At 39.6% G+C, this 72,089-nt stretch overlaps 1 protein-coding gene across 1 annotated transcript; it reads left to right on the plus strand.

Annotated features, from left to right (window-relative positions):
- The first annotated feature begins 19,635 nt into the window (after positions 1–19,635).
- On the plus strand, positions 19,636–58,133 carry LOC126481207 (cystatin-SA-like). Its single transcript, XM_050104808.1, has 5 exons — positions 19,636–19,767; positions 35,497–35,643; positions 45,522–45,626; positions 48,069–48,179; positions 57,928–58,133. The coding sequence occupies exons 1-4, from the start codon at positions 19,690–19,692 to the stop codon at positions 48,177–48,179; spliced, it is 441 nt and encodes a 146-aa protein (XP_049960765.1). The 5' UTR covers positions 19,636–19,689; the 3' UTR covers positions 57,928–58,133.
- Positions 58,134–72,089: the final 13,956 nt, after the last annotated feature.

Below are 72,089 nucleotides of genomic sequence, written 5' to 3' on the forward strand. Positions count from 1 at the left end.
ACAATGAACCATCCAGATTAATAACGGACATTACTGTGTAGAAAAGTGTCAATAGCAGACATTGAATGCAAAGTCGTCTTTGTATTTTTCACCTTTGATTGAAAGTGTTCTTCTAACGTTCATTACCTTTTTAATATCAGATCTACGTGCATTGTGCATTCAAGATTCACGAAAACTGGCGATACCGCACTCGTAAAACAAGCTCTGAGCACTTGAGTATCAGTCATATCTGGTTGCGATATGTTTCTCAATACACATTGTACATCTCTATGGGAAATTTTTTTGAAACAAATAGGCTGACTATAAATTCTCTAGCTCTTACGTCGTTAGTATTGTCTACTCTAAGGCAACATCGTGTGCGCAATGTGGTTTCTCTGGCAATATAATTTGTTTGAATTCAAAGAAATATTAAAAAATCACGTATTTATTGTCTCCGTTATTTCTGATATACTTCTACATTGTTTTGCCTGCTTTGGTTTTTTGCCTTGATATTTGACATTCAGACCAAATCAAAGAGTCGATGGAGGGGCTTTCTCTATAGCTTACTCCTATTCTCTTGAGAATTTCGAACATCTTGCACCATTTTACATTGTGGAACGCTTTTTCTAGGTCGACAAATCCTATGAAAGTGTCTCGATTTTTCTTCAGTCTTGTATCCATTATCAATCGCAGTGTCGTGACTGCCTCTCTGGTGCCTTTACCTTCCTTAAAGCCAAACTGATCGTCATCTAACAGCTCCTCAATTTTCTTTTCCATTCTTATATATACTATTCTCGTCAGTATCTTCGATGCATGAGATGTTAATCTGATTGTCCGGTAGTTCTCACATCTATCTGCCTTTGCTATCTTTGGAATTGTGAGCATAATATTTTTCCGAAAGTCTGATGGCACGTCGCCAGTCTCATAGATTCTACTCACCTAGTTGAACAGTCGTTTGGTTGCTACTTCTCCCAGTGACTTCAGAAATTCCGATGGAATATTACCTATCTCCTCAGCATTATTTGATTTCAAGTCCTCTAAAGCCCTCTTAAATTCTGCCTCTTATACTGGATCCCCTATGTCTTCCATGTCAACACTCGTCTCTTCTTCTAGCACGCCATCTGACACGTCTTCCCCCTGATACAGTCCTTCAATGTATTCTTCCCATCTATCCGCCCTCTCCTTTGCGCTCAGCAGTGGAATTCCCACTGCACTCTTTAATGTTACCACCGTTGCTTTTAACCCGGCAGTGCACGCGCCTGGAAACAGGACACGCAAACGTCAAACACGTAGCTGTTCTTTCATAGCCTTACAGATTACATCGATTTTTAATTACGATCAGACGACTCTTATTGTTATCTTTTATATGTGCAGACAAGATGGCTTCTTTTAACCAATTTTCGGACATTGTATTAATGTGAAGAATTCTCCTTGGTCTGACAGACCAGCTGAGTTTACTGTCGGGTTAATTTCCTCGAATGTTGTTTTCAATTTTCTATATGCTGAATGTCCGCGGCACGTGGTCTTGCGGTAGAGTTCTCGCTTCCCGCGCACGGGGTCCCGGGTTCGATTCCCCGGCGGGGTCAGGGATTTTCTCTGCCTCGAGATGACTGGGTGTTGTGTGTCTTTCACCATCATTTCATCCCCATCGACGCGCAGGTCGCCGAAGTGGCGTCAACTCGAAAGACCTGCACCAGGCGAACGGCCTACCCGGCGGGAGGCCCTATCCACACGACATTTCATTTCATTTCATATTTGCTTGTTCCTATGTTTATCATCCCAACATCTGTGATTGCTGTTTTTAGAGATGTCCACTCTTCTTCACTTGAACTTCCTACTCTGGTATTCACGACCGCAATGTCCACAGCCTTCGCGATCTTCAAATGCATCTCATCATTCCTCAGAGCTTTGGTATCCCATTTAATTCCCGACTGGTTCTTTCGGACGGTTCTCTTAAACTTACGCCTGCTCTTCATCATTACTAAATTGTGATCTGAGTCTATATCGGCTCCTGGATACGCTCTACAATCTAATATCTGATTTGCGGCGATCTTTTGGATGCACACACATTTGCGCAGATATCTGTGCAGACAAATCGTAACGTCTAGACCGGCCTTTCCTTGTAAGCGCCAACACACTAAATAAATGCTTTCGTGATTTCTTTTAGGTAACTTCCACTGTGTCTCAGCAGCTGAAATTTGGCATGTGGGTTTAAGTGACGCCAACTACAAGTAGCGGAAATCGAGGCAAGTGTCGACATGACAAGTCTGATTATCTCGTCTAGATTCGGCCTGACCTGGGGAGAGTATTTGAGCCAATTGGCGGTACTTGAGCCCAGAGGGTTCTTTTGTGTGTGGCCCATTATAAATAAGTCATATGTTATTGTTGTGTGTATAGGTTCATTTTATATTCATTTATATTACATTCCAGGTTAAAACATTTCCTTTCATACAACAAAGAGATGGTATCTAAAAAACTATCTGGAAGTGCATTTAAAAAACTAAGAAAAGAAAAGGAAAGAACTGCAGTTCTCCTTTCAGGAGACTTGAAAAATTGGCTAAAACCCAACAAGGAGGTGGACACACGTAACACTGCAACAGACCAAGATGAGGGTAATGCCGATTTTGAATCTGATGATTCTGAAACATATCCATATACAAATGATGACAACCAACCACAACCATCAACTTCCCATCATAGCCCCACCAGTTTCAGAAAACAACTATTAAGAGAACGAATCTTCCACACATAGCTCTTTAGATGGGGAAGGCTCAGCAGTTGGTTGTCATGATTTACCTCCACTAGAAGGAGGCTGTTCACCGGAAATAGGTGAAATAGTTTTTTATGATCCAGAAAATTATATGAAGTTGGTTTTGTAGGAGTTATCATGTTCTCTTTACAAAATGTGACACCAAAAACTCTGTTATGCTGAGCGGGCTTCATTCGGTTGTAAGTCGGTCTGCCTTCCATAACAATGAACACGCTGTTTTACCTTGGATACAAAAAAGACGGAAAATGGCCGCTTGTGTGTGGCGTGCCAACTTTCTTTGCATGTGTAATACCGAAAAAACTTGCCTTCTTATAACGATATCTTTTGCTGTTTATCCAAATAATGAAACATATGCCCTTTTATTACCTGAAAAGATGTATGTATTACATATCACATAATTTTTATGTAATTTACGTAATTATAAAGTACATTTTAATTACTGGTCGTGGACGCTGTATAGAATACAAAAAGAACCAGAAGTCCAGAGTTCAAAAAAAGTTTGAAACAGAACTGGATACTGAACTAATTAAGAGCAGTCAGCAGTGGAACTGCGACGAGCGACCACGCGAAGAAGGACGAGTCCAGCTGAGAGAGACCGAGACCGAGACAGACGGGAACGGGACCGAGGCTGGAACGAGACTGGCCAATATGTCGTTTTGGGAACGAGACCGACCCTTTCCCGTTCCCGTGAACTATAAGTAGAAAGCCGCGACGTAAGTGAACTATGAAAGACCGTTCCTTAGAATTAGTTACTCGCTCATTCCGTTCGTCTTGGTGAACCATTCCTTTGGACCCGTTAGTCCGCGAACGACCCATCTCTAACTTGTAACTTACGGCTAGTCGCACAGAGAGAGAATGAATCGTATTGGCAGCTAATATGGCTAACTGACAAAAATTGGCGGATAACATATTTATTGGAAGGGGGTGCGCAGAAAGGCTGAAAATTAGTCCGCCTTCCAACATGACATGAACTATAAACTCATGCTACACTCATCATCAACAAAGGAACAGTTCTGTTTTTGCTGCCTACTATTATTGAGCCATAATAATAATAAATATAACCCTCGAGCGGCCACGTCTGTATATAAAGTTCATCAGTCACAAAATAAATGTTTTGTACCATACCATTGTTGATTTACGACTGCTAGCCCCTCTGTCAAAAATAGGAGCCCCACTTTCAGATTCACATTTGAGAAAGTTAGAAATGCGGTAAATAAACCTATTCGCTTGCTTGTGAAGCAGCCGCCATATGGCATATTTATTTGGACATCGCATTTAAACATTTACAGATGTACATTAAAGGTATACTGCTAACTTCAACATCTAAATGAATTATTCGGTCGCTCCTTCAATACTGGTTCAGCTAACACAGTCATAAATTGTATTGCATATCTCGAAGTGGGAAGCAGTAATATAAATAAAGAGTGAGCTAGATGTTAAAAAAAAAGACCATGTGCGCAAGAAAATGGCCCTGATTTCAAGATAGCAGCACAATCCCACAGTGAGGCAGTTATCTAAGAGACAATTAATGATCAAATAAGTGGCTGGCAGTGGGTCATTAGTGTGGCCAATACTAGCACAGGGCATCACAGTGATATAATGAAAATTCATTTTATTATTGTTTTATTAAAGTGATTTAGTTAGTAGAAGGTAATTTTATTTTGTTGTGTAATGAAACTGAGGTTTAACTGTGATGATATAAATGAATCTTTAATGTAATCTTGGTAACACAAAGACAGCTGTTCGTTACGTGTGTACAGAGAACGCCACGCGCCCGGTCGAGGGATAATTTTATATCATAAGATATTAAAGCATGAATCATTGTCTGAACATCTATCAAATTTAGACAAATGGTCTGAAACTTAATAAAACAATTGACAAAGACAATCAAAAGATTTTTAATCTTTAACTAATTTAGTGGCAACCATGGGACACTAACACCGTGATGCGTTCAATCTGTCCTCTTAATTATAGGTGGGTGTAATGTTAACAATTTGAATCCCTTTGAAATTCTCTGTTTTGCGTATGGCAGAGTCTTTAATACACTGTAAATAAACATGAAGATACAAAACATTAACATTAAATAATTATTGATAAACTGGCATTTACATATGTTTACTGCACATCTTGTAAACTACTACATTTATATGTTTTACATGAGCTAATAAGGAATGTAATGCTTCGATAGTTTTTGTATTTCTTCTTAAAGAACTAATGGAACAAGACATGTAACGTTTTTAACCCGAAAAAATACCTCATGAAAAATCAGAGCCCCCCAAATCACAATTTTTCACGACCGTGCTTGCACACCTGGGAATAGCATTGCATGCATATTGGTCTCTTGCAGATGTAGCAAACATGCGAGGTCTTTCTTTTCTTGCTGGCTGGTCAGATTTTGCACGTTTTTCTATTCCTAGTACTTAATTCAGTTTCCACTGCTTCTTCTGTTGGGGCATCTGGGCCTAAAACCCGGCGGGTCATTTGATGTAACTCTTGCAGAAGTCGTGGGTTCTGACATCGCTTTTGCATATGTTTCAGCACAAAACTCTGGGCCAGCTCTTTCAGGAAGCTACCTCTGTCAACAGGAGCTTCATCTGATCCACTCTTCTGAAGAACATATGCATTCACTGTGCTGATGTCCAATAAACGGTAGAATAAACACATCGGCGAACGTCGAGTTCTTCAACTGCGGGAGTATATGGAGCACTTTTTGTCCGGTTCCTCGACACCTCCTTTAGTGGCGTTGTAGTATGATATTATTTCTGGTTTCTGAGAAGTCAGATCCTCATCGGGTCAATGATGTATGGAAGAGACAAGAAAAACCGCTTTGTTTCTCATTGGCACATGCGACAACAGAGTGGTGCCTTGCATAAAACCGTACAAAGACGAACCAACTGGCCTGTGCTTGTTTGGTTGGAAGACTTGCGGAATCTCTCTCTCATTCTTTTTTAGAGTTCCAAGAAAAGTTAATCCTCTTTCCCTTTACTCTTCTACAGCATGTATTGAGCTGAACCAATTGTCAGCAGTAGCATTACGATTACTACCATAGATTGGTTTACACAATCGCAACAGAGACTGCGTTGGTATCATCAGTTTCTTATCATTATCCGGAAAAGTATCGCCATCTGAGCCTTTTACATTGTACATATACCCATTATAAAAGTAACTGGTCCTTGCATCACACAAGGACATTATTTTTAAACCGCATTTACCAGGCTTCTTTGGCATGTAGACCTCGAATGAGCATTTATCACGGAACGAAATTAGTTGGTCATCTACAGTAGCAAATGTGCCTAAATTTAAATATTTTGGGAATTTTCCACAGTTTTTCTAAAGAGAAAAGAGGTTGCTGCCATTTTGTCAACTTTGTGACTCTCTTTTGTAGTTCTAAAGTAATAAAACCGGAAGTTCAACAACATTAGGAAACGGTTCCTCGACATGACACATTTGAAAATTTTCCGACCTGAACCATCAGTTGGAACTGTATAATTTACATTTTCGTGGTTGGATTTAAAGACGGAAGAATATATCAGAAGTCCTAAAAAAGCCAAAAGTTCATCCAAATCCAGGTTCTGAAGTTCAGCTTTGCTTTTGTCAGAGTACTTCTGCCTGACGCAACCTATTTTAGCATTTGTCCACAGTAGGATGTGGTCGAGAACTTCGTCATAAAAATAGAGATTCCATAATGAAAATGGGTGTTTTGGATATCCTCTAGTCAACGTGGAGGAATGAAATTTCATGATGATGTTATGGCGACGAGTTGTAGCAGCTCGGATCGGAGGTGTTTTGTCCCATTTGTACTGATTCTTGCCATAGAAGTAATTGCTCCTCCGTTGCTCATCACATGGATCACTACTTTCATCAGAGTAATCTTCTGTTGCAGTTTGTTCTGACAAAGTGTCTTGCTCACTCACAATGGGACAATGGGTTCAGTTTCTTCAGGATTATCGTCACAGTCACTATCGTCTGATTCCTCTAACCATCTGCTCACACTCAAAGTTTCGGTCTGAAGTGTTCACACGTTGTCTGCTACTTGCATCAGATCCTTTACCTGTAGAATTACTAGGTTCCGCCATATTTCAAAAGCTGTGAAATGGGAAATAGCGAGAATACGTAAGGAAAATAATTGCAGGAAAAATTAGACAAACAACGTAGTGATGTCAAAATGACAGCGAGCGATTTTCAAAAGGACGTCACTCATATTATAGAATCTCTGGAATAAAACCACATGAGTTGCCAGTCCACCCACAACTAAACTCGAAGCTAACGAACCGACGGCCGCAATAATGGGTAGGGAACTGGCTAAATCGCAAATAGACCGCACCACGTTAGTTAAAGGTTAATGATGAGACCAAGAAGCGGAGAAACATTTTAATCATATTTTAGACATTACACTACTTTTAGCCCAGCAAACCTTCGTTTCCGCAGTCCTCGTGGAGACGTTTCATGAGAAAACAGAGGAAATCTCTTAGAATTGGTGCAGTTAATGGGGAACTATGACCCAGCGTTGAAAGAACATTGTTTAAAACTTGTGGAGTTCGCTGGTGGATCAAAGAGAATGCCTTCTTATTTGTCAAAAGAAATACAAAGCATTTTACGTGGACATGTTAAGGAAAAAATTATTGGCCATTTTAAAGAAAACGTTACTGCAGATATAAAAAAAAAGACCAAATATTACGGAGTAATATTAGACAGCACCCCCGATCAAGGCAGACTTACTCAATCAGTCTGATAATTAGGTACATCTGTATAGAATATGACAGTGTAGAAGTTCCAAAATCCTTCTTAAGTTTTTTTATGTCAGGGAGTACTGGAGAGGATATCTCAAAATATATTCAACAGCAGCTGAAAAAAGATGTGCAGGGCAAAATTTCGAGTTATGCCGCGATTATCGTGACTTCAACTAAAGAACAAGTTTTTTCAATGCTGTGCATTATCTCTGCATGATGCAAAAAGGAAAGCGTGGCATTTAAATGCCAGATTGCACAGAGCTTCAGGAAAACCATCGTATCTCACGAAAAAATTGTAGTATTTATATAAAACAAAAACTGTTTCACCCAGGGAAGACCAGGCATATCAAATATTCTAAAATCTAAAAATCGAATTTTTGTAGCCCACTTGCCTTCCATCTCCCCTTAAATAGCGAAGAACGAGACTAGCTGAAGGCCTTAATTGAATTCTACATGGAAGACATGGAATGTGGAGTTGAAGCTGTCCTTGCTGAATTACATTTATGGAGAGAAAAATCTGTGAAAGAAGATTCGAGACCTTCATCTACCATGAAAGAACTGGAGTTACGCAACGAAGACATATATCCGAATGCCCATAAGCTTCTGAAGATATTGGCCATACTTTTTGTAACTGAAACCTCAGCATAGAGGGCACTCTCCACTTAAAAGGGACTCAAGACATACCAGCTAAATTCAACAGGACAGGCAAGTTTTGAAGTTTATTGTCTCACATTCAGTCATATAGGATCTAAGAGTTATTATATTATCAATTATTAATATTTTCAAGCTCTAAAAATAAATAATATGTGCTGCCGTATTAGTGCAATCAAGCTGATAACTGTGTTTTATCCTTTCAGAGAAGACTAAATGGATTAGCCTTCTTGTTCACTCTAAGAGAAAGAAGGAACTGGATATATCATTATAGGGAAAATGCTTATTATTTTCCTTTTATCTTTGTTGTAGTTTTAATTATTTTAAGCCATGATCGTTTATTTATTTATTCGGCTGTAGGAACATATACTTGGTACGGATGTCATCAGTACTTCATTTAATGCTTCTTATATTTAGTTCTAAGTCACTTCTAGGATAAACATTTTCCAGAAACACTAACTCTCAGGCTAACTAATAATTTGTCCCTTTATTCAGATGCGTGACATGTTTTGTAAAATTCTTTCTTTTCACATCAACTATGCAGAGAAAGAAAGAATTTTAAGTGGACTGTCGCTTAAAATACAGTTTATAGACGCTAAATACTTACTTACGTCAACATACGCGTCGCAATTTTTCTACTACAGTGCTTTCATTACCACTCATTTGTATCAGAATTTTCAGCAGATACAACCTGAGTTCCATTTCTAAGTGCTAAAACAATAAAAAATTTTATCTGCTTACATTTTGAGAATCTGATCCTGAAGAAAATAAATATCTACGCCCCTGAAAGAAAACAACTTCTGTACAATTCCAAAACAGCCGACGCTAAAGATGACACATGAGATTGCACCAACTCCACAAACATTTACCACAGAATCTAAACATAGCTTTTGGATTGACTTCCCGAACTTTTCATTGACAATGACGCAGCATTGTCATAGTAGCGAGCCCTGCACATCCTTTTTCAGCTGCTGCTGTCGCATGTGCGAATGTCTAACAAAGCAGTTCTTCTTCTCTCCTCCATGCATCATGGCCCCGCTGAGTATTTGATTTCTCAGAAACCAGAAGTAATATCATACTACAACGCCACTAAAGGAAGTGTTGAGGAACTGGACAAAAAGTGCTCCATATACTCCTGCAGTTGAAGAACTCGACGTTCGCCGATGTGTTTATTCTACCGTTTATTGGACATCAGCACAGTAAATGCATATGTTCTTCAGAAGAGTGGATCAGATGAAGCTCCTGTCGATTGAGGTATCTTCCTGAAAAAGCTGGCCCAGAGTTTTGTGCTGAAACATATGCAAAAGCGAGGTCAGAACCCACGATTTCCGCAAGAATTACGTCTAATGACCCGCCGGGTTTTTATCCCCGATGCCCCAACAGAAGAAGCAGTGGAAGCTGAATTAAGTCCTAGGAATAGAAAAACTTGCAAAATCTGACCAGCCAGCAAGAAAAGAAAGACCTCGCATGTTTGCTACATCTGCAAGAGACCAATATGCATGCATGCTTTTCCCAGGTGTGCAAGCACGGTCGTGAAAAATTGTGATTTGGAAGGTTCTGATTTTTCATGAGGTATTTTTTCGGGTTAAAAACGTTACATGTTTTGTTCCGTTAGTTCTTCGAGAAGAAATACAAAATCTATCCAAGCATTACTTTTGTTATTAGCTCATGTAAAACATATAAATATATTAATTTACGAGATGTGCAGTAAACATATCTAAATGCCAGTTTATCAATAATTATTTAATGTTAATGTTTTGTATCTTCATGTTTATTTACAGTGTATTAAAGACTCTGCCATACGCAAAACAGAGAATTTCAAAGGGATTCAAATTGTTAACATTACACCCATCTATAATTAAGAGGTCAGATTGAACGCATCACGGTGTTAGTGTCCCATGGTTGCCACTAAATTAGTTAAAGGTTAAAAATCTTTTGATTGTCTTTGTCAACAGTTTTATTAAGTTTCATGCCATTTGTCTAAATTTGATAGATGTTCAGAGAATGATTCATGCTTTAATATCTTCCGATTTATTTTCCACCACGGCCAGAAGCTAGAAATAACATTATCCCTCGACCAGGCGCGTGGCGTTCTCTGTACACATGTAATGAACAACTGACTTTTATGTTACCAAGATTACATTGAAGATTTATTAATAGCATCACAGTTAACCTTAGTTTAATTACACAACAAAATAAAATTACATTGTACTAACCAAATCAGTTTAATAAAACAATAATAAAATGAATTTTCATTATATCACTGTGATGCCGTGTGCAAGTATTGGCCACACTAATGACCCACTCGAAGTATTGAACAGCACAGTCGCATGAGATCCCTGCCAGCCACTTATTTGATCAGTAATTGTCTCGTAGATAACTGCCTCACTGTGGAATTGTGCTGCTATCTTGAAATCGAGGCCTTTTTCTTGAGCAGATGGTCCTTTTTGTAACAGTTACCCCACTCTTTATTTATATTACTGCTGCCCACTTCGAGATATGTAATACAATTTATGACTGTGTTAGCTGAACCAGTAATGAAGGAGCGACTGAATTATTCATTTAGATATTGAAGTTAGCAGTATACCTTCAATGTACATCTGTAAATGTTTAAATGCGATGTCCAAATAAATATGCCATATGGTGGCTGCTTCACAAGTAAGCGAATAGGTTTATTTACTGCATTTCTAACTTTCCCAAATGTGAATTTGGAAGTGGGGCTCCTATATTTGACAGAGGGGCTAGCAGTCATAAAACAACAATGGTCTGGTACAAAACATTTATTTTGTGACTGACGAACTTTATATACAGGCGTGGCCTCTCGAGGGCTATATTAATTGATGTTATCACTCTCAGAGGCAAATAATAGTAGGCAGCAAAAACAGAACTGTTCATTTGTTGGTGGTGAGCGTAGCATGAGTTTATAGTTCACATCATGTTGGAAGGCGGACTAATTTTCAGCCTTTCTACGCCGCCCCCTCCATTAAATATTGACAGTTAGCCATATTAGCTGCCAATAGGATTCATTCTCTCTCTATGCGACTAGCTGCGAGTTACAGGTTAGAGATGGGTCGTTCGCGAACTTACGGGTACAAAGGAATGGCTCACCAAGACGAACGGAATGAGCGAGTAACCAATTCTATGGAACGGTCATTCATAGTTCACTTATGTCGCGGCTTTCTACTTATAGTTCCCGGGAACGGGAAACGGTCGGTCTCGTTCCCAAAACGACATATTGACCAGTCTCATTCCAGCCTCGGTCCCGTTCCCGTCTGTCTCGGTCTCGGTCTCTCTCAGCTGGACTCGTCCTTCTTCGCGTGGTCACTTGTCACAGTTCCACTGCAGACTGCTCTTAATTAGTTCATTATCCAGCTGTTCTGTTTCAAACCTTTTTTGAACTCTGGACTTCAGGATCTTTTCATATTCTATATAGCGTCCACGACCGGTAATTAAAATTTACTTTATAATTACGTAAATTACATAAAAATTATGTGATATGTAATACATACATCTTTTCAGGTAATAAAAGGGCATATGTTTCATTATTTGGATAAACAGCAAAAGACACCGTTATAAAAAGGCAATTTTTTTCGTTATTACACATGCAAAGAAAGTTGGCACGCCACACACGCGGCCAATTTCCGTCTTTTTTTTGTCCAAGGTAAAGCAGCTTGTTCATTGTTATGGTAGGCAGACTGACTTACAACCGAATGAATCCCCCGCTCTCCATAACAGAGTTTCTGGTGTCACATTTTGTTTGTAAAGAGAATATGATTACTCCTACAAAACCATCTTCATATATATATATGAAGTTGCTCAAATAGCCGGTGAGCCTTTTATATATATATATATATATATATATATATATATATATATATATATATATATATATATAAAAGGCTCACCGGCTATTTGAGCAACTTCTTTTGTGCGAATGCACAAATGGTGCCCGAACTCATGGCACTCGATGGCAAACCGCGAGTAAGGAGTATAATGGGCAGGGGCACTACGAATATAGTGCGGGAGAAGTTGCGAATGTGAGTCTCACGGGAGACGTGCCAGAGATAAGTCCCTGCAGTCGCACTATCCTCTGTGTCGTCGGTGGCTCGAATGGATCGTCTGTAATAAAAAAAAAAAAAAAACTGAGTTAATCGATCAACAACGAACTTAAATGGCTGTCTTACGACGTCCGCCCCTAGCCGAACGAACGAAAGAGATCAAAATGACATTTTTTTTAAACAAAAAAGATGGATAGAGCGTCAGCCATGTAAGCAGGAGATCCTGGATTCGAGTCCCGGTCGGGGCACACATTTTCAACTGTCCCCATTATATCAACGCTTGTATGCAGCTAGGGGTATTCATTTCATTGTAATTCCTACAATATTATTTCAGTGGTACAGGGCGGCGCACGAAAAATCGGAGCCGAGTAGAGATGGGTCGTTCACAAACTAACGGGTGCAAAGGAACAGTTCACCAAGATGAACGGAACGAGCGAGGAACTAATTCTAAGGAACGGTCTTTCATAGTTCACTTCGGTCGCGGCTTTCTACTTATAGTTCCCGGGAACGGGATACGGTCGGTCTCGTTCCCGAACGGCACGTCGACCGGTCTCGTTCCAGCCTCGGTCCCGTTCCTGTCCGTGCCGGTCTCGGCCTCGCTCGGCCGGACTCGTCCTTTGCCACTCGTCGCAGTTCCACTGCCGACTGCTCGTAGTCAGTTCAGTATCGAGTTGTTCGTTACGTTCGGTTCGCAAGCCCATTCTAGATCTGTTTCAAACCTTTCTTGAAATCTGGACTTCTGGTTCTTTTCGTATTCTATTCAGCGTCCATGACCGGTAACTAAAATGTATTTTATAATTACATAAATTACATAAAAATTACGTGGTATGTAATACACACATCTTTTCGGGCCAGCTTACTCACTATTTCGATAAACAGCAGAAGAAATATTTGTAAAAGGCAAGATTATCTTACATTCAAAGGACATCGGCACGGCACACACGAGTGGCCATTTTCCGTCTCTTTTTGATCCAAGGTGAAACAGCATATTCATTGTTATGGAAGGCAGACCGACTTACAACCGAATGAAGCTCGCGCTTCGTAATCGAGTGTATGGTGCCACATTTTGCAGAGCACGAAAAATCGGCCCCCAGTACTAGACTGCTCACTGTCGCTTACCAGTCGTCATCTATTGTTTCGAAGTAGTTTGCAATAGCTTATTTTTTATTTCTTCAGTGCCTAATTTATACATGTTTATCTATTCATCTCGTAGCGGTCAACAAATCGTGCGTAATTGGCTAGCGGTCTGTACTCGGGACCGGTTTTTCGTGCGCCACCTTATATTATTTCACTGCGATCAGCTACATAAAGCTACAGAGATGTTTTGCAGAATCACGAAAATTACAAGTGTGTGAGAATTCTGTTATGAATAAAAACTCTGTACTTCAGGGGGGAGGCAAGTGCCCCCTGTTGGTGCCTTCCATCTTCCGTCACCTATGCTACTAATTTTCAGTTTTTCAAAAGAACCATATAGGCCTCTCAAGCACAATGAACGGTGAACGAGTAAAAAGAACGATTCCCAAAAAAGAGAGATCAACAGTGAACTAGTTCCCAAGGATGAACGACTTTGCCGATCTCTACTGCAAAACCGCTCGTTTAGCCAACTGTAGCATTATGTGGCTGATCTCAGTGAAATTATATAAGGTGGTGCACTAAAAACCGGCCCCAAGTACAGACTGCTTGCCAATTACGCACGATTTGTTGACCGCTACGAGCAGAATGGATAAACATGTAATAGGCATTAAAGAAATGACAAATAAGTTAATGCAATCAACAACTTCGAAACAATGGATGACGATTGGTGGGCGACAATGAGCAGTCCGGTACTCGGGGTGAGTATCTCTCTCCCACAAGCCGGCCGCGGTGGCCGAGCGGTTCTAGGCGCTTCAGTCCGGAACCACGCGATTGCTACGGTCGCAGGTTCGAATCCTGCCTCGGGCATGGATGTGTGTGCTGTCCTTAGGTTGGTTAGGTTTAAGTAGTTCTAAGTCTAGGGGAATGATGAAATGGCTCTGAGCACTATGGGACTTAACATCTATGGTCATCAGTCCCCTAGAACTTAGAACTACTTAAACCTAACTAACCTAAGGACATCACACAACACCCAGCCATCACGAGGCAGAGAAAATCCCTGACCCCGCCGGGAATCGAACCCGGGAATGATGACCTCAGATGTTAAGTCCCATAGTGCTTAGAGCCATTTGAACCATTTTTTCTCTCCCACATGCTGCGCCGTTGCGATATTTTGCGACAATGCAGTTTCTTTCATTGAGCGACCGAATTATTCATTTAGCTGTCGGTGTTAGCAGCATAGCCGTGAACGTGTATCCGTAAATGTTTGAGTGCGTTTTCCAAATAAATATGTCATGTGACGACAACAAGCGTGAAATGCTTCATACGGAGGTGAGTAGGCTTATTTACCGCGTTTCTAACTTTCTCAGACGCTAATCTCAAAGCGGGACTCCTATTTTTGACAGTTTGAACACACAAGAATGAACTACAGAAGAATCTGACGGCAAGGTAACTACACTACTGGCCATTAAAATGGCTACACCACGAAGATTACGTGCTACAGTCGCAAAATTTAACCGACAGGAAGAAGATACTGTGACGTGCAAATGATCAGCTTTTCAGAGCATTCACACAAGGTTGGCGCCGGTAGCGACACCCAACAACATGCTGACATGAGGAAAGTTTCCAACCGATTTCTCATACACAAACAGCAGTTGACCGGCGTTGCCTGGTGAAACGTTGTTGTGATGCCTCCTGTAAGGAGGAGAAATGCGTATCATCACGTTTCCGACTTTGATAAAGGTCGGATTGTAGCCTATCGCGATTGCGGTTTATCGTATCGCGACATTGCTGCTCGCGTTGGTCGAGATGCAATGACTGTTGGCAGAGTATGGAATCGGTGGGTTCAGGAGAGTAATACGGAACGCCGTGCTGGATCCCAACGGCCTCGTATCACTAGCACTCGAGATGACAGGCATCTTATCCGCATGGATGCAACGGATCGTGCAGCCACGCCTTGATCCCTGGGTCAACAGATGGGGACGTTTTCAAGACAACAACCATCTGTAAGAACATGGCTGCGGTTACCCTTGACGCTGCATCACAGACAGGAGCGCCTGTGATGGTGTACGCAATGATGAATCTGGGTGCACGAATGGCAAAACGTCATTTGTTCGGATGAATCCAGGTTCTGTTTACAGCATCATGATGGTCGCATCCGTGTTTGGCGACATCACGGTGAACGCACATTGGAAGCGTGTATTCGTCATTGCCGTACTGGCGTATCACCCGGAGTGATGGTATGGGGTGCCATTGGTTACACGTCTCGGTCACCTCTTGTTCGCATTGACGGCACTTTGAACATTGGACGTTACATTTCAGATGTGTTTCGACCCGTGTCTCTACCCTTCATTTGATCCCTGCGAAACTCTACATTTCAGCAGGATAATGCACGACCGCATGTTGCAGGTCCTGTACGGGCCTTTCTGGATACAGAAAATGTTCGACTGCTGCCCTGGCGAGCACATTCTCCAGGTCTCTCACCAATTGAAAACGTCTGGTCAATGGTGGCCGAGCAACTGGTTCGTCACAATACGCAAGTCACTACTCTTGAAAACTGTGGTATCGTGTTGAAGGTGCATGGGCATCTGTACCTGTACACGCCATCCAAGCTCTGTTTGACTCAATGCCCAGGCGTATCATGGCCGTTGTTACGGCCAGAGGTGGTTGTTCTGGGTACTGATTTCTCAGGATCTATGCACCCAAATTGCGTGAAAATGTAATCACATGTCAGTTCTAGTATAAGATATTTGCCCAATGAATACCCGTTTATCATCTGCATTTCTTCTTGGTGTAGCAACTTTAATGGCCAGTAGTGTATACAGAGAATAATAAACGGAAATGTAATAGCTGTAGAAACCTCAGTAAAATTTGGTTTGGTGTCACCTGGAAAGCATCTAAATCGTAAGAAATCTCTAACACTAATGGATATTTTAAAACGCTCCCGTGTTTGAAACGATGTATGCAGTGAATATCCAACATCACAAAAACTTGTTGCAATTACGCATGAGAAAATTGGCTTCAAAGTTAGTGCTTCGTCCATGCAAAGAATTTAATAACACATTGGCTTCAGGTACATTATGTTCTCGAATAATTATTCTCCATGCTGTCCCGTCTTCTTGGATTTGTTCCTGAAAGTAAGCTTGCAAGTAAGTGTAAGAAAAACAGCAATGACTTCCATTAGAAATCAACGTTGACAGTTTCAAGAACTAGTTCACTGAATAATTCTTACCGTGCTTCGAATTCGGTCACTTTAATTACGCAGCCAATAATCATTCAGCTGTTACAGAGAAAGCACCAAGTGAAAACACTAGGAAATCGGGCATTGTGCTCTGGCTTAAAAATAAAAATGTTCTGCACGGAATAAGCCTGATTCGTGCTGAACTTCTGCAGTTCGTTAATTTATACAAGTCACGCTGACAAAATTTAAAATTTGGTTTTCTTGCGCGTGAATGTGGTCACACAATTTTGCGTGTATCCACATATCGCTGTCAGTATAACCCGAGATAATTAATGTGGACACTGGTTAAAGACTATATGGGGGAAAAGAAAAAAACATTCAAAATAACAGATAGTGAATCAACTGCGCTTGAAGCAAAGGCAACATTTCCCATTCAGAATACGCACACTGTATGCGACACGCAGAAAAACTCAGAAAGACGGCTTTGATAGGGAAGTGAAGCTGGATGTAAGCATTGAGCTTATCATCCTAAATTTACAATCAGATGATTTGGGCGTGGACTTAGATAGCAGTGACAATCGTATTGTGATGCAGACTTTGGAACACAGTAAAGTATTTCCTGGTTTTAAAGACTGATGGTTTCAAAATTGTGTTTGTCAACATATCAGTTGCATACATAATAAATGAAAACTTCCTAGCCTTTATTAATTAGGAATTTGTATCCTATGAAGTGTGCAGACTATAATGTTCAACATAATGCACAAGGAGAATTAAGCTTTTCCTAGTCTGCTGTATGCTCTAATTACCCGCGAGAATGCGGTCGGATAAATTCGTCAGAAACTCCGCTATTTCGACAAGTAAACCTCTGCCATTTTCAGGGCACGAATTGGAAAATGCCTTAAAGGACAGGGAGAGTTACCCGTCAAGATATCAGTAGTTTCAAGCGTTATCTGTCAGCATTCTCACGAGTTATTCAGAGAAGATGGTTAAATTTCTTCCTTGTTCAATTGATCATAAACGGAGCCTATCACTCTATTATATAACGAGTTAGTTTACACTCACAATGACCATTGACAGCGAAAAATATAACATACCGAAAATTTTTACGATAGTCTTTTTGCACTAGTCTTTGCTATCAGGTATTATTTTTCAAAGCTAACTCCGTCTTCAGGCCACAAATGGTCCAGCGGGACCGTCCGACCGCCGTGTCATCCTCAATGAGGATGCAGATAGGAGGGGTGTGTGGTCAGCACACCGCTCTCCCGGTCGTTATGATGGTTTTCTTTGACCGGAGCTGCTACTATTCGGTCGAGTAGCTCCTCAAATGGCATCAAGAGGCTGAGTGCACCCTGAAAAATGGCAACAGTACATGGCAGCAGGGATGGTTACCCACCCAAGTGCCAGACACGCCCCACAGCGCTTATCCCTCGGGCATGGGTGTGTGTGTTTGTCCTTAGGACAATTTAGGTTAAGTAGTGTGTAAGCTTAGGGACTGATGACCTTAGCAATTAAGTCCCATAAGATTTCACACACATTTGAACACAAAGATGGGCAACGTGAATTTCTTACTGACTTGTTTATTTCACACGGAAGTTGCATAAATGGTTAAACCCTTCACATAAATCCCCGAGTTATCTCGTTTTTATTATTTTGACAGAAACTTAAAATCCGGTGTACACTTAGGCAACTTAAGAACAGACCGTTGTAAAAATAAAACCTCGCTTATATCCGTTTTAGCACAGGTAGTTCTAAGTGTTCAGACTAGAGAACGTCCAGTCCTATATTTTTAGCCAGGATCTCATATTTTGATTGAGGTGGTTGACACTAGATATCAACTGTAGTGTGCGCAGCTTTGGATATTCGATAACAAAACGGGTGCCTTGAGCCTCTGTCCTGTGTTGTTGTTTGGGCAGTGCTTTTGAAAAAGGATGGCTGTAGTGATCCTGAGATTGGCATTGAATTTACCGGCAGAGTAAGTGAAGAAGAATGTGATGTTACTTCATTAGAGGATGAAAGTGGCAACATTTCGTCAGTGGTACTAGATAAATATAGCCGCGCGAGATTAGCCAAGCAGTGCAGTCATGGGCTGTGCGGCTGGTCCCGGCGGAGGTTCAAGTCCTCCCTCGGGCATGGGTGTGTGTGTTTGTTCTTGGGATAATTTAGGTTAAGTAGTGTGTAAGCTTAGGGACTGATGACCTTAGCAGGTAAGTCCCATAAGATTTCACATACATTTGAACATTTGAGATAAATATATCCAACATACTTCCGCCAGTTACTCGAAGATTGATATCAAAGGAAACCATTGTCAAATAAGCAGTTAGACTACATAGCTACACATAAACTAAAAAATGACTTATAGTTTCAGGATATTGTAGTCAAAGTCCAGTGCACAACTATACTCAGGATTTTATTAATGGTGATCGTCAAAAATTTGTGACTCATCATTTTCAGCCTTAAATGTGTCTTTATATGTGTGTAAGTAATGTAATACATTATAGGACGTCCTTCATTAATTGAAAAAATATTATTTCGAACATTATTTGGAAAAAATATCGACATGTTAAGGGCTTTAACATCGCAGTTAACAGACACTGGTAAAATACGAGTAATATCTCATTCGAAAATGTGGTAAAAACAAAGAAGAAATAAGAATCGATCTTGAGGGTGAAATCTATGAATATTTTCCAGGCCATCAATGTATCACTGATCTAAAGATAAAGAACACGAAATTATTATTGAAAGTTCGGACGGAGATCTGTAAGAAGTTATTCTTGACATGCTGTGCATGTCAGGCTAACGGAAAAAAACGTTAATGAAAAATATCCACTGCCGAGTGAGTTTGCTAACTTAATGTAATCGATGGTAGAGTGACTACATGGATGGTTTTAACTTCGTTCTTTCTAGACTTGTGAATATTTTCGTCTCCTTGTTTGTGTTCTTTCCTGCTGCTGTACAGTTGTTACGAGCGCACCAGGCTTTCTTCGGCGTAATCTCACTCTTCCTTTTATACACATAATTACCAAGTACACCAAATACACTCAGCGCCATCTAGGCATGAGGTGTTGGGAAGTGGGGGTACAGTACAGCCAATAGCCGCCTACGATTGTCAAGCCGTCCCCCCCCCCCCCCCCCCCCCCCCTTCCTCGCACATTTTAAAAGGAGCAGCGACTTGTTCGTATCGTTACTTGTCACGAGTGAGGCTGAAGCAGGTTGTGAAGGAGTGCAGCTGCATCTGTAAATTGGTAGACCATGAAACTTGTTTACTTCTTGGCGTTATTCTCTTTATGCATTTCATTAAATGCACACCCTGTGTCGGAACCGACCGAGGTAAGTCCAAAAATTACTGAAATCGGTATTCTATTTTGTATTTACATTACTGGTAAGTATTTAGGAAACAACGTTTAATATGGATAAAAAAGAAAGTAAAAGAGGTAGTTTAAAGGTTGTTGCTCAACAAGTTTTGTATATGCTTTAGTAATTATGTGGTAACGTAAGTTTATCTGGCGTAATGTCAAAACGAAAAACGGAGTTTACACGATGTTTCTAGACCTAGCAAAACACAAAATAATTGTGATTGCCTGGCCATACATACAACTCACATACACAAGCATTATTAGTACTGACTCTTTAAAAGCTGTTCAAAAATGTCTTTACAAAACGAAATTATTAAGTTAAGAATCCATGAAGCATGTCGAACAAGACCATATTCTTCGACTCCTATTGTTTCTAAATTCGTGTAATTTTATTGTTATCAGCCTCCATTTTACTGAACTCTAGCATGCATTGGGATCTTTAACAGATAGCGTTATTTACATTATTCAACCTGTGCCAGCATCAATAGCATATACAACGATTCCAGGTGGTTCAACAAACTGAAATTGTGGCCTCTGCTTCAGGAATCGCCGTTTGCTCTGCGTGAACCAGTTGTGAACCGTGAAATCGTAGAGCGATGTTTTTCATTAGAATCACCCTGTGTGATTTGCATCAACTATCGATTGCGATAGTTTGTAGCTCTTATAGCGCTGATAATATAAGCATACTAAAGACAACAATACGTTGTCCTCTCTGTCTCCTTACAGCTGAATCGGCAGAACACGTTAAATTTTAATTTGTATGTTTAATACATAAAAAATCAAAAACGAAGAAAAAACCCTCTCCTACCAAAAATGAAAACGATCCTCATTATCGTCCTCTGCCTCATTTCCTTTGCTGATGGTGCAGATTTCCCTGGTCTCCCATGTGTATACAGCACATGTACCAACAAGCTTTAGTATTTCCTCAGGGACTAGCACGAAAAACACCTATGGCGGCGTCTCAGTTCATACCTTACACTCAGAATAGCAGAGAGTGTATCCGTATTAAGTCTGCTTCTGATTTTTTTTCACCAAGTTTACCTAGCTAAAAATTAAGTCAACTTCCGTATTGGAGTGTGGTGGTGTTAACACTGAAAGTGTGAATGAGACCTCCGTAAAAAGATTTTCGCCTCCTGTATTACTGCACTGACTAACTTCTTGCCGGAATTCAGAAGTGTATGTCTGATTTAAACATTTTAAGTAAATAATGGTTTTCAATTTTGTCAGTCTTTTGCCCAAAACCCATAGCTAACACCAAACAGTAACAGGGTGTTTCACTGTTTCTTTGACGTTTAGCAACGACATGTGGTGGAATACTTCAGAATTACCTAAAAGTTGATTTTAAAAATCCTGACACCGCTTTTTTGTGAAATTCACTCGTGTGTCTCGTAAAGTTTTCTTTGCATACGCAGACACATTGGAGAGTTTTAGTTCATTTTCGCGAGTGTAGCCGAAATATGGGGATGGTTCAGTGTAATTCTCAATGCTGCTCTTAATGGATCAGTTTCAGTAGTGGAATTTAATATTCTGCGCTTATGAATTTAATATTCAGCCGCTTATGGACCAAACTAAGTTGACCAACTATCCAACAACTTGGTGGGACTCGAACTCTCGCATTCAAAGAGTTTATTGGATTTCGTAGTTCATTCACAGTATTGTTAATGTAGCATAGATACACCTTATTGGCTGTATCATTGTACATATTGTACAAAAGATCTGCAGTAAGGCCGGCCGAAGTGGCCGAGCGGTTCTAGGCGCTACAGTCTGGAACCGCGCGACCGCTACGGTCGCAGTTTCGAATCCTGCCTCGTGCATGGATGTGTGTGATTTCATTAGGTTAGTTAGGTTTAAGTAGTTTTAAGTTCTAGGGGACTGATGACCTCTGAAGTTAACCCGTAGTGCTCAGAGCCATTTTTCTGCAGCAAGGCAATGTGCCTTACGTCGGACTAATTCAAAACTTAGTTTTACTTCTGCATACTGTTCTGTCCACAGCTCGTGCTCTAGTGGCTTGCGTTGCTGCCTCTGGATCACGGTGTCCCGGGTTCGATTCCCGGCCGGGTTGGAAATTTTCTCTGCCCGGGGACTGGGTATTTCTGTTGTCCTGATCATTTCATCGTCATCATTCGTGACAATGGCTAGATTGGACTGTGTAAAAATTGGACTGTGTAAAAACTGGATTGTGTAAAAGTTGGGACTTTCTAAGCGCGCTGATGACCGCACAGTTGAGAGCCCCACAAATCAAACATCATCTGCATACTGTTCTAAAATTTTACTAACAGTGGGTTCAGTGGAACTCCTGAGAGTATTATAATTTTCTGAAATGTTTCATGGATAGGCGTTCACCTTATTCACAATTAATTGTGTTGTATATATGCCTATATTCTTAATCGGCACTGAGAAGAAACGTGAGAACTATTTATGTGATGCACGAATAAGAATTTCATTGTTTGTGGGCAGTGTTTCCTCCGTAGCATGAGAATGTGCTTGCTGTATTGAATGACAGATGCATCACATGAAAACAATAGAAACGTTTGCAAATTATTTTTTTCATCTGGACATATAACACATTCTTGAGACCGTATACCACGATGGTGTCGTCTGTTGCGAGCCACAGGATTTTTTTAGGACCAAGTTTCAAATTCAGCAAAAGCTGTTGTATTCCTAAAAGTATAGACGCAGCATCAAATTTTTCTAGCTCAGCAGTACCCAAAAATGTGGCGTTATTTAGTTCAGTTGTGTGCTATACAGTCGCACCGCAACTGAAGCGTCAGTCGATTCATCTTTAATAAGATTGAATTTCTGTTCGCCTGTATCTCCCACTAATAGATCAGCGAAGTGTGGGGTGAGTTTATTCACAATTATTCCCTTACATTTTGTCCCAGGTAGACCAAGATCGACTGTTTTACTGTCACTCAGTGAAACTGTGTTACCGTACTGTATAATTACGACAGATGCTCATTACTGCGGAATGTGTTGCAGTGTACTACAGGCGCAAACCAAGTCGACATTCGGCGCGTTGGCTGTTGGGACCGACCGCAGAGGAATTTCCCATTTAGTCGCTCTTATCAGCCACCGTGCCAAGTGCCACCTTATTTTCTGCGTTAAGTATGATTCTAATCTTGCCTCAGCCCTTTTGCTACCCGTGATTTTATCATCTCTTTTAAAAGTTTCTTAGTTTGACATTTGCCACTAATACAACATGCATTTTATTTCAAGTGGGCACTCTGGCAAATGGACATTTAGATCCTGAGGGAAGATCAGAGATAAGATTACGTCTCAGGAAATCAACTTTATCTTTGTAGAATGAGATTTTCACTCTGCAGCGGAGTGTGCGCTGATATGAAACTTTCTGGCAGATTATAACTGTGTGCCAGACCGAGACTCGAACTAGGGACCTTTGCCTCTCTCAGGCAAGTGCTCTACCAACTGAGCTGAGGACGGGGCGTGAATCATGCTTGGGTAGATCAGTTGGTAGAGCACTTTCCCGCGAAAGGCAAAGGTCCCAAGTTCGAGTCTCGGTCCGGCATACAGTTTTAACCGTTTAGGAAGTTTCATATCAGCGCACACTCCGCTGCAGAGTGAAAATCTCATTCTGGGAACATCCCCCAGGCTGTGGCTAAGCCATGTCTCCGCAATATCCTTTATCTTTGTATATTGACCACATACGAAAGACATTTTCGATCTTTTTTTGTTTAACAAACTGAACTGATGCTCCTTAGCTCTTTTTGTTCTTGGATCCTAGGTACTAGAAGGATGTATCATACCTGTAGCTTGTACTTCACATTAAAGAATAGTGGAATTTAAACCATTTTCCCATTATTTTGGGAGCATAGAACGAAGCCCTTCGTTCCTGTACAAATGGACAATATTTTGTTGAACTCTTGGCCTGTAAATTAATTGGAAGTAATTAGTTCGGTGACACAACAATCGCACGCTACAAGCAGGCTACCGTGTTCTCATTTCAGTATTTATAACTAAGGAAGTTCGACTGTGATAATTTTTACGATGCAAAACTAACTTTTTGGATGAATGGTTAACAACAGGATAACATGTCACTAAGCTCGCTGATTTTCACCGACAACTGCAGCGTCTGAAACTAAAATCATTTCATGCCATAAGAGAAGTTTAAAGTATGCCTATACTGTATTACACATTTTTATGATTCCATGTTTCTTTTCATTTTGGCGATGTGATATATCCTTCCTCTCTACAACATTTTACTCTCAAGAATAAATTTAAAATGCTTATCCATACTGGAAGAAAGAGGGCACATTACAAACAGAGGCAGAAATAAGTTTTTTAGAACTTAAATGATGTTTTAAATCGTAAAGTCCAACATATTCTCCCACCCCTTTTTTTAGTTTTATATACAGGGTGCCCCAAAATAATGTATACACTCTTTGAAACTAAACATCTCTTCAATGAAAGGGATTAGAAATACAATTTAGTGGTTTTGGAGAAATCGAGATTTTGTCTATGGAGTGAGTGACTGATTATTTTGTAAAAAAAATAAACAAAAAATTTTACAATTTTAGTGGTGTTAGGTGCCTCATGGTCCGACTTAAGATGGTAAATGTTCAAACTGCTGTCCGTCCATCGCAATACACCATCGACAACGAGTTACGATTGAGCGACATGCCAACTTTATTGTTTCTAACGGAATAGCATCAAAGGCTTGCTCAATTTGCTCTCTAAGACCAGTATCCCACAGAAAAAAGTCTAGAGGAGTTAAATCTGGATATCGAGCGGGATACTCCACACACTCTCTTCGTCCTATACGTCTGGCAGGAAATATAGATTGAGAAATACCCTCACATCCAGGTGAAAGTGAGGTGGCGCCCCATCCTGTTGAAAGTAATAATCTTCATTTCCAAAACACAAGGCTACGACCAGGTGTTATCATTTCCAACATTTCCAAGTAAGAGTCGCCCGTGACAGTGTTGTCAAAGAAGTACGGCCCGATTAACTCTCTAGAAGACAGACCACACCAGACTGTTGCTCCTGGTAGATTAACATACCATTGCTCGGTTACGTATTGATTCTTCCTGGCCCAGTACACGCAATTATGGTGGTTAATTGTTCCATCAGGTTTAAACGTCATCTGACCAAGAATTCGATCTTGGAAACATTGCTCTTCTTCACATCTGTTAATGAACCACTCACAAAATTCTCTTCACCTATCAGGATCAGCCTCGTTAAGAGCATGGAGAAGTCTTGGAATGTAAGGCTTAAAATTCTGAGACCGCAAAATTCTATGAACACTGCTTCTGCAGATCCCAGTCTCACGAGAGCATTGCCTCACAGATTTCTTCGGGGATCGTGTGTATGTCTGGATTACTGCATCAACGCTCTCATTTCTGTTGAACTTCTCTTTCGTCCGCTATGTCCCTCCTTCATATCGTGCACCGTTCCTTCGACTTCAAACTTATCTCTGATTGTTATAATTGTTACTCTTGTTGGTGGTGGTGTTCCAAATTCAACTCTCCAACGTCGCGGCATACCTCACCCACATTCTCTGTTTTCTAGTAACACTTTAGCACCCGTTTCCGTTGTTCAACAGATAGCGCCATGTTTTTGCTGACAATCCTGAAACAAAAGAAAGCATTTTTATGTTTTCACCGCTTTCTCAATTATTACCCATAAAAATTGTATTTCTGTCTCCTTTAATTAGAGAGATATTCTGTTTCAAAGAGTGTATACATTATTTTGGGACACCCCACACTATATTCGTCTGACACTCACTGCTCACATATGTTAAAAACAAGAAACTCTGCAAATCACAGTTGTAACTTTATTGTGTTTCCAGAAAAGTGCTGCTATATTACTGGAAGCTCTTAGATATATAGCTGATATCTCTGGCGTTCAGCTTTCTACAGGCAGGAACACGAAGTTAGCTGCCAAATAATACAGGAGATAGGACTGCGTATATTATGAGGTCATTGCATTGGCATGGGCGTGCAGGGATATCCAGCATTAACACACAACCCATGCTTGCTATCTGTTGTCACGGAGGAAAAGGAATGTTAAAAAAGTACAAATAAAATGTAGAGCTGGTTTATTTTTGCTTTCTTATTGTGAAAATTGTCGAATAATACAAATGGTTAGATAATGTCTCCAAAATGACCAGGAATGCCAGCAGTAGCTTGTCTCAAAAGCAGTGGCTAGTTGCCTCTTCAAAAAGGCTAGAGCTAACCATAAAATGGCTAACTTGCAGCATTGTGACAGAAGGTCAAGCCACTTTCGAGTTAAAAAAATGTTGCAGACTTTAAAAATCAACGGTGCTGTGGAGCAACAGCAGCTTTAGTGCCGTTGTTGGAGCTCATGATTTAGTTTTTCTGTGCAATAATGCAGGAGGCGAAAATCTTTTTATGGAGGTCTCATTAACACTTTCAGTGTTAACACCACCACACTCCAATACGGAAGCTGAGAGAACTTTAGCTAGGTAAACTTGGTGAAAAAAAATCAGAAACAGACTTTGTTAGCATTAACTTGTATCGTTAGAGACGTACGTTGTTGTTGAGTACCGGTATTTGTCCAATTTTAAAATCAGTTCAATTCCAATTACAGCGGAATTTAGGCGAACTGCTGTTTAGGTGTGGTAGATGGTCATAAAAAGTCAAGGTATGCAATATACATTCCCGTTTGTTGGCAGCACACAGACATTTGCTTTCTGATCGCTGTCGAGAGAGGGAGGGTAGTGGCTAGTACACTGGACTCGGCCGGCCGCGGTGGCCGAGCTGTTCTAAGCGCTTCAGTCCGGAACCGCGTGACTGCTACGGTCGCAGGCTCGAATCCTGCCTCGGGCATGGATGTGTGTGATGTCCTTAGGTTAGTTAGGTTTGAGTGGTTCTAAGTTCTAGGGGACTGATGACCTCAGATGTTAAGTCCCATAGTGCTCAGAGCCATTTGAACTGGACTCGCGACTGGGAGCACAGCAGTTCAAAATCCCGTCTGGGGACCCAGATTTAGCTTCCGGGATGGGAAAGGGAATTTCCTACCCAGTTCGTGCTTGTGATATATTTCTAATTACCTCGTTGTCGACGGACATTAAACTCTGTAACAGAGGTAACCACTTACGTTACCTTTGGGAGCCGCGAACTTACGGTGCTGTTTCGAAGCGAGTCGCATATTTTAGGGACTAATAATTAACGACAGTGAAGAAACACTGTTTTAAAAATAACTTTATTGAACTGTTTAATTACACAACATGAAATTGAAAGTTTCATCTGTCAAGTGCTTTCTCGAGTGTTTACTTTTGCTGTGATATATCTAACGATTGGTGAACAAGTTCACTTAACTGTTCATCAGATAGAACACGTCGATGTTTAGATTTGATAAACGTGAGTGCTGAGTTCAGTAATTCACACATGTAAGTGGAACCAAAAATAGAGATCAATCTCTTGTCACACTCTCTTGTTAGTGGTCTTTTTTTTTTTTGGTGGAACCTTCTTCCAAAATTCAGCAGTTGAACGACCACTACGTGTCAGACCATTCGTCCTCTTGAACTTCCAGTAGCGCCAACTGTACAGCTTGCTGAATACTTAATAATTGGCGGTGAAACGGGACAGCCACCTTCCACAACATCAACAAGGACAGGTTTTTCCGAAACTGGAGGTGAAGCTTTAAGCGCCCTCACACCACTGAACTTGACATTTCTTTCTTCAGCAAGGGCAGCGTTCTACTTACATATTTTTAAGTCTCAAGGTCCTTCCGAAAGAGTCTTAATTTGTTACGAAAACTGAACACAGACTGCACTAAATCAGAAATAAGTTTATCACTTTCTTATAATGATGTGTTTAATGTTTGCAAATGCTGAACGACATCAGTAAGAAAGGCCATTGCAGCCAGTGTGGCTCATCAAACTGAGGGAAAGATTTCCCATTTTATAGCAGAAATTCCTTGATTGAATTCCGTGACTCGATCCAGTAACTGCTAATGGCCATCTCACTAACGCAATACGGAGACACATCATCAAGAAGGTCGTCATTGTTGAATTCTTCAATTAGCTCACAATTTTTAGCGGCACCTACATAACATGTAGAAAAGCCTTGGTTTTTATCTGTCATAGACGGTGCATCATCGGTCGCGATAATGACAATATTCCCAGCAGACACTTCACTTAAAACACCATCCAGAGCCCCCTTAATGACACAACCTCAAGCAGTATCCTTCGATGTAGCAAGCTCTAAAGAGCTCTTCCACAACCTCCATTTCATTTGATACAAATACTGCATGTTGCGGTTTATTTTGGATATCTGTACTCGTCCAAAGCCAGACTCATTGCTAGGAAGTCACTTATATTTTTTTGCCAGTTACTTACAATATCATCACTAGTAGCAGAAACTCGTCTCTGTATTGTACGTCTAGAAGCGGGTATTTGGTCAACCAGTTTTTATAGTTTCTTACTTTTGGGGTCTAAAACAGAAACAATTCGCGCAGAATTGATTTCTGGAAACTCCAGATCTGTGTAAGGTTCCTTTGATTTTGCAATGTTTAAAGCCAAGACGAAGCCGGCTTCGCTTGTTAAATCTGTTTCCCTGGTAACCATGGTCACGATCTTGCTCTGCCACTGAAATATTTCCTTTAATGATAATTAAGCTTTCCTTAACTGAGAACTGAGAGGAAACTCCTTCCTGGAACCACTGTGGTTACTTTCACGATGGCTCTTGAGATTACTGACCTTGAACTGTGACAGTGTTATTTGGCATAAAAGGTGCATTGTTTTACCATTCTTCTATACAAAAAGAAATTTCTCCTTCCACTCTTTATTAAACAGTCTGTTTTCTTCTTCGCATTTACTCTCCTTAGATAACATTGCAACTGTTAGAATACCGGCAGTAACCACAAGTTTAATTAAACAATATCACTGCACAGAGAATAGTAATCACGTTATTATACGAGAATGAGTTAATTATCATCCGCAATTTAGTTATATTTTTGTTTATTTTGGTAGTACTGTCGTTTTACGTTGATGACCTTCGACCATAGATATTGGTAGACTGGTCATGACGTATATTTCGTGGCACCAACATCTCTACTGCTATACCACGTGACTATTGGCAAAACAATGGTGGTATCCTGTTGTGCTTATGGTTGTACCGAGCGTTTTGTGAAGGGAAGTAACATTAAATTTCACGTGTAAGTATTATTAGTTTAATTTAGCGGCATTTCTTGAATACTGATAAGCTATTGTGCGTATCATATCCTTACCCAGAACGCCACAGTTACGTAAATTGGCGGTTTGAAGTGCTGTGTGTGTTTCCAGGCGCACATTGCAATCGTATATATTTCTTGAAATGGTAAGCTACAAAGCTGCTTTTTCTCTTTCGTATAGGTTTCCAAAGGATGAAGGGCGCAGGCAGATGTGGATACAGGCAGTGAAACGAAAAGATTTCAAGCCTACTGCGCACACACGCATCTGTTCGAAGCACTTTGAAGAATATATATATATATATATATATATATATATATATATATATATATATATATATATATAGTATGTGTGTGTGTGTGAGAGAGAGAGATTTATTACCAATAACCCTTCCCACTCCAAAAGCAATGGCAATGTGCATTGCTACTACATAAGAAGAAAGGATGATTTTTACTATCCTGGATTAAATCTGACTTTGGTACAAAAAGGGGTGAATTATGCTGGTATTATTTTAAAGAACAATTTGCAAAAACAAGTTAGGGGTTTGATTTCTCATCAGGGTTTAGTTTTATTTTGTACTTCCCAGTTACAAAACATACGAACATCAGAAACAGATACTGAATACCATTTGCAAAAAGGTAGTTGTATGGCCTATGTTAGTTTCCAGATAATAAGCTGTAATGTTTGGGATAAATAATATGCTGCTACAAAAATCTTTGGTCATTTACCAAAAAGCATTAAAAGCCTGACAGATAGCCAACCAGCATTTAAAATCAAACTAAAATAATCTATGAATGACAGCTCCTACTCAGTAGACGATTTTTTAGGTATAAATAAGTGATTGGAAGAATTATCATGTAATGATACGTCTACCTTTCATTAAACTGACACATCATTGCGAAGTATCGTATCCATGATCTGTGGAACAAGTATTCATGTAAGTAGGTACTGATTTTGTAGATATCTTATTTGATACATCTACGAAACAAACTGTTTAAACCAAAAAAGAGCTTTCAAATGAAACTGCTTTACGTTTTGTGGGTGAACGACACAATTGAGTTCGTTACATTCGATGTGAACACGTGTGTTTACGTTACAGGTTTCGTTGTTTATGCCGATTTATGAAGTCTATAACACTTTCTACAACCACGTCACTAAAACACACACACGCAATATTTACATTTTATGCAGTGCATAACGCGTATTGTTAGTAGAGAATGCATCTCATAATTGGTAACACTGAAATATTCGCGGCGAATATATTGCCGAACATCGAAAGTGTTTCAACAGTTCACAAAGTTCATTGTGAAGTAATGGCTGTAAAACTAAATTTGTACAGTGGTTACGCAATAATTTATCACTTCTAGCTGTGCTTACATAAGCTACATTTAATGTGGTGAAGTTAGCAGGAAATCCACTGAGAAATACTGGAAGTGAAATCAGGAATCAGAATGCTGCCTTGAACTCCCGCCGACGTTCTGCCAACAGTCACGTGATTCTATGTTGCAGCCACGGCAGATGTATAGCCGCTGCACTGCTTGCCCAGTCTATTAGTATCTATGGTCGAAGTTGATGACGCATGCTTTGTTTATTTGTTGTTATATCTTTGCAATTTTCAAGCTGCTAGGTTAGTTTCGTTATCTGTGCCGTGCTGTTAATCATGGCTGCTCTGCTGTCTGCACCAAAAAAGAGCAATGTTCAGTGATCGTTTTTCGCGGTCGGAAGGCGTATTGGGGCCGAAATTCATCAAATGAAGAAACCATTGAGCGTTCACGTGAAATGATTCTCTTAACAGACGATTAACTATTGACGAAGTGGCACATCGTCTGCAAATTAGTCACGGTTCTGCCTACGAAATCATCCACAACAGACTTGGGTTTCATAAACTTTGTGCAAGATGGGTCCCAAAACTACTCACACAGTTGCATAAACAAACGTGCTTGGACATCTACAAAAAACATTTGGATCGCTATGGTAACAACTTCTTAGACAGGATCATTACTGGTGACGAAACATGGATCCATCATTACGAGCCGGAGATTAAACGGCAGAGTATGGAATGGAAATATCCAAATTCGCCATGCAAGAAAAAGTTCAAGACCCAACCGTCTGCAGGAAGACTGATGCTTACGGTTTTTTGGGACGCAAGAGGTCCAGTACTGGAACATTATGGTGAAAGAGGCAGAACAATAAACAGTGTACGTTACAGTGAGATGCTTACTGCCAGGCTAAAGCCTGCAATTCGAAGCAAACGCCGAGGAATGCTGTCAAAAGGTGTTGTGTTGTTGCACGACAATGCCCAACAGCATACTGCTGTCCACACTGCTGAAAAGCTCCAGAAACTCAAATTTGAAGTACTGGACCATCCTCCATATAGTCGCGATCTTGCCACTTCTATCATTTGTTTGGTCCACTCAAACAGGCATTAAGGGGCCGTCGATTTGCCTCAGACGGAGCAGTGAAAGAAGCGGTGCATTCCTGGCTCGCAGCTCAACTGAGAACCCTCTTTTATAAGGGCATCAGGAAGTTTGTACAACGATAGACCAAGACTGTCGAAAATTGATGTTTTTGTACGTTTTCTATTTGATTACAATAAAATTTTATAAGTACTTTGCGGATAGTAATTGACTTACCCTCGTAGATACGAATGTTCCTGCAGCAACTCAATCCGTACTGCTACATGGCCAGCGCTGACCTGTATAGAATCGGCGAGTTCATAAGAATGTTGCACAATTCGAGCAAGGCGTTCATTTTGCATTTAAAGAAGCGTCCACGCTAGCTGTGCTGAGCTGCACAAAACCGACAAAAGAGGTTAGGCGCAACGCGTTGTGTTAGGTGTGCGGCAAACTGTGGCATTCTACGCAACGAGTATTTCCAGGTCCACACATGCGTCTAATGTGGCACCACGGCTTGTGGCTTGCTGTACTGGCATCGTGAGTTGCCGTTCACGGTAGAATGCCACAAATTCTATGTAGTCGCACAGCTTTCAATATGGCGTCATCTGAAATCATATGGGCGGGTAAGAAAGTTATACTGTAGGTTACAGCCTTAGAGCTGTTACAAGACTTAAATACAAGGAAGACGAAACCCAAATGCTGGATCCGAAAATAGATTACGCACAGGAATAAATCAAGTGGAAACAAACACATTTATAGAAGAAGTAACATTTAGAGACGAAAATACTGACTGCAATGGGAAAATACCCAACAGTTGGAATGTAAATATCATCTGCAGACATGCCACTCTTCCAAAATTTTAGAATCTTATTGTATTCGTTGATACAGGCATTTCGAATAATTAGTTTTTAGTTTAACAGCTGCGACGTCACACATTGGAGCTGTTTCCTGCATATCATCCACAATTTATACAGTGCTTAGTCTCACAAATTACGAAGGTTATTCTACTCGCTTTTGTGGTTACATATATTAAGTTTATTTATTTATTCCTTCATGGGATATGTCATTGGTTTACGCACACACACACACACACACACACACACACACACACACACACACACACACACTGCTGCAGAAAATCAAATATAGGTTGCTGTTCTTGTACCGTAGTTCTAGAAGCTGCGAAATTGTAACTGCCGACCATTGTTTTCACTTTTTTCAGAAATAAAATAAAAACACACAAATCAGATGGAGTACAGCTACTGCATGATAACTGCGACAGAGTGCTAGTGTTTCGCAATACTGCCGCCAGGGAGCAGTGGTGGTAGGAAAGTGGCGCAACCTGAACTTTCTGTGGCGTGACAGAACTTGCGTCTCTTCAGTTGCGCCACTGAAAATCGGGAGTTCACACATGCAACTGCAGTATGCCACTAGCTGTGGCGACACTTTTGTTGCTTGTGTGAACCCGGCTTAAGTTCCGCAGAGTGTCGGTACATCAAAGGAAATGGTTAGTTTGTGCGCGGCTCTGCTCGGCCAGCGTTTCTCGTTTTAGATCTTTAATCACGCGCGCGTACTGAAACACGGCTGCGTATCACAACGAATGCTTCGCTCCGTTGTGCGCTGCTCTTCACGCGTTTGCGTTCGGCGCGATGCTGCACAGCGCGTGGCGTTCAGTGTGGACGCTGCCTACGACAGCCCCCATGTTAAAAGCTATTACAAACATAGAAATGTGGACCTGAAGAGCAGTAGTTTAAACCTCAATCCGCATTTTTTGAACACCAAATAATTTTCTTTTTTGTATTTGAAATTCTTCAAGGATGTCAGGAAAAATGATTTAAAAAATACTGCATTCTTAATTCCAGTAAATTTTTTTTTTTTACACTATGCGTTTATGCAAAACTGTGTGAAATTCACGTGATTAATAAGCATTTGTGTGGTATAAAAAAGTAGTTTTAAACTCCAAATGAACAACAGTTACGATATAATTAACGGTATCATCGAAAATATAATGATGGGACATGTCTTCAAATACTGTGGAATCCAATAAAGTAATTGTTGTCATTATTTACACATTTCGAGGCGAATAACAACGTTTCCAGATACTCCAATATCTGGTTCATTCTCTAATCTGAATTTGGAATTATTTTCTTGCCAGTTGTAGGTTTCAGTGTTGTGTGCAAACCCCTTTTCTCCACATAAAACAAGAAGTTTATACTCCCACTACGTGGATTGTCTTTCATATATGGTACACGTTCATGTGATGCTTTGCTTTGGTTGAACATACTTGTTCGTCAATTGAAAAACGCTCGCTCATTGCAACTGAAAGACATGTTTTACTCACATGATCAAATATAGGCCTAATTTTGTACAAGTTGTCATGAACTCGACTCTCAGGTTATGGTCGTTACATACTGTCAAATGCAATGTGATCATCAGACTTTCAGGTATCTCTGAACGTTGTTGTACTAGCTCAACATCAGTAAAATCATTCCAGAGATCACGAACAGTGATAGGAGGAGCCAAAGAGCTAATAACACATGTGCCAATAAATCTATGAGTGTCATAAACATTGCAATTAAATGTTTTGTTCGCTTTTTTCTGTGTGCTGTAAAGGTTAGTTTCATCTACAACTCCTGCCATTAATTCGCCAATAAAAATATTTATAAAGACTGATATGGCACAGACATCTCCAGCATTGATTGGGGCAGAGCGAAATTTCCCTTATACCTAAAGAGGTCGTTTACAAATGGAGCACTTTGTTCTTTCCCAATGATTTGTTTTTTTTTTCTGTATCTTTTGGTTGGGGGCAGTGCGGTGTTCCCTTTGTATCTAAAAATGTCATTTACAAATGAAGCACTTTTTCCCCATTATTTGATTTTACTGCATCTTTGGGTGGTTTTCAGAAGCTTGTAGTGCCGGTATATCAGCAATAAACGCATTACTGTCGTCCTCCAAAAAGTTGTTTGAATAATTATGTGGAGACCTACTAGTGTCAGCAAGCCATCACTATATGAAGAATCCAGGTCATTTACAGTTACACCAGAATCTTCATCCGAATCGTCAGAATCTAACCCAACTTCACTGTCAGATGACTTCTGAGATGAGTTCTTCATAAATCATTACTGTACGTCGTCCATTTTCAAAATACGACAATGACTCCACTACAGCACTCAATAAGCACGAGAAACTAGAAGAAATCAGAATAAAGGAAACACCATTTTGATATCATTCAAGTGTGAATGGGAGCATATTTACAAACTATTACACGTATGTTAACAAAATTTATTCATATAGTATATACGGTATGTGTTTATTAACAGAAATACAAGCTAAACTGAACAGCATACTCCCCACAGGTTAGAGAAGCACTATATATTTTTTAGGTCACATGTTCTTGCTTACAACGCCAGCAGTCACAATCAAAAGAGAACAATGTGTATCAGACTGAGAACGCTGCACACAACATTCATTGTCACATCAGGAGCTTAGTGGTACATTCTAGTGGCAAATTCTTTTCCATTACCTTTATAAAACAACTTTGGCCCTTTGCAAGGCAGTTTTGAGTGTCAAATTTCAAGGACTATGATGAAAAGAGAGTTGAAACTTTGCTTTGCACATCTGGAAAGCAACGCAGTAAAGGGTTAACTTTTAAGACATTGACTACTGAGAGACCGTCAGTGGACACAGCAGAGGTTCACACCTGACACCATGCGTCTGCCAGCAACCACATGAACCACTCTGTGAAGTACAGTGTACTGTTTCTTTGGATGGAGATTAAGTTGAAAAAAAAAAAAAGTACTGTACCTGATTTCCTGTATGCTGGCATCAAAACAGCCAGGAAATAACAAATTAATGTACTACAGACATACTGCAATAAACATAGTGGAGCACAGGGCTGCCGCCGGCTTGGGCCTGTAGGGCGGGGGGGGGGGGGGGGGGGGGGGGATGGAATGGCGTCAGACTAGAACCTCTCCTGTGCCTGTTGGCAGCCTCAACTTGTTACTCTGTGAATGTAACACGACCATTTTTCGAGTAACAAATTGGGGAAGTCTGGTAAATATGGAATACGATGTATTCGATTAAAGATTCTTACTTCTTTCGATATCCCCCACGGAACTCAGGATTTAGCCTCATCATTCGTTCTTTTTTCTCTCAGGTTCCTCCTCCAGGAGGTCTCGAAGACGCGGATGTAAATGACGAAGCCGTCAAGAATGCTGCAGCTTTTGCAGTCAGTGAAATAGATAAGCAACAAGATTCGGAGCACAAGCTAGTCTTGGTTGAGATTATTAGTGCTCAGACACAGGTAAGAATATTTAATACTAGTAATATTTATTACTATTAAGAAACAGCTACAGGCTGTGTAAGGTCTGTGCGCCACTTTCAATAAAAATTTGCCCGACTATTCTGAGAAAGCATTAAAAGAAAACAATTATTTTCAAAAATTTAATCTGTCTGCATGTGATCTCATTCTATGATGGGGTTACTTATCCTTTCAGCTTTTATTTTTGCTACAATCTCAGGATCTTTATATAGGTCATATCTTGTAAAATTTCACTGTTTGTATAAGTGATTTATAAGTACATGTGTTGGTTTTCATAGAGAGATTTCAGCTCTTCAAGAAACAGATTTTGTGTCTCTTTGTCAGACAGCTGACAGAGGTGCTTTTTGTTTTCATGCATACAGGCATTGGGTTTTTAAACATCATATTTTCTGGAAATTGTTGATGGGGAGGTCACTTTAAATCAGGTACACACAACTTGATTCAGTAAACATAAATTCTTTGTTTTACGCAATATGAGAAAGAACAGAAAGGCAAAATTTTATTTTTGATATTCCTGGTAGGCTTCAAGAAATGGTTGTGGTTGAGTGACATGTGATCAACATAAGATGACCGACGAATCTGTTCAGTGTCGGTTGGTAACATACATCATCATAAGGAGGCCCGAAGAGGTGTTTGGGAATATGGCCAGGTATGAGTACTTTGGGTAAGACTGGTAACACTTAGAGGACAATAGTGGTGGGAAAGGTGACAAGTTATTTTGAGATGCAACTGAGTATTACATCAGCTCGGAGGCATGGTTGCTGGCAGTTTAAGGTTGGCCAAGCTTGGTTCATATACCAGAAAGTGAGAGCCAAATACAGATGGAGGCAAGAGATTGGGACTGCCATAGTGGATCCTTCGAGGGAATTACACATGTTGTTGTATGAGCCTACCATTGACTTTATAGAAAACTATCTGATTACCCAGTTACTTATTTATACCGATCTTATGGAGGGGTGAAAAGTCATGAAAACAGGTCGATGTCACTCAGCCTAGTGGCTCCTGGAGTTTTGGCTTCCACACTTAATGTCAGTTGACTCATACTGGTTCGAGAGATATCCATAGCCATAAGCTGCCCCCCACCCCTCCAAACTAATAAGCAACACATGTACCAATTTCCTTAATATTTCACACAACAACACTGAGCTCTGCTTATGCCATTAAGCCCCCCCCCCCCCCCACCCGCACCCCACCATCAATGCCACTAAAATAATTGTCTCCTCGTACTCAATTTGGTATGTAGTCAAATATGATGCAAAGAGTATGGTAACTGTTTTGCCCGTACACCAAAAGAAGAGCCCTGACAGTTAAAGGGGACGTGGTGTGAATTCTTCACATGTCTACCAGTACCAAGCACATAATGTGATTTTGTGTAGGCTGCATCTCAGCATTACTGCAGCTCAGTGACGTATCACCAGCATTCTTCTGTACTTAGCAGTTGAAAGCTGACAACAGTGCTGCCAACTTTCAGGGCTCTTCTTTCACTGTATGGAGCACAAGAGCTTGTGAACAGGAAGCTGAGTGTCATATGGAATTAGCTAAGAGACTGTAATGACAGAACCCACACTTCCCTCCAGTACTAAATTGATGATCCTTTGCTAACTGTGGATGTGTTCTATCAACTGATCCCTTATTTTGGTCAAGTTGCACCGTAAATCTCTTTGATTGCCAGCTCAATTAAGTAATTCCTAATTTATTATCTGATCAACCCATTTAAGCTTCAGCATTCTTCTGTAGCACTATATTCCAAAAGCTAATAGCCTCATTTTCTCTGAGCTGCTTATCATCCTTTTTTCACTTGCCTACAATGCTACTCTCCAGACCAATACCTTCAAAAAACAGTACCTAACATTTAAATGTACATTTGATTGTTGCAGATTTCTCTTATTAAAAAATGCTTTTCCTGTTATTGCCAACGTATTTTATGTCTTCTCTGCTTTGGCCATTGTCAGATATTTAACAGCTCAAATAAAAAAGTTGTAATGTCTCTTGCAGCGGTCTCTCCGCGATATTTTCAGAAATTTTATAAATTATATAACTCAGTACATATCTCGAAATATCTCTTTTTATCTTACCGATTCCTAAACTTTAATATACGATGATTATCAATGCAAAGTAGTTTCAAGCCCTATTATTCCTTGGAGCGTCCATTTACTCCATGGAATAGCTTCTCTGCTATCTGTTTTCTCCTATGAAAAGAATATGGGAGTGCTTGCCGATGAGCCGTGAAAGAATGAAGATGTATATGTATGTATTGTTGAGCTAGTCGCCATCTTGATGAGATCCTGTATGAGAAGGAATTTCATACATGAACTAAACAAAAGTAAGTGTGTTCGCGTATTATTTAACTGATTATTATTGACAGTGTCTGCTTACTACGCTGTGTTGCACGGGATCAGTGGGGAACGTCTGATCTACACTGGACGAACCTGCCGTTTTGTATGCTCAAGATATCCGGTTTATTACTTCAAATAAATAGGCTAACACGGTCTTACCAGCAGATCTCCGGTCTTCCCCATGTGATCACCGAAAGTTAATAATTATTACAAATGTTTTTAGGAGATCGACTGACAATTTTCGTCGCACCGAGACTTCGAAATTGCTTCACTGCCTTATGGAATTTAAGTTAAGCTCCATTTAATCAGGATAGAACAGTATTGAACTGTGTGAATGTGATAAGCCTGCTTTGTGAATGAAAATTCCCTTAATATACGCATGTTTTTTACTATCCTGAAGCTAAATCAGGCCCATGTGAGAGAGGTTTTTAGATTTTAGATCCCACAAAAATATTAAAAAGTCATGAAGAAGAACTTTTAGCGTCAATTGTATAAAACACTTGACCTTAGATTAACACAAAAAGTGATCTCTGATCAAGTTTAACTCGGAAATCTGCGTTCTATAATTGTTAATCCTAGACTATGTCGCTGTTAGTAGGATCAATTTTGACTGGTGAAAATTCATAGGTCAAAGTCGTGTTAAAATGTAATCATCAGTTTACAATTTAGCAGCATTACAGAGCAATGCTTCCGTTTTGTGCAAAAACATTGTGAAATAATAAAGAAGTTATTGTTAACAAGTAAATGTGTGTCACTTCCGCATTGATGAAGCTCAAAGTAGCTATATTTTTCGATTGTAGGGTTAGGTTCAGGAAATTGTCAGCTATTTACATAATGACTGCAGATAATTCAACAGTTCTTCGAGATGCCTCATAGTTTTGTAGATACTCTGTGGCACAGTAAGAAACGAAAATTGGAAATATTTGCCATGAACAGTTAATATTGGAACTAGTTGTGCAGACTGCCTTTTGGCTATTAAAAACCACATGTGGTTGATACGATGGAACCAGTGTACACAAAAACTCCCTTGAACAATTAATGGTAGCTTTATTGTTTACAGCAATGGGAGAATATGAAAAATGCCATGGCTTGTTCAATCAATCCGAGCTTGCAATTCAGTATCATATAATATGCATGGAACAAAAATATGAGTTATCACGTAGCTATGCACAACCTAATTACATGCATGGAAGATACAAATTATAAAAAGGATACGTAATCTAAGAGTAATAAAACTGTATACAAAACACAGCACCCCTGATGTATGCCGCGTATGTGTTTGACAGCCCAGTGTTTGTAAGCAGCCGCACAGGGCACACATGACAGCATTACACAACTGCACAATGTCGCCATATCGACCACCATGGTGGAAACAGAGCATTATTCCAATAGCAGCGGCTTGGGAAGTGGGCATGTCAACTGGATCTTGTGGTACTTGTTGGCAGGTCCTGTCATGTAATCGGTACTGGTAGCTGTGGAGTTGGTGTGGTGAGGCAGTTGTTAAGTAGGGCCATAGTCTTGGTAGCTTTGGCATTGTTGCTTCTTGGAAGACGTAAGCCAGTTTAACCCCATCTATAGAAACAGCGGTCATCTTGCCATTAATTGAAATGTCAACTGTGACTACATGGAAGGGTCCTGTGTATGGTGGCTGCAATAACCATTTGATGCCTTCCGTGTGTAGCATGGCATGTGAGCGAGCTTTCAAGTCTTGATGCATGAAGTTGGTAGCTACACCATGTCTGTGAGGCTATTGTGAACAGATTCGAACCACATTTTCTTGCAGGTGGTGTGGGAATTCTGGTTGAGCATCCCATGGTTGCTAGAGTGTTAAGTAGTACTGTGGGAGGGGGAAGCCCACTCAGCTGCCTTAAGTGAGTGGTGCCAGCTTTCGATCATCTGTTTGCTGGCCAGATGTTAGCTCGTTGTTTTGCGATGAGTTCTGCTGCAAAACTTCGGGTGTTGGCCAAACACATTGGATTCAAATTGTCATGCGTAACAACAGCCGAAACATGACACCCAATGTGACATAAAAGTGAAAGCCAGAGTTTAAGCTGTAGCATGGTCTACAAGTGCAACTTTTAGCCAGTGGGTGTAATGATCTATCATTGTAAGTATGTAAAGTTGGCTGCCAGATGATGGCAATGGACTAATGTTGATGTGGACATGATTGAAATGGGCTGTAGTGATTGGAAAGTTTACTATCAGTGCCTGCACCTGGTAGTGTATCTTGGTGCATTGGTGTTTAAGACAACACCTTGCCCATTCACGATTGTCTGTTTTCCCGCCCACACGTAACATTCAACACTAGGCAAGTAGTCGATCAAATACTAAGGTGACACAAGTTGTGTAGCATATTTAAGACGTCCTTTCTGAAGGCAATTGGTAGGAATGGTCATGATTTTGATATGGTCGTGTCACAATACAGCTTGACACAACTCCCTTGAATTTGGATAAGCTGGAGATCCGACATCAGTATTCCAGTTGCTAAAATTCCATGTAGTTCTTGATCTTACAGTTGAGTAACAGCGAGTTAGGTATAACTGATCGTGCCAATAATGCTTCTGACCTGAGACAAACAATAGATTACCACATTGTCAATGCCGCAGATGTGCGTGATGTCCGTGCCAACTATGCAGTGAATATCAGCTGTCTGAGTTGCCTAGGTGAGCTGTTTGTATTGTTCTGGTGAAAGGCATAAGCTAGTTGTTTGTTGTTGGTGTAGATAATAAAGTCTCTATTTATAGGCGAGGCATGAAATATTTAAAGACTCATAAACAGTCAAAAGTTATCTGTCATATATGCTCCACAGGGCGATAGTTTGTATGAGAAAAACATGAGTGGTTGCCATGTGCAACTACTTAGGCCTAGTTGCTGCAATGCTGCACCAGTCGCTGTCTGGCTAGCATCAGCTCAGGGTGGACAAGTAGTGCGGCGTCTGCAGTGCTCTTTTTGGCTGTTTCAAATGTCATACGCATCCTATCAGTCTATGCTATAAGTATGTTACCGTTTTTCTTCAGGCCAAGCATTGCAGTTAACAGCTCCCACAATTCGGTATAGTGTGGCAAGTGATGGTAATAAAAATTTAACATGCTGAGAATCGACTCAGTTTCTTGGGCACATTTGGGCACGGAATCTGTCAGATGGTTTCCACCCACTATGGTAGCTGTAGCGATCCTGCCATTGCTATCCTGTATCGTAAGAAATCCACTTGGGACTGGCCAAAGACACATTTAGCAGTGTTTAGGATGATACTGTGAAGTTCCAACTGCTGTTGATGTTGCCCAGACAATGACGAAAAAACTAAAGTACCGTATTATCCAGGTAAGTTAGGCCCTGTAGCACTTAGACAGTGAAGTGTTTCCATGTTAGAGCAGTGATTCTAAGCCCAAAAGTCACAAATTTGCTCGCATTAAGCCTAATGTGTCGTTCAGCTACAGGGATCTGTGTGTGTGTGCTTTTTCAAAGTGTAAGATGCTAAAAATAAGGCCGCCATGCAGCACCCTTCTTCAGGAACAAATGTAGTAGTGAGAACCAGCGGCTGTTGCAATGCCACATTAAACCTTCACAAATCAAATTGTCGAAATCTGCCTTTCCAAGTTTAAGATGATCTAGAGCCAAATTTCATGGAGTGCAAGACATGGAGGGACCGTCAGTCATCTCATTGCATTGTATAGTATCATGCCTCACCTCCTTAGATGCTCCAGGGTATCATGTCAGAGTTGGAAGTCCATGCAACAGCTCCAAGTACACACCATCCGTCACCCAAATTACTTTGGTGGTATGAATGGCTGCAGCCACACTTAAATCAGGATGTCGATAAGCATATGGTGTTGTCATTTAGGTGCGGTCCCTCATGCCTGGCAGTAATTGTAATGGGTGAGGAAGTCCACTCTGATGATAGTTTTTGCAACATCTGCATCCGAAGGGGCAACATCTGCATCTGAAGGATCGTCGTACACTCGGCTCTAGTTCCAAGCATAGAGTGAGCTTGTAGTTACGACTAAGTTGCCGGCAGCAGTTAGAAAGAATACCATGGGTGGTCGCTTTCTGCGCAGTATAGTCCATGGATTAATGGACAAATCAGATCCAGTCTATATTAGATATTTCTAGCTGGACCATCGATCACCAGCAAACGGATATGGAGACACTGACTGGCAGTCGGAGGGTGGGCCTACTTCTGACTGCTACTGCCATTTTGGTAAGTGTAGGGGGTTGTGTGTCTGCACCCTTGCTAGCTGAATTTTCAGCAGTGTCAGCAGATACCTGGCTGTTCAGGGTTAGTTGCAAAAGAGTGTCAGTGGTATCAGTTCTGGCCTGTGTCATTGTTTAGGTCATGCTGAGATAACATTTCACCAATCTGCGTTATCAATAGACCTATCTTGGCCACCAAGGCATCATTATCAGCACATGAAACAGTTGGTATCTGTTTTTAGCCAGTCGTAGGAGTTAGCCTCTGGTGGTGGGGTAAATATATCTTGCACTTCCGCAGTGTACTGTTGATCGAACTGGCTTACTACCAGCACAGTCTAGGATACTAAAAGTAACTGCATGCTCAGTGCATAACTATAGTTGTGTAACAATGCCGCTGGAACTTGGTAGCAAGTGCCGAAATTCCAGAATAGAAAAATCTGACCTCCACCTGCACAAACGACAAAACTGGATTGTGTGGCCAGAAAGATGGTAGTTTTACAGCGAGTCATGACACGGCAGGACTAGTATCAGCCAGTTCGCAAATCTCTTTCATAAGTGCTCATTAATTCAATGACACTACACTGCTAAATCGTGTAGGGGGTCACCACTCTGCCAGTGCAATCTGTTGTTCGAGTATTAGAACCTGCGTATACTTCATACAACAGAACCAGACTACACAAAAACTCCATTGAACAGTTAACAGAAGCTTTATTGAACAATCAACAGTAGCTTTATCGATCGAACCTCAGGAGTTGGTGAAAAATACAATGGCTTGCGCGCGTGTACACACACACACACACACACACACACACACACACACACACACACACACGGGAGGTGTAACTGCGACGTTGCCACAGTTAAGTAAATTGGCTATGACAGCAGCCTATAAACATTCAGTATCACTGAAATGTGCTCTCTCAGCTCGAAAGCAGTAACAATACAACACATATTAATTATTTTTTTTTAGCTACCAAACACTTGCAAGGCTGCTATGACAACTGAATGCACATTGGTGAATGAAGTGTAGGCAAGCATAAGTAAGCTCTTTGGCAATGCTTCTTAGGCCTTCTACTATTATTGTAGCTCAGAAGACGCCAGCACAGAGCTCATTGTGTTCAGACAAAGAGCTGGCTGGTTGCCCTCTATGATAAAAACAAACTTAAAATAAATGATGAACTTGAAGGGGTGACATGTGACATCTGCTCAGACCAAATGATGAGAATAATGATGGAAAAAAAGTCTTGAAACTGTACTATATTTTTTTTCCTGAATGTTGTGGGACAGTGTAGTCGGCAGCATTCTGTATGCTTACATGATGTGAATTAATTGGTTTCCTTTCATTTACTTTACAGATATCTGACTATTCTGATGTGTGTATTGATGATGAAAAAGGACAATTCTGTTTTTGAGATTAAATGAGAAATGATTTAAAATAAGGTTTTGCTTCGACAAAATTACTGTGCAGAAGTTAGAACTAAGATTGAGAGCACGGAACATCCAGAGTATCTGCTGAAACCAAACAAAAGAAACCAGTCACTGATTACAATGTGCATGATACTTTTAACATTAAGATTTTATGCCACAGGAAGCTTTCAGATGGTGGTTGGCGATTTGTTCAAAAAACTGCAGATGTAGCAACAGCTTGCAGAACTGTGCGCAAGGTACCAGCCTGCATTCTCTCGCTGAAGAAAGTATTCATTTAAATGCCTATGAAAGAAAATGATGTGAGAAAACCTAGTGTGATTTTTATCAAATACCGATAGTGCATTTACCTGGTGATGTAGGTGCTATTGACTGCACCCTTATCTCCATGAAATCTCCTGCTTGTGAAAGTGTAGAGATAGTTAGGAATTGTCATGGATATTTTACATTAAATGTCAAGCAGCCTCAGATGCAAAGCTTAATTAGAGCATATTTAAATGCGTACAATGCACCACATATAACTTTAGGATGAAAATCTGTCTATGGAGAAATTTCAGTACCAACAGAAAATGAAGCTAACAGGAGTCACGATTAATGAGTACAGAATTTATTAACAATGTACTTGAATGAAAACAGTTATGCCTTTTTGTTTTTGACCATAGGGACCTTTTCAGTTTTCTTGTTTCCTTTTGCATTCTATTGTGTCTTTATATTGGCCCAATATGATTCCCAGCAACAAAATTTTTTATATGGGAAAAAGTTTACATGACGCCTTTTATTATAAATATTGTGTATCTATGATGTACACTTAATGTCTGCATTCAAACTGCGATAACTGTAATTTACAATACTAAAAGCCAAGATATCTTGATATGAAATACTTTATTTCATTGCCAGTTTTGACAGTAACTAGCTCTTATTCACAGATCTACAATGTATGGATAGATTAACATTAAGGTTGTAACCTGCATGAACCTATAACAAATCTACACAAGGAACCATATTATCTGAATAATAAAAATTATATATACCTTCCAGAAATACCATTACATGTCAGTCTCATTGACATACAGAGAAAGTGCACTGATTATAATCATACAGCTTCTCAATGGTTTGTCAAATTTATAAAACTTGCTAAATAAAATGTCCATAGCACCAATAAAGTTTTGATGAAAAAACGTAATTGGATTCATAAAAGGAGTCTTTCCTTGTCATCCTGTGTGGTAAGTCACCCTGACCTGTGGTTCTGGGTGACTTTCTCGTAACCTACCCCTTTTCTTAGATCTCTCCAGTCTTTTTCCTTCATGCCTCTTCCTTCCCCTTCAACCTTTCTGGCTGAAGAAGGAGCCACTGTCTTTGAAAGCTTGCCTAGTTACAGCCTTCTATTATGTGTGTTCTGCCACAACTTGGTGAGTAGATTTTTTATCTATCCAATTAAATTATTTTGTCATAGCACCAATAAGGAGTATAGGAGCAAAAACAGGTACATCAGTAAACATCATGCATTGACAACAACCCAGGAAGACTGAGCTTGAGCTGGTACACTGTGAAGTCACTGTTAGGTGGCTTATAGCTCTAAAGCTCAGAATTTTTAAAAGTATTTTTCTTCCATCTTCTGTATGTGCAATATGTGATGTGTATAGTCCTTTTCCATAAGTGTAAAAGTAAGTTTGCAATATATGCAAATGTGTTTGTACTTCTTTATTTACTCTTACATACCAAGAAACATATTTAATCAGAACAGCAACAAGTTAAGTTTTGGATATCAACTGTTTTCACAAGTGACACCAGTGTCATTAACAAGCTCTAGACGTCTCTCATTACAATCATAAACTGCTGACTACAGTGTCAAAATGTCAGGTATTTCACAGCAATGCACATGTAACTAAACATAACATTTATTTCCAGATTGTTTCAGGAACAATATACTACTTGGAACTAGAAATTGGGGAGAGCAACTGTACCAAAGGAAATGATGTTGCCACCACAGAATGTATAGTCCAGCAGAACTCGGTAAGCTCTCTCTAAACAGATGTTATTCATTTACATGCGACTATTTTGAAGTAGTCAGTGACAGGGCTAATCTCTTTGCATGAGTATTCTAGAACAGAAGTCACTGACATGAGTGTACAAGAGAGTGATATGGACACTATACAGCTATATTTAGTTGAGTACAAACACTGATACTGAATTCAGAATATAGTAGCGCACAATGGACAAGTCCACTGTCACACTGTTAACGTAGGAATCACAATATTATCACATGAGTGTAGGAGCAAGTCTGGACTGTGGCGGACTGAAATGTTGCTTTGCAGTGAGTGGCCATAAAATACACTGTTCGAAGACACTCTTTGCATGAGTATTCTAGAACAGAAGTCACTGACATGAGTGTACATGAGAGTGATATGGACACTATACATTTATATTTAGTTGAGTAAAAACACTGATACTGAATTCAGAATATAGTAGCGCACACTTGACAAGCCCGCTGTCACACTGTTAATGTAGGAATCACAATATTATCACTTGAGTGAGTGTAGGAACAAGTCTGACGGTGGCGGAAAGAAATGTTGCTTTGCAGTTAGTGGCCATAAAATACACTGTTTGAAGACACTAGTGCAGTTTGAACAGGGAGATGATAGCAGATTTTGGGTTACGAGGAATAATGGTCCAATACTAACAAGAAAAGGTAGATCATGGCTAGGGCTTCCAAATTCATAGCTACCGACCACTAATCTCCTGCTTATAAATTTAATATAGTTATCTGGAAACCAAACTCCCCATGTTGTGACAGCAGCATATTGTCCAGATGAAACAGTTCTCCACATTGGCTCATGGGAAGGTACAGTGCTGCATTGCAGTTATTTTTAGGCCTGGGTTGGTATAAACTACAATTTGTTGCTGGCCATGAGCTGGTGTTGACTCTGGGCAGCCCTTTGAGCCAGCTGTGTAATAATACTATTAACATTATCGGATTCTAAAGTCAACATATAGTAAAAGTCAGTCCTACACAAACAAGATCTTCCTGCCTCCAACTAATGATGCGCCACCGAAAGTAGTAATAATCCTTTTAGGTCTCTGGCTGCACTAAGTGGAGAATAGTCTGTGCTTTATGCCAGTCAAAATGCCTCTGCTATTCTGACTCAAAATGAGTCCAGGTTTCATATATAAATTGTGGTTAAAATATGGTACTGTATAACTGTCAGTACTTTGCATAAAGGCAAAAATGTATGCTGCCACAGGACATTGTTATTGCTTTTATGCATTTCTCCATGTTATGAAGCAGATCTTGTGTTATGGTTTACGGTGATAGAAATGGACAGCAGTTCACAAGACAGTCTTTCCACTGAGAAATAGTTCATCGCTAACTTTAAAGTGGTGTATGAAAGTGGGGATTTGTTTTTGAGAGGAAGTGAGAGCTCCTAATGACATCATGAACTGTTGATCCTCTGCAGATATTCCTGCATTTTGCAACAGTCTTCTTATATTGCAACCCCACTGTAGAGAAAAGCATTGTCCACAGATATTCTTATGAAGCTTTCAGTGCTTCAGTCAAGAACGATATCATTTTTTTGCAGTGGTGTGGAATTCATCCCTGTTTTCCTTTTTTGATGTTTTGAAGCAGACAGTATTATTCTTTCGGCAATATTTTTGCTATAAAGAATGGAAAATTCAGCATTTCTGCTATAACAGCAACTGTGCTGAGTAAAGTATGCAAACTGACTGAATTCCATGAAATTCAGGGTTGTCAAACTTCGTTTATGTTGTATGATTCGAATGCAATCAAATTTTATTGAAATTATGTGATAAAATACTGGACTTGGTAGAAAACACTAATTGTTGTCCCCTGAGACTTTCTTGGCTGTAGGACTTAATCTCTGTATTGTAGCTGTATAATTTCAAATAAATTTCTAGAGCTTTCAACAACTGTCTCAGCCACTGTCTTCAGTAATGAAACTACTGTCTGCTGGGTGTGGAATGGTGTTACTCAAGGTGGGACAGTTTGGAGCCTTTCAGAAGATGACTTAAGTAAGACATCTGTGGGCAGGCAAGTTGTGCAGCATCTGACAGTTCCAGTCTGCTGTGCACCTAAGCGGTGTCGGGTAGCATGAGGAGGCTCCACATTTGGAACTGCAGATCCTGCCTCCCTACAAACAGTGTGTATCCACCTTTGATTTTGCTCAGTGTCCAGAACCTGTCCCATATTCTAACTCTGTACCCCTGATCTTTGTCAAAATTATTACAATTTAATGTAATCAACTGAAGCAGTTAATTACTGGTTCAAGTAATAACATATAATTTGTTACAGAATAAATGCAGTGAGCACTCACACATTTGTTAATAAGGAACTGTAAAGTTTTTGTGATACATGCAAATCTGATTTGAAGTAACTTTCTAATTACATGTATACTGATAATAACAGCAATTTTTCATTTCCTGTACTTGATGTTTTAGAACAACCAGATCTGCAGTGTGCAAGTCTTGGAAGTGCAATGGGAAAATATACTTGAGGCTTCAAACATAAATTGTGTCCCAAAGTCAGAAAGCCAGAAGAAGAAATCATAGGTGAGTTTTGGACTTCTTTGCAAAATATTTACTTCCAGTCCAGATATTAAATGGTTTGAAAGAAGGAGAATTTTTTCTCCTTTCATCTGTTGCACAGGAAAGTAAAAACTAACAGTAATTGTATTATGTCATGAGTCCTGCTTCATAGATAGGTATAAAATTTTATCCACCATTCTGGACTTTTCACATAAAAATACTGTTGGCTTCTTGGCCAAGCATGAAATTAGTGAACTCGGTCAGGCAAATGGTAGTGAACTTCTCAGAGGGTAGTAGCTATGGGATGCTTGTTGATAGACTCAGATCACTGCTGTGAAATTCAATTAATTCTTCCTGACAGTAGCTAAAACAAGGAGGGAAAAATGGGCCATTGAAACCAAAATATTTAGGTCACTGTAAACAATTAACTCCTCTAATTATGTCACTATTTCAACTGAAGCACTAAATTCTTGTGCTGACTTGGTAGCCACACCCTCCCTCCCTCCCTCTCTTCCTTGTGTAACCTCTCTAGTCAGTTGATGATTCAAGGTTAATTTAATAAAAAGCTGGAATATGTTATGGAAATACCCATTTAGAAAAGTATATAAGCAAATGCGCTGTAATTAGAGGCCTCTTGCACTCCTGTTCTCAAAAAATACTATACAATTTATCAGAATGTTATGACCCTATAATAGGTTGAGAGTGCAAATTTCATTTACACTAATGTTCATATTAAACATTTTTTCAATTTGTCAGTAATAGTATTGTTCAATGTTTAGTATGAACTGATGGATACAAATTGCAGCCGTATACTGCTCAAGGAAGAATAATAACTTTTTGTTGTCTCAGTTAGTTGTTGGTATGAGTATACCGTAAGTAAGTAGCCCACAGTAGCTACTGCAGCCAATGTGCAGTTTCACCTGTTCCACCCCCCTGAAGGCTCTCCTTCAAGGAGGAATAATATAGACTGAATATAAAAGTAAGACAACATTAATAAAGCATTTACAGTGGTGTGTCTTAATACCCTGTCAGATTTATGGTCTTGAACCAAACATGTAGCAGGCAATTTATTAGCATTTTATACTAACCTTACTAGTGCTGTCATGATTTCTCTATGAACACAAGAAATGCATTCACAGTACAGCAAGTTAGGTCTTACAGAGACAGGCTTACCATATTTCTTTGGGTCCAACCCAGGGCATATTACCATGCTTTTTTCAGTCCAATACAGAACAGTTTTGAAATTACTTTAAAGTCCTAACAGTTTATTTAAACATTAACTTTGTATTGAGTTGTATTTTTCACTAGACATGACTTTTTTTAAATGGTTTGTTTGTTTTAATTACACCACAACATTCAGAACAAAAAAGTTTTGAATTAATTTTATCATTTAGCAGATGTTTGACAGTAGATACTGAAAGTTTACTCCTTTCTGCAGACCAAAGTTCGCCGTAATTGAAAAAAAACTCCCTCAACTGGGGCAGATGTCACTGGCAAAGATATCAACAAACTCAAATCATTTTACAAACATTGCAGCATGAAATATCAGTATTTTGAAATACGTTAAAAATTGCTGTCAACTTCTTTTCAATAGTATTTGATACTTCTTCAAAACTGAATTATGTGGTTCAACAGTGTTCCTTCCTCATACAGCACATCAATGTATATGGAAAATCTTTAGCAACATACTCACAATCCAGTTCCTCTTACTCCCATTTTGACTTCAAAAAAATTCTAATGTTTAATGAAGCAGTGGTATTAGTAGTACTTCTATATTTAGCTGTTTTCATGTGGTCTTACTATCACCATTTGTTTTATTTGCAACCAAAAATTCTCCAATTAATAGCGTGCAGTAAACACACTCATTGTTATTGTTATTACACAGTTTCAAAAATTTGTATTCTTGTTGGACATACATTAACATTAAACACATTCTTTCTTTTACCTATTGCTAAATGATGATACAAAATATGAGTGGAGATAAAATGATCAAAAATGTGTAGCTGAATTGCTTCACACCTGAAAACAACATAAAAATGTGGGCCGCCCTTGTTTTGTTTAGCTGATAAGATGCAAATCACTGCTGCAGGTTGTCTTGGTTCTGTGCAGTGGGTCTGATGTCAAGCCAAACTGATATAATGATGTGCCCTGGTTAGTTACAGTCTCTAAAACAACTCATTTGTGTCTTCACTGCCACCAGTTTAACAGTAGAATTGCTTAAATTTACCCATCTGCTTTTGTTTCTCATAGCAGATATTCTAGATTCCTGTGACTACCAAGCTCGCTGAATCTGTCATCCCATATCAACTTAGGAGCAAGCACCAGTGTTTTCCTTTAGTTTAAAATTTCTTGTTAATTTGTTTGGTAAATAACTGAGTATCTGATTTACAATGTGATAATGGATTCTTGTGTAGCTTCTAAGTAGAAAAATTTTTTTGTTTAAGGGTTATAAACAAAATGACTGTAATTTTTTCCACTGAGAGTCATTTATTACCAGATGGTAGTCTTTGTGTTGTGTCAACATCAGGTAACTACTGACGAGTGTCCATGAAGACACTCACAAGCTTGGAACCCAAAAACATAAACAACTAGGATTACAGAATTATCCAATTAGTTACTTTTCACACAGTAAACATCTACACTCAACAATTTCTTGTTTGATAATTTCTTGTTTACTAGTTACAGTCTCATGTAAATACACAAATGTTTTTGGTAATCAATTACACTCCTTGTGGGAATTAAGGAATGAAATGTGCTGCTTGAAAATCCTACTAATCTGTGTACCTTATGGACTTTATGAAAAAATTTGGCAATGTATCCCAACAACACAGATCAACTCTTACCTTCCATTTTTAACAATGCCAAGTCATGCTTGAAGTTAAGAATTGTGTCCTCAGGTCAGGCTTTCCATAGCAGTCTCAGTGTGACAGCATAAACTTTGCTCAAAGAGTCTATGGAGGGAGGGGGGGGGGGGGGGTTACATTAGAGTTGGTATTTTCCAAATTCCTTATTTTTTAATTGAATATTCCAAACTTAGAATTTGGCTAATTTACATACATAATTCTTCATAACATAAGTGATGGGAAGATTTATGAAGAAAAAGTGTAAGATTTAATGAACCAACAATGGCAAGGTCATTAGAGATGGAGCACAAGCTCGAATTGTGGAAGGAAACTGGACATGTATTTTACAAAGAAATCATCTTAATATTTGCCTAAAAGAAATTTGGGAAATCAACAAAAAACTTAAAGTTGTATGATACTGTGAGTTGAACTTCCATCCTTCTGAATGTGAAGATAATGTAGTAACCACTGGATCACATTGCTCAGTACTGGTACCGCAATTTGTTATTTGGACTATGCTCCTATGGGTTACTGCATGAAGAAATTCACCTGTCACCATCTTGAATTAAGAAAAACTGTAAGAAAATAGTAAAGAGTGCTTACTGTGCTTCCTTTCATTGTCACCTGAAATACATGGTGCATTATTTGTTGTGTAACTCTCAGATTACGAAAGCCAGTGATTGAATCAGCAACTGCAACATCTCGCATGATGATGACGGCCAGCTGGTCAGCCGAAATATTGTGGCCACTTGACTTGTTCCAGCTGCAAACTCTACAAGAGTATATAAAAAAACTAAACTCCTCCCGAACAGGCCATGAAGGCCCAATGATACCAACCAGCCGCTGTGTCATCCTCAGCCCACAGGCGTCACTGGATGCAGATATGGAGGGGCATGTGGTCAGCACACCGCTCTCCTGGCTGTATGTCAGTTTTCGAGACCGGAGCTGCTACTTCTCAGTCTAAGTAGCTCCTCAGTTTGCCTCACAAGGGCTGAGTGCACCCCGCTTGCCAACAGCACTCGGCAGACCGGATGGTCACCCACCCAAGGGCTATCCCAGCCTGACAGTGCTTAACTTCTGACTGGAACCGGTGTTACCACTACGGCAAGGCTGTTGGCCACAGCACTTCTGCAAACAATCTAAAGGGGCTGCTCAGATTATCACATAGGTCATTTATGTAAATCAGGAACAGCAGAGGGCCTATGACACTACCTTGCGGAACACTAGATATCGCTTCTGTTCTACTCGATGATTTACCGTCTATTGTGACCTCTCTGAGAGGAAATCACAAATCCAGTCACACAACTGAGACGATACTCCATATGCATGCAATTTGATTAATAATCGCTTGTGAGGAATGGTATCAAAGACTTCTGGAAATCTAGGAATATGGAATTGATCTGAGATCCCTTGTCAACAGCACTCATTACTTCATGGGAATAAAGAGCTAGCTGTGTTGCACAAGAATGATATTTTCTGAATCCGTGTTGGTTATGTATCAATAAGTCATTTTCTTCAAGGTGATTCATAATGTTTGAGTACAGTATTGCTCCAAAATCGTACTGCAAATTGAGGTCAGTGATATGGACCTGTAATTGAATGGGTTACTACTATTTCCTTTGTTGAATATTGGCATGACCTGTGCTACTTTCCAGTCTTTAGGAACAGACCTTTTGTCAAGTGAGTGGTTGTATATGATTGTTAAGAAAGGCGCTATTGTGTCTGTATACTCTGAAAGGAACCTGATTGGTATTCCATCTGGACCGGAAGACTTGCCTTTCTTAAGTGATTTGAGTTGTTTCGCAACACCTAAGTTATCTATTTTTATGTCACACATGCTAACTGCTGTTCTGGTTTTGAATTCTGGAATATTTACTTCATCTTCTTTCATGAAGGAATTACAGAAAACTGTATTTAGTAACTCCGCTTTAGTGGCACCATTATTGGTAACATTTTGAAAAGTTCATAGGCTGCAGTTGTGGTAAAAGGTAAAAACTATTCTGAAAGAGTGATAGCTTCAGGTGTCCAGTCATCACTGTGTATCAGACCTGTGAGAAAAAAATGTTCCCTTTGTAAACCTATTGTGTGTTTTTCATGTAAGACCACCACACGCTGTGTGGAGGAGGGACATAGTGTACCAGTGTCATTGTCTACCCTTCCTATTCCTTTTGCTATTACCTTGGTGAGAGAGACTGTCAATACTTTTTATTATTTATGTTTTATTTACTCATCAAGTTCCATTGGACCAAATTGAGGAGCAAATCTCCAAGGTCATGGAACATGTCGGTACATGAAATTACAACATAAAAGTAATAACAGAAAAATAAAATGTTTATGAACCCCAAAACAGTCAAGCCATAAGTTTAAGTAAATGCAATCAACAATACAACAAGAACCAGCATAATTTTTCAAGAAACTCCTTGACAGAATAGAAGGAGTGACCCATGAGGAAACTCTTCAGTTTTAATTTGGAAGCATGTGGATTACTGCTAAGATTTTTGAATTCTATGGATGCAGCAGTATACTGCACAACTTTCTGGACAAGAGCACTTATTGTCTGAACCACCTATTTCTGAGTCATAAATATCCTTTTAGAATGGGAAGAGTTACCCCAAAATATAATACCATATGATATAAGCGAATGAAAATAAGCAAAGTAGACTAATTTTCATGTCGAACCATCACCCACTTGAGATACTGTTTGAATAGTAAAAATGGCAGCATTAAGTCTGAACAAGATCCTGAATGTGGGCTTTACACGACAGCTTACTATCTATCTGAACACCTAGAAATTTGACCGTTCAGTTTCAGTAATCATATGCCCATTCTGTTAAATTAAAACATCAGGTTTTGTTGAAATGTATGTTAGAAACTGTAAAAACTGAGTCTCACTGTGATTCAGTGTTAGTTTATTTTCTACAAGCCATGAACTTATGTCACGAACTGCACTCTTCTCTATGGGGCAAAATTTCTCTAATGTTGGGGTATGGCCATTACCTGATATATATAAATATATATAGTATGTTTCTTGACTCATTTTGGAATGTGGGGGCCACTCAGAATTTTGTACTGCTCTCCACAATGCATAATGCCTTTCTTGAAATGCCCCTGATTACAATTATTAAAGCTTTCGGTAAGATTCTTACATTGATGAAACAAACCTTTGATGAATTGTACAGCTCTTCTTTGAATTTATTCTGGATTGTTAATCCGACTTGATAAGTTACAGGTGAATGAACAGTACCCAAGAATTTGTTGTGAGCAACATCTTACTTATTGAATTACTCTTCTGTAGAATCCTTCCAATAGATCAACCTGGCATCTGTCTCTGCAATGGCACTAGAGTTATATGTCCAGGGAGAGGGATAGCAAGAGTATGGGTGGAGTATAGAAGAGCGCTATCTGGTGGAGTGTGCAGGGACTTCTGTAGAAGGTGGCAGGACAAGATTGCCAGGAATACTGTTGGAAGGCTGTAGAGCAGGGGGAAAGGGCAACAGAAAAGGAGAGGAGCAGAGAGGAGAAAAGACTGGTGGGTGCATTGGCAGAGAGTGAGGGTGAGAGAATGTGAATTGTGAGGAGGCTATAGTACAGAGTGGGCAGAAGCTGTGGATGGTGGGTATGGGGACAGTAGGTTGTCATAGGGTGAGGCCGAGCGAATGGAGAATGTATTGTAAGAATAACTCCCATTTGCACAGTTCAAAGAAGCTGCTGTGGAGAGGAGAACCCGGTTCACTTTGCCTGTAGTCACAGTTTGGTGGTGGCCATTCATCTTCATAGACAGCTGACTGTCATATCAATATAAAAAGTTGTGCAATGACTGCAGCAGAGCTGTATATGACATGGCTGCTGACTATCAACCATCTGTCTACCAGGCTGAATGGGTACTGCCAAACTGTGGCTAGGAGCAAAGTAGACGACCCTGTGGGACAACATTCTTGATTTTAATAGGTACTTCACGACCCAGTCCAATTGGATCCTCCCCTCCACCACTGGCTTTTCTGAACTGCACAGATGGAAGTTATCCTTACAACGCATTCTCTGCTCCTGAAAATATCCCAGCCTCAACCTACGACAACCTACTGTCCCCACACCCTCTACTTAACAGCTTTTGCCCGCTCTCTCCTATGACCTTTTCCCAATTCATGTTCTCTCACTCTCATTGTGCTTGTTCTCTGCTTAGGCACCTACCAGTCTTTTCCCTTCTCTGCTCCTCTCCTTTCCTGCTACATGTCCCCCCCCCCCCCCCCCCCCCCAATCACCCACAGCCTCCTGACGTTGCTCCTGGCATCCTTGTTCTGCCACTTTCTACAGTAGGCTCCACTCTCCACCAGGCAGTGCCCCTCTCTTCCCTCCACTTTACTCTTCTATCTCATTCTGAGTGCTGCTTTTGTTCAACACAACAGTTGCTGTCCAGATAGAGTGGCCAGAGATTGTGGTCAAATGTGCATGTGGTGTACCTTCTTGTGTGAATGTGTGTGCTTCTCTTTCATTTCTGAAGAAGGCTTTGGCCCAAAGTTTCCTGCATAACAGTCATTTTCTTGCACCTGTCTGCAAATCAGCACGTCATCTTTATGGTGAGTAGCAGTCTATCCTTTTCATAATTGTTGATATTCCAATCTGGACTTTCCATTGTTTGATTTAGCTAATACTTAATATTGTAACTCAACACTGATTGTGCAGTGAAACAATACTGGACGCTTTCAATTAGTTATGTACATTGCGTTACTCTTTTATGCCGAGACTTGAATCAGACAATGATATATATATATATATATATATATATATATATATATATATATATATATATATATATATATATATATATATATAAAGAAAGATGATGAAACTTACCAAACAAAAGCGCTGGCAGGTCGATAGACACACAAACAAACACAAACATACACACAAAATTCTAGCTTTCGCAACCAATGGTTGCCTCGTCAGGAAAGAGGGAAGGAGAAGGAAAGACAAAAGGATATGGGTTTTAAGGGCGAGGGTAAGGAGTCATTCCAATCCCGGGAGCGGAAAGACTTACCTTAGGGGGAAAAAAGGACAGGTATACACTCGCACACACACACATATCCATCCACACATACACAGACACAAGCAGACATTTGTAAAGGCAAAGAGTTTGGGCATTTTTTGGGCAGAGATGTCAGTCGGGGCGGATGTACAGAGGCAAAGATGAAGTTGAAAGACAGGTGAGGTATGAGCGGCGGCAAATTGAAATTAGAAATTAGCGGAGATTGAGGCCTGGCGGATAGCGAGAAGAAAGGATATGCTGAAGGGCAAGTTCCCATCTCCGGAGTTCTGACAGGTTGGTGTTAGTGGGAAGTATCCAGATAACCCGGACGGTGTAACACTGTGCCAAGATGTGCTGGCCGTGCACCAAGGCATGTTTAGCCACAGGGTGATCCTCATTACCAACAAACACTGTCTGCCTGTGTCCATTCATGCGAATGGACAGTTTGTTGCTGGTCATTCCCACATAGAACGCTTCACAGTGTAGGCAGGTCAGTTGGTATATATATATATATATATATATATATATATATATATATATATATATATATATATATATATATATATATATATAATAGAGGGAAACATTCCACGTGGGAGGAATATAGCTAAAAACAAAGATGATGTGACTTACCAAACGAAAGTGCTGGCAGGTCGACAGACACACAAACAAACACAAACATACACACAAAATTCAAGCTTTCGCAACAAACGGTTGCTTCATCAGGAAAGAGGGAAGGAGAGGGAAAGACGAAAGGGTGTGGGTTTTAAGGGAGAGGGTAAGGAGTCATCCCAATCCCGGGAGCGGAAAGACTTACCTTAGGGGGAAAAAAGGATAGGTATACACTCGCACACACACACATATCCATCCGCACATACACAGACACAAGCAGACATTTATAAAAGCAAAGAGTTTGGGCAGAGATGTCAGTCAAGGCGGAAGTACAGAGGCAAAGATGTTGTTGAAAGACAGGCGAGGTATGAGGGGCAGCAAATTGAAATTTGTGTATGTGCGGGTGGATATGCGTGTGTGTGTGTGCGTGAGTATATACCTGTCCATTTTTCCTCCTAAGGTAAGTCTTTCTGTTCCCGGGATTGGAATGACTCCTTACCCTCTCCCTTAAAACACACATCGTTTCGTCTTTCCCTCTCCTTCCCTCTTTCCTGACGAAGCAACCATTGGTTGCGAAAGCTTGAATTTTGTGTGTATGTATGTGTTTGTTTGTGTTTCTATCGACCTGCTATATATATATATAGTGAGCAAGAATGGTTGTATTTCACTGTTTTTGTACACAACAGATGCTATTTTTGCTTCTGACAATGTCTTCCCCTTTAAGAATGACCTGCTGACTTGTCCAGTCACATATCTGGTCAGATTTTTTTAATTCAAATGTGTTCAGTTTTATCACACATTTCCTGTAGCTCCATAAGGGCCATGCATTGCTCTGAATGAAAAGTAGCTCTTCCAGATATTTATGGAACTTTGAGACACAATTCAGACCACTGTGCAGACATTGTAATAAACAGTTTCCATAAAAAAGGTCCTTAATGTGAAGCATAGGTTGACTGCAACTATTTTAATTATTCTGCTGTCAACCAAATGGATTAATCAAATTGCACAGTTTTCCTAAGAACTGGTAACGCATTGATTTACCATTGAAGAGAATGGTCCACCACATTGTGTGCAGTAGTTATGCCTGACAAAGCTAAAATTGTTGTAAGTTAAGGAAAAAAATACAGAAGTATAAAGCAATTGCCTCCTGTTTGTACCCAAATGGAACGAAAAATTTATTAGTGATTGATGGATAATTTTATTACAGATCCTTCTTTGCTTTTTTTAGCGTTTAAGAAGTCCAAAGCAATTTCGTCTTTGCAAAATTGTGCAAGACTTTTTTTTTATTTTCCAGTGATGGTACTGAAGTCAACGTTATATCCTTCATAACTCTAAAAACATTGGCTTTGATAACTTCCAGAATGGACATCTTTTGACAACTTGAATGATGTGGCCAATCTGCACTTAAATCTGAAGTTTTTCCATATTATATGAAACAGTTTCAAATAGATTCATGTAGAGGATAAAAAAAGAAAGAATAAAGGAACTTTTAGTTTGAAATGTGTGTTTATATATATTTTAATGAAATGAAATTCCTTGTTGCTTCCATTCAGTATTTTTTTAATGTAATTTTAGTTTGCAAAATAAAGATTGAAAACTCTTCCACCAACAAATCTGTGAGCAAGCATTGATCCTGCATATTCTTTGAAAACTGTCTTCTTGCTTCAAAATGTGCAGTGTGCACTGTCATATTTTGTACATAATTGTAGTTGGAGATATAAGCTTGCCCTGTTCTGCATTAGACACCATTTGCAAGAGTATGAGAACAGGATGATAGTGCACATTTTACTTACCATATTGTTGCAGGAAGTAAAACTAAGAACTTCATAGTAGTGCAGAACTTGATGTTCAAAGTCAACCATTTATCAGATTGAAGTAGACCAAATATCTTCCTAGCATATCAATTGGAATTCTTCATATGTAGTTAACTATACAGGCAAAGGAAGTTAATGTTTGGATACACTGTTGCAGGCAGTGCTCACTTTTATTGAAAGGGATTGTGAATAGGCTTCATATAGTGAAGCAGAGTAAAGTCATGCTCACACCTGACGAGGAAACTAATGCGGACACAAAACATTCTCCATCAGCAGTTACTAGCTACACAGAGTTTTCTAACCAAAATTGACACACTTGAAATGAACTTTACTGATGACTTCCAAAAGATATGCAGAGCAAATCCTAAATAATACTATTAAGGTGTCATTGGATTTAAAGGTGCTCAAACACTGATGAGAGATCTCTAAAAATATCTGATTTTGTCCTACATTATATATTATTGATAAAATATTGGAACATGCATACTAAGTTTTGAACTTTTCAGTAGTGTTAAAATATTATGTCAGTGTTTGAATCTAACATAAACCTTCACACTGACAAACCTTCTTTTATTATTGTTGGCGTTTTTTGTAGCTTTTATGCTTCTCCCTAGCTCTCCACATTAGTTTTTCTTGGGCAGTTCTCTTTATATATGTATAACTACTATACCTTACAACTAAGTCTGCTTATTGTAGTTAAGTCTTAGTTTCCCTCTATAATTTTTACCCCACATTCCTTTACCAATTTAATTCTCAGTGCCTCAGGATAGATCCTACAGCACACCTCTTCATTTAGTCAGGTTATGCTGTACTATTTTGTTCTGATGCCTACTTATAAAGTTTCCAGAACCAATATTAAGTGAGGAATCTAGGAATATACATCTGTCATATATTACTCCAATAGGGACAACAAAGATATAATTATACTTTGTGGAATGCTCTCTAGTGTCTATCATGGTGCAGCCATTTCTGAAACATGATATTTAGACAGCACATCTTGCTGTCACCTTAAAGTAAAAGTAGTAGAGACATTGCTATATTTTACCTCCTTTGTGCTCTTATTACTCCCCATCTTGGCACCTGCAGACGGCAGCTGAAAAAAAATTCTTTGTAACAAAATTGTTTTGGAATCAGAACCTTATGGAGAACTGTGATGTGATCCTCCTCTTCACCAGAGTACCACTGCCTGAGTCCATCAGGCTGCAGGCTGATAAGGGGGAAGTTCTGCCCCATAACGACTAACCTCTTTGAATCGGATCTCACATCTACAGTCTCTTTGATGGTGACTTACAAACAAAGAGATGGTGTCTGTTACAAATTGTGTCAGACTTATTCATGGAAAATTTTGAGGAGAGAGCTCTGGAAAAAGTGGTACTGACACCCACATGCTTTTCAGATACGCTTATGACACATGTGTGGTGAGTCCACACGGGTATGAAACACTTCAGGAGTTACAACATTTGAACACTTTGTAGCACAGCACTAAATTCACCAAGAATATGGAACAGATGACACTATGGGATACAGTGTTTACAGAAAAGCCTCCCACAATGATTTGTAACTGCACTCCTCCAGCTGCCATTGTTCAGAGTTGAATGTTGCTACACAAACTGGTCTTCAGTGTCAGTGCAGTATTGAAAGAAGATGCCTACTAAGGGAACTCAACAACCTTAAGGATATTCAAGAAGAACATATACGTTGAGAAATAAATCCTTTTATACCCTGGTTTCCAGCTGCAGTGGGAAACAAACCATCAAGCTTACAGGACACCACTTAACAGAAACACTTGCTGAATTTTATTACAGTAGTGTACATAACCCAATAATAAAAACAGTACCAAGATGCATGAACACAGTAGCCCTCGAGATATGGCTCTGTAGTGTCCCTTTTGCAATATTCACCATTATCGAGGTGAAACATAAATAAAAATGACTGTATGTGACTCAAAATGAATTACAAACATTGATTTATCTGCGAAAGGTAATAACACTAACTGTAAAAATATACAATATAGATCGATAAATGCAGAAAAGACATTATTTTTATTGTATGAGATTATAATGTGATTATCTTTGTAAGAGTATAAAATACAATGCAATGCTCATTCTTCTGTCTAGTCCGTTTTGTTCCGTTCGTTCTGGTGTTAGCTGGAATAAGGTATGCATGCTATTGTCCTGCGCTAGCATTTGTTTCTGTTGTAACGTAATTGCAAACATTTAATGGTGTAAACTGTGTCCTAGTAAGAATATTTTAGTATAAAGTGATCTCCATGTGTTATTTCAAGAACCTACGCCACATTTATCTTATGAAAAGAACATGTAATGAAAATTATTTAGCACGTTTCCAGCTGCTGTGGAGCAAGTAACAGTGATCTCTGACTGCAAACAATTAGCCGCCATTACGTGGTACATTTAAAAATATTTTTTCACAGCACAATGTCTGATAGCTGGAGCAGAAGAAATTATGTTAAAATATTCAGTGAGATTAATTGAAGGAATCCAGTGAAATAATTTTATTAAAACTTGTCTATTTCCTGTGATAGTAATAATTTCAGAGCTGAGTAATACTACGCTAATGCATTTACAGTAATTTGCAGGGAGCCTGACGCTCAGTAAAACCAGATACAATACGTAATTGGCAACCTACAAAATTCATTATTTTGCTTATTATATCTCTTTTTTATTTTTTTTTTTGAAAGCTAAACGTAAAAACTAACTTCACTAAAAATCAGTAACAGACCACGATAAATCAAAGGACAAATAAATTTACTAGGAGAGTGTTTCCTCTAAATAAATAGTTACATTTTTTTAAGAGATATAATAAATAGCGCCCTGTTATGTGGGGCCCAAAAAGATAAAATTTTTTTTTTATGGTTTGTATGTATGTAATTGTTAACATGTATTGTATGTATTCTAATGTCTATCAAATTCCATTTCATGTATAAACTTGAACGAGGAAAGCGGAGAAGAACTGTATAGACCCTGAGAGGACGAGATAGAAAAAAGAAATCAGGGTAAAGGCCACTATGCATAAAAGCTTGCTACATAGGCCCGTATCATCAAAGTATAGTATCATAGATGGTACATGGTGTACAGTGGAGTAGATATTAATATTTTGTGATTTTGGAAATAATAAGCAGTTTGACTTGTGAACTTAGTCCGCATTTGTAGTTTGAAACAATTTTTGTATTTAGCCCAGTGAAAGTTATCGTCATTATGGGAAAAGTTGGACGTGTGTTAGATTTGCAACCAGATAATGTGTCCAATGTTACAAATAATGTGCAATTATTGAGCGATATGGATAGTGACACTGACTTACTAAATATTAATAGTGATCGGGGGGGGGGGGGGGGGAGAAAATGTAAACAATGTAGTTTCCGGTGATATGTCAGGAAGTAGCCAGCAGACGAAAACAGTAAAACCGATAGGTGCTACTAGAAGGGCTAGTGATAATTTTTCAATGATTAGAACAACTACCACACCGGTATGCTCACCAATACCGGATCCATTTGCTGAATTTTTATGGAAATTAGAGAAAAAGAACGAACAGCTAGTCAATCAGATAAGGGAAATAAACGAAGAAAGAGAGAGATTGAGGGAAGAGAGGAATCAACAGCTAGTCAATCAGATAAGGGAACAAAACGAAGAAAGAGAGAGATTGAGGGAAGAGAAGAATCACCAGCTAGTTAATCAGATAAGGGAGCAAAACGAAGAAAGAGAAAAGGTCTTAATAGAAAGTATAGGTACAATGTTCGAAAAGATACATTCAGAATTGACAGAAATAAAGAAAGCCCAGGCCGAACTGCCGAACATTGTAAGCAACATAGCACAAAATGTGCAAACGCTTCAGATGGCACACACAGTCATCCGGGACGAAGTAGAACAGCTTGCGAACCGAATGGACAATTTAGAAATGACACAAAAAGAAACCATAGAAACGCATTTAAATGACGAAGCCCAGAAAGCAGAAAAAGAGTTCCATGACTGGCTCACTGAAAAAGAAAGCCAGATCACAGAACGTGTAGAAAGCTAAATACAGTCTGCTCTGCAAAAAGTAACTAACAGAGCAGCTGTATGTAAACAACCCACAGTAGACACGCTACCACTCGCAGGTGAAAAAAGCGAAGTGAGATACAAATTGCCAGTACTGTTGTGGCATCAAGAAGCGACGCACAGAATTGCTGAACTCAAGTGTGTACATTTGCAAATGCTTAACAACTGGCACACCTGTTAGGAACGTGTACGGTAATGAGAACATTACATACAGTTCGTACCAACAAAAAAGTAATTCGGAAAGAGAAAACATACAATTTACAGGAAGCATTCCTATTCATAACCCCGTGGGGGCAGCCTCTACTTCCACAAGCAATAACATTGATGAAAGCTTAATAAAACACAGACAATTTCAAGTATTTAATGCGGAAAAGAAGACAGTGCATCCGGTAATCTTCATAAAAGGATTCCGAAATGTATTCCACAAGCAATAACATTGATGAAAGCTTAATAAAACACAGACAATTTCAAGTATTTAATGCGGAAAAGAAGACAGTGCATCCGGTAATCTTCATAAAAGGATTCCGAAATGTATTACCGAGTGCCTGGAATGAGCGCCAAAAAATTCAGTTCATAATCGCACACATACAAGGCGACGGTGCTTTATGGGCAAATGAAGTCATAGAAAATTGCCATAGCCTGGCACAATTTGAAAAATCTTTTCTAGACAGATACTGGTCTAAGGCTATTCAAGAACGCCTGAGGACTGAAGTATACAGCCCGCAAATGTACAATCACAAACAGGGTACACTCCGTAAATATTTTGAAAAATATATCAACAAAACTAGATATTGGGATGACCCTATATCAGCCCGTGATGTGATCAGAATCTTAAAATTACAATTGCCCAGTCATATACGAGACAAATTAATAAATGTACCCAAAAATGACCTGGAAAGGTACTTGTCTGTGCTGGACGAAATCGATCTCTCCCAGGAAGAAAATAGGATAAATAAAGACCAGGAGAACAGTAATGGTTCACCACGCAAGTTTAAAAATTGCAACAACAATTCCAATTTTGGAAGCCACGGAAATGGAAAGGAAGATCAATCCGCAGAACAAAACAGGAAGAACGGAAACGGTCAACCATCTTACAATCAGAAACGTAGGTGGGAAGATAGAGGACATCCCGGCTACTGTAACAGTAATAATAATTACAGTAATAAATGTCGAAATGAAGGTCAATGGCCACAACAAAGCAGTAGTGCCAACAACCGCACTTACCCAGTGCAGTGGATGCAAACTTCTATGCCACCACCACCACCGCCTCCTAACGGTAACCAGTACCAGTGTGACAATAGGAATTCTATGCAGAATACTAATACAATGCCACAAACATGGACAGACTCGAATAGCAGCGTAAGGATAGTAGAAATGCACACTGACGGAAACCACCATAGTTCAAGACCGTCAAACGAACAATGGCCACAATAAGCTCCCAATTGATGGTCAGCGAAAAAACAAGGGGCATACCTAGAAACAATACACAAGATAATATATTATTACTGAGGTACCAAGATGGAAACAGTACACAAGATGATTTACTTATGGAATCAAACCAATGTAACAAAAAAGAAATAACTGAAGTACAAACCATCATAAAAGCTAGAATTAATGAATTGCCAGTAGAAATATATATAGATACAGGTGCCACTGCTAATGTTATGAGCTATGATCTATTCAAAACCTTGAGCCAAAACCGCAACTTACCGACATTTCCTGTACAAAACTGCTGTGTCATTGGAACCATGGGAGCACAAGCACAAAACGTTCAGTATCAGGTGCTGGTAGATTTGTGCCTAGGGGAAGATAACGTAAAATGTATCTTTCTCGTAGTCAAAGGATTGAGAGTAACCTGCATCCTGGGGGGAGATTTCCTGAGTGAGAAGAAAGCAAAAATTGATTTCTCCAGTGGGAAGATCTCCCTACTGAATGAAAATAAGCAGATTGTACTGGATTTAACACGAACAGTAAGTACACTCGGTAAAGATTACCCGAGCGTACGAGTAAAACGTGAAGAGATGCCCATATTTCAGTTAAGCAGCAATTTAAGGGGTCAGGGAGAATATTATTTGGACATAGCTCACAACGAAACGCTTCGCTGGACCAAAACCCTTAACAATAAAGCACAAGAATCATGTTATCTAACTGAATCCCAACGAAAGCAGCTCGCACAGTTATTGGATAACTACAGTGATGTTTTCTCTGAAAAACCTGGAATCATCATAGGGTATATGTATAATACAGATGTGTTTCCCCATGCGATATTCTGCCAAGCATCATATTCAGTACCGTGGACGAAAAGGGAGGCAGTTAAGAAAGAAATACAAAAAATGCTGCAATGGGGTATAATAGAACCATCCCTTTCGCCGTACAGCAGTCCGCTGGTAGTTGTAGCCAAGCCAGATGGAAAAATCAGACTTGTCCTAGACGCCAGGAACATTAATAAAATTCTAGCACCCGTTAGGACGAGACCGGTGAATTTAGAAGAACAAATACAGAAATTCTATGGGGTCAAATATCTCACCTCGATAGATATGTGAGGTAGTTACTGGCAAATCCCGCTAACCAAGGAATCTAGAAAATTCACCGCCTTCATTTTCAATGGAAGGAGTTATCAATTCAAAGTGTTACCTTTTGGACTCAACGTAAGTGCAGCCGTTTTCATTAGGGCATTGGACCAAGCGCTAGGCGCAGACTTGCTAGAAAAAGTTACTCTTTACGTGGATGACCTTCTAGTGGCCACAAGCACATGGGAAGAACATATAGAAATCCTGGAAAGATGTTAAATAAGCTCGCAGAAGCAGGAATAACTGCAAATCTTGAAAAATCAAAATTTGGGAGGGATCAGCTTAAATTCCTTGGACACATCATATCACCTTCCAGAATAATGCCTGATACCAAGAAGATACAAGCGATCAAAGAATTCCCACAGCCCACAAACAAAAAACAGTTAAAATCATTTATCGGACTAGTCTCCTTTTTCCGACGTTTTGCGCTGAATCAGCTGCTCAACAATGAAGCCTTGCTCACCTTATTGCGAAAAAATGTCACATGGAACTGGTCCTCAGAGTGTCAGCAAGCTTATGAAGAGATCAAAGGAGCCTTAGTGAATGCAAAAATGCTCTACCATCCGGATATCACCCGGGATTTTTGTATAGCCACCAACTCTTCATCCTAAAGCCCGGTCCACACGCAACGATCTGTCTGCGCAGACATCGGCGCAGATGTCTGTACATGCAAAAGATCGCTGCAAATGTGGTGTGTTCACACGACACAAACCCCAATCTACTACTCGCCCGCCATCTGTCGGTGTAGAAAAGAAATATCAGTGGCAAGCGACTACGCTCCCCGAAAACGTCAAAATTTAATTCAGTTATTTTGAAAAATAGAAATGGAGGAAGTTCTGTTGTGGTCTGTGTTCACAACTTGTGTTGCAAAAAACATTCAGACCAACCGCAGGAAACAGAGAAAGTGGTCAAAATGGTGCAGACAGTGGCTGCTAAAGCGAAAGCAGTTTTGTCACGTAAATTTACTGCGAGAGTTGCAGGGCGAACCTGTTTTGTTTTACATAACCTCGTGTTCCATTTCCTCGCACATTGGCACTCCAATTTCATCTTCAATTGTACTCCTGCTTGGTCTTGGCGTTTCTTGATCACTAAGAAAGCCAAGTAGATCAAAATACCATAACGTTGGCTGGTATACTTGATCTACTCCTACACCAGATCTTCTAGATTTCTGAACTTTGGATAACTCTTTTCGGTAAACAGTTCGCTGACAGACTAATTTACTTGACTTGCCTTCATGAACTCATCTTTCAGGAAAGCGTAAATAGCTTCACATGTGTTGGGTATTATTTCACTCAATGCTTGTTTCGATATTGCAGATGAAAATTCCAAATCATTGTAGCTCCTTCCTGTTGCTAGGAATCTTAATGTTACTGCCAGGCGTTCATGAGGAGAAATTTCCCTTCTCATACAAGTATTTTTCTCATAATATGAGGGGTTACATGCTTTAAGAGATAATTATAAGTTTCGACATCCATCCGCAAATAATTTCGCCAGTTCGCAACGAAATTATTTTTTTATTACCGTTTCTCTGTTTGCCGAGGCGCCAACTGCCCGCAATTTTTCAATTAGAGCATTGTATGCTGCTGTCTTTTTGTCTCGGTCACTATATTCTTTACTTTTAATCTTCCACAAACATGGGTGGTTTCTGTATATTTCAATGAATTCACTTACAAACTCTCGAGAACACTGACGAGTATCAGCCATTTTAATGCCCTGTGCACACAAATACAAACACTAGACTGAGCAAACAGCTGTTTCGCGCCAGATTTGCGACGATCTCCTGTCCACACGCTCCAACTTGTCTGCGCAGATGTGGTTTGAACCGACAGATTTGAGAGGTTTCGCTCAAACCTCCAACTCCAACTTCCAGGTTTGCACACACCTCAGGTTGGTGCAAATCTTCTGTTCACACGCAACGATCTGTCTGCGCAGATGTGATGTGCGCAGACATTTGCGCAGACAGATCGTTGCGTGTGGACGGGCCTTAAGGTTTAGGAGCATGTCTGTTTCAAGTAGAAGAAACCAATGGGAACAGGGAAATGAGAGTTATAGCTTTTGCCAGCCGAGTGCTTACTCATTGTCAAAGAGCATATTCGGTGATCGAAATGGCAGCACACAGCGTTGTATGGGCTCTGCAAAAATTTCATTATTATGTTTATGGCAAGTCAATTAAATTGTTCTGTGATCACCAAGCCTTAAGCTTCCTATTAACCTGCAAACTATTACATGCCAGACTAGCCCGTTGGCCATTAGTACTACAGGAATACAATTCAAAAATTATGTACATAAAAGGGCAAGATAATGTCATTGCGGACGCTTGATCACGTCTACCAGTAGGCATGTCGCAGCTAGATGAAATGATCAAGCGAGCATCAGAATATAAAGTTTTATTAATGACGTCGCAACCATACCGTCACGAATATTTGCACCTGTGCAAGAATGTAGGACAGCTGCAAGACGAAGATCATACCTGGACGAAAGTGAAACGATCACTAATATTAGAGCAAGCTAACAGCAAAAATTCGCGGTACAAAGTGGAGAACAACATATTGTACCACAGAAATGACACTGCCTCAGAAAACTGGTGCATGTGTATCCCGTACAAATACATACAAAATTTTATCTGGTACACGCATTATGCATGGGGACATGTAGGAATACAGAAGTGTGTATCAATAATACAAAGGTATTGTTACATCCCAAATAGTAAACGTATGGTCCAAAAGATATTACGAACGTGTGACGTTTGTCAGAAAGCTAAAGCCAACAATAGAAGCAACAAAACAGAACTGCATCCAATTATTCCGATACAGCCACTTCAAATTGTGTCAATGGACATCGCAGGACCATTACCTACGGCTCGCGGTGGAATGAAATATATATTAGCTGTTTACGATACCTTTACTAAGTATGTGAAATTGTTTCCAATGAAAACCACTACTGCCAAACAGATGATACAACGCATATCAAAAGAATTCATACCGAAAACAGGAAAACCACTAAACGTTCTAACAGACAATGCTAGATATTTCACTGGTCAACTGTGGAAGGAGTTTCTACATGACCAAAACATAAAGCATATATTAGTTGCACATTTCCACCCGGTAGCAAGACCCTTTCTCATCAGCAACATACAAAGTGGCCGGAATGTTACCCTTCTTTGAAAATATACACAACAATCTACCTCATCCAGCTACCGGATACACGCCCAATGAGTTATTATTTAGTACTGCAGAACTAAATGAATGGATCACGCCGCCACCAAAATTTCCGCGCACAGATAAAAGGCAAGAGGATAAAATAAAGGACGCCATCAGCAACATGACGAGCTGCGCTAGTCAACAAATGAGTCGATATGACAAGTCAATAAAACGGACAGTCCCATATCAGATAAACGACTTAGTTTTGATAAGAAACCATCCTAAGTTGTCACTCATAACAAAGAAGAACAAGAAATGGCAAATGCTGTATAATGGACCTTTTAAAATTATACAAATACCGCACGGTTGTAGCTACCTTATAGCTGATGTGATGAGCGGGAAGATCAAAGGATTGTATCCCTATAAGGACTTAAAGAAATTTGTGGTACCTGACAATAGGACATGAATGGTTTACCGTATTTTTGTGTAATATGTAGGTTTTGCACAGACTTCAATATATGTTTTTGTGTAGTTGTAAGAATTTGATGTTTTGTTTGTGCTTAGTATGTAAGATGTTTTGTCTTTATGTCAAGGAATGATTTACACACCAGCCTTCAAAAATGAGTAAAAAGAAGCTAAAGGACCATCAGTCTAATGATAGAATTTGTTTATAAACATAATCAGTAAGTGTAAGATGTTTTTCAGTGGTTATTAGAATGAGTAACTATAAATTTTATTATGCTGTGTGATAAATGTTTATTTAAAGAATGCACGAAATATTCTAATCTGTCACATGAAAAGTGAACAGAATGGTGTATGTAAAAGACTATGCACATACCATGTGACATTTGTGATGCTGTGCTTTGACCATAAAAGAGAAAGTATAAGCATCTAGCCACAATATTTGAGATTAAATAAGAGCTCTACTTTAGAGCCTGTTTTTGACAGTTGCAAACCTTTTATAGGATACGCAATTACGCTAACAGCTTATGGAGCAAGCACATGCACAGCGGTCTTAATCCCCAAATGAATATACTCTATGACAAATTTATTAATGCTCAAATATAAAAGTATTGCAAGTCAGGCCAGAATCCGTTGCATGTATGATGTAACACTTAATTGTATGCAATAACAGAACAAAAGTGCTTTTGATCTGTGAAATTTCATTGTAACATATTGTGTAAACGAACAGACATCTGTGTCACTATGTGATATAAAAAAAAACCAGTAGTCATGTAACACAATAGTATCAAAGTCATGCTGTAAGCAATACTAACAGGAACTATAATAATGTGTTGGTATTCGCGGAGGAAGTGTGAACTTTGAGAACTGTATTAGTATTAGTGATCCACTTGGACAGTGAACACTTATGTGCTGTACAACTAAAACAAAAAAAAAAAAAATTAATATGACGTCACAGACCACGTAGTAGGACGTTACTGCAATGGCAACTACGGTGGAATGCCGTCAAACAAAAATTGTGAAACATAAATATTCCGTACGAAGTGATGACAACAGGGATGTGCAGTGCTTACTTAAGCATCATATCTCCTGCATCATTCAGCACCAGTACGTGCAAACGAACATGAAAATACCAAGTAACTGAGCCTGTGCCTCGATGATGCAATAATGTTGACTAATCAATTCTTACCCACATCTTACAAAATCCGTTCTATAACAATGTGCATTTGTTTCATGATTTGTATGAGTCAACATCCTCTCCCGTGCTGAAAACTTTAACGAGCAGTGCGCAACAATGCAGACGCACCACGCAGACAAAATAACGTCGTTCTGTACTCCACATCCTGACTGCCGGCTACTGACAAGAAAGAAGACAACAGTTTCCAGCCGATGCTCCATGGCAACGGGCACGAGGCATGGCGGTAGCGACATACAGCGTCATCTACACCACATGACGAGAAATGTGCCGACAAAAATAAAAAAAAAGGAAACTCAAAATATAACCAACACAATATAAAAAAATTTGATGAACACTTTCATATAAAAACTGTATGTTTGTTTCTTTTTCAGAAAATTTTATATTTGATGTAAATACTTGTAATACCAAAACATGTAGAACCAATTTATGTAAGTAACGCAAAGGGTTAAATCTATCAGCTCTGCCGAGGTTTTTCTGGGGTTTCCCTGTGGCCCTCATCCAAATGGAGGAGCTTATTATATTGTAACTGTCCCCAGTCATGTTATGTAAAAAGACTCAAAATGAATGTGTACCCATGACCTAATACACGGTAAAGTGAACTGAAAATGACCAACGAGCGAAAGAAAAGTGACACTCATGGTCTACAAGAACCAAACATTAAGTAGTGTGTTCCTTGTAGCCCAGGGGACCGTGTAGTGTCCCTTTTGCAATATTCACCATTATCGAGGTGAAGCATAAATAAAAATGACTGTATGTGACTCAAAATGAATTACAAACATTAATTTATCTGCAAAAGGTAATAACACTAACTGTAAAAATATACAATATAAATCGATAAATGCAGAAAAGACATTATTTTATTGTATGAGATTATAATGTGACTGCCTTTGTAAGAGTATAAAATACAATGCAATGCTCATTCTTCTGTCTAGTCTGTTTTGTTCTGTTCGTTCTGGTGTTAGCTGGAATAAGGTAAGCAAGCTATTGTGCTGTGCTAGCATTTGTTTCTGTCGTAACGTAATTGCAAATATTTAATGGTGTAAACTGTGGTGTAGTAAGAATATATTAGTATAAAGTGATCTCCGTGTGTTATTTCAAGAACCTACGCCACATTTATCTTATGAGAAGAATATTTAATGAAAATTATTTAGCATGTTTCCAGCTGCTGCGGAGCAAGTAACAGTGATCTCTGACTGTTAACAATTAGCTGCCACTACGCGGTATATCCCCCACATGAACCATGGACCTTGCCGTTGGTGGGGAGGCTTGCGTGCCTCAGCGACACAGATAGCCGTACCGTAGGTGCAACCACAACGGAGGGGTATCTGTTGAGAGGCCAGACAAACGTGTGGTTCCTGAAGAGGGGCAGCAGCCTTTTCAGTAGTTGCAAGGGCAACATTCTGGATGATTGACTGATCTGGCCTTGTAACAATAACCAAAACGGCCTTGCTGTGCTGGTACTGCGAATGGCTGAAAGCAAGGGGAAACTACAGCCGTAATTTTTCCCGAGGGCATGCAGCTTTACTGTATGATTACATGATGATGGCGTCCTCTTGGGTAAAATATTCCGGAGGCAAAATAGTCCCCCATTCGGATCTCCGGGCGGGGACTTCTCAAGAGGATGTCGTTATCAGGAGAAAGAAAACTGGCGTTCTACGGATCGGAGCGTGGAATGTCAGATCCCTTAATCGGGCAGGTAGGTTAGAAAATTTAAAAAGGGAAATGGATAGGTTAAAGTTAGATATAGTGGGAATTAGTGAAGTTCGGTGGCAGGAGGAACAAGACTTTTGGTCAGGTGACTACAGGGTTATAAACGCAAAATCAAATAGGGGTAATGCAGGAGTAGGTTTAATAATGAATAGGAAAATAGGAATGCGGGTAAGCTACTACAAACAGCATAGTGAAGGCATTATTGTGGCCAAGATAGATACGAAGCCCACACCTACTACAGTAGTACAAGTTTATATGCCAACTAGCTCTGCAGATGACGAAGAAATTGAAGAAATGTATGATGAAATAAAAGAAATTATTCAGGTAGTGAAGGGAGATGAAAATTTAATAGTCATGGGTGACTGGAATTCGAGTGTAGGAAAAGGGAGAGAAGGAAACGTAGGTGAATATGGATTGGGGCTAAGAAATGAAAGAGGAAGCCGCCTGGTAGAATTTTGCACAGAGCACAACATAATCATAACTAACACTTGGTTTAAGAATCATGAAAGA

This window comes from Schistocerca serialis, chromosome 5 (assembly GCF_023864345.2).
Source record: "Schistocerca serialis cubense isolate TAMUIC-IGC-003099 chromosome 5, iqSchSeri2.2, whole genome shotgun sequence".
NCBI lineage: Eukaryota > Metazoa > Arthropoda > Insecta > Orthoptera > Acrididae > Schistocerca > Schistocerca serialis.

Bases quoted from the DNA above. Each gene is read 5' to 3' on its own strand.
- LOC126481207 (XM_050104808.1), top strand. From the start codon at position 19,690: ATGAAACTTGTTTACTTCTTGGCGTTATTCTCTTTATGCATTTCATTA. The intron at 19,768-35,496 runs GTAAGTCCAAAA...TTTTTCTCTCAG, and splicing joins CTGTGTCGGAACCGACCGAG to GTTCCTCCTCCAGGAGGTCT. The intron at 45,627-48,068 runs GTAAGCTCTCTC...TTGATGTTTTAG, and splicing joins GTATAGTCCAGCAGAACTCG to AACAACCAGATCTGCAGTGT.